Genomic DNA, 66,452 nt, shown 5'->3' with positions numbered 1-66,452 from the left:
CATCACAGAATTTGGGCACTAAATTACACCACCAGGTTCAAGCCTGAACCAACCTTGCAGTGAAGACACCCACACAGTCACACTTACATTGGAGGCCTGATAGTGGTGTTGCTGAAGTCAGCATTGCCCTGCTGTGGCCCTGCTGAGGTCAACAGGCTGCAACTTCCAACGATAGCAGAACTGGGGCTCGGGCTTCAGCGTTCCTTGCTTGATAACCTAATCCCCAAACACTGGCATTTATTGAATTAAAACTATGCAATATTGAGCAGATTGCGCCAAGGGCGGTGCCTTAGCCACCTCTCCTGGATATGCACTTAAACATTTTTAAAAGTATCCTCATCACAGTTGCTTGTGATGGGCTAAAGAACCAACACACAAGCCCCTGAGGAGCAGGGCCAGCTCTGGAGGTTGTGATGTGCCACAGATGGACATAACTGTGTTGTGACCACAGCTTCTAGGTCAGACCTGCTCCGCTCCTCTGAGGCTGCAGTGTTAGAAATACAGGAGTCCTAAAAGTTTAGCTCCCTACCCAAGAGTAGAGTGAGGGCAGCAATCAAAGAAGAGAAAGGAAGAGCAGATCAGGACTCATGTAAGGTGCAGGAGCTTGTAGTACTTACTATAGTGAGGAGTAAGTGCAGCCACAATTGCAACCCCAGCCCACGTAGTCCCCCTGGGAATTGAGGCTTTAAATACTGCTGTTTGTTCGTTGAGGGGTTGGGAAGAGAATTCATGAGGCTTGACTTGTCCCATGGAGGAAGAGGTGTGGTACAGCACGGGCAGCATCACCTTTGAAAACAAAGCTGAAGAAGCCAGAAAATAAAGGAAGGGGGAGCCTCTGTAACACAAGAATGGTGCTGGAAATGCATCTCACTAAACAACTGCACACTGAGGTGAGGGACACCAGTACCTCCTTCATATGCAGGTGTATAATGAACAATCCTGGCAAGTCTTCAATCAGGTGCATGCCTCTACTTGCCATCAATCCCATTTTTTAATCAGGAGAAACAGAAGTAAAAAAAAATTTAAAAGCCCACTAATAAGTTAGACTATTGTTAAATCCTCTCCTTATCATTTTAAGTAACCGTGGCCAGTGCTGTTGGTCACAGCAGTAGAGCTCAGCTCTACAGGAAACACTCAGCTAGAGGCTGGCCCAACAAAACCTTAGCAGAAGGGAACACAAGTTCCTTTACCTGATGCTTGCCTAGGCTAGGGAAACAGTTGAACAAGGGCTTTGAAACACTCTGCTCTGCCTTTGCCTACACTGAACTTGCACTGTTTCCTTTCTGTCCCCTCTTCCCAAACCTGTGTATGTTTCTGTCCAAAACACTTGTGTTCTTCCAATTCCAGGGTTAGATCAGAAGCAGTATGGACCAAGTTGACAAATCCCTATGTTAGCCTGCTCCAGGTGGAGACCTGTAAAAACAGCATCTTCACCCTCAGGTCGATGCCCTCTTCACAGTCCACCACCACTGAGCAGGGTTACTAGGCTTGACAGGGCAGTTGAAAGACACATGCATTTCAAAACCATAATTGGTAGATCATTCCTTAAATCAGGTCAAGACAGCAGGTTAATTTGGGGATCTGTTGGCTTTGGGAGTATCCAAAGTGAAATTTTCAGGAAATAATCATTAAGGTCCAAACAGTGATGTTATGTGAGAATTTGAGAGACAGGTACGCCATACATCTTCCCCTCACTGGGAAGGGCGATCCGTTGTGCTTGAACTCTGCTTTTGAGCTCCGTCCTGCTGCTCACTGCAACATCACTCCCTGCAACTGGTACAGTAGGTCAGGAGAGACAGGCCAATTCCAGAGATGTACGAGGTGACCAGACATGGACATTAAGGCACAAAGGCCAAGTGACTTAACTTGCCATATGCATTTGGAGTTGATTACCCTGAAAAATGCACCACCTGGAACATCTCGAGTCTACTGTGAGATGGAATTCCGACACAAAAAGATACATTTGTGTGGTTCCTGAGTCTGGCCATGACATACTGACAGCACCAGTCATGGCCAGAGCTCACCTCTTCTTTCATGGACTTGCTGAGCTGCAGGAGAGTGATGACTGGTTCAAAAGAAGTGGAAGAGAAGGCAATTGTGCTAAAGCCATTCACACGTGCATTTGAGATACAGCAAGACTTCAGTGAACCAAGAGATCTACAGAGACATGTAAAGATGAAGCAACACACTAAGGACTTCACCCAAAAATGGCCTGACATGCAAAGGTCACAGTGCATTTCATCGCAGTTTACCATCCCTGCAGCATTGGTGAACACCATTCTAGAAGCAGCCTCCGAATCCTGGAGATGCACAAGCCTGTCCCAAGCAGCTGTTTGGAACCACTCACAATCAAACAGCTGCCACAAGCAGGCAGAACATCGCTATGGACAGTGACATTTTATGGACTGTGTTGTCTACTCACATTCCACCACAATGTACAGCATATCATGCTTATTATATTAAAACTGAGATGAGGAGTAATTAAAAACTTACATGGAAGTGATATAAAAAAGGAGGGGAGAATGCAGGAATTCCTCCCTTCCAACTAAAAACGCACACCCATTTACATTGTTTTGTAAATGAATCTATCTTTAGAAGAAAAATAAAAATACTTAAGACATTTCTCTTCAGGACAACCATCGCACATTTGGTTTTACTTTGGAGGGGAGATGCACACACAGCAGGAATACTTTCTAATTGAAAGCATAAATAGAAGTAAGAACAGTTCAGCCCCTACACAGAGTGTTTTCCGTATGTCCTTGATAAACATTGTCTCAGTCTCCCAGAAGCATCCAACTCACTGGTCAATCCTCCAAAGAAATCTACTATCTAGGAAGAACACCTCCCCAAAAACTTTTGAAAAAATCCTATTAAGTAGTGGCATTATTTCATCCTATTTTCTGTATCTTCCATCTGTAAGCCATTTGCATGAAGAAAATCTTTGTTTCCAAAGCTTGGCTCATAAAGCTCATTTGTTCCCAAATACAACAGCGCCTTGATGCTGCTCACACCAGGGACAGCCAAGGGCTCTGACCAACAAGCTGGGCTGGGTTTAGCAACAGCAGCAGAAGACACCACCAGCTGCCCCATCCCTCTGCCAGCACCTGTCACCCCCAGAGAGGGCAATGCCCGTCACCCTCCACTCGAGCTCAAGGTAAAAACACAGCATTTACCAAGACAGACCAAGAGCTCAGCTGTGGGACAGACCCTTTCACAAAGGGGCAGGACAGACCACTGGAGATCATACCCTCTTGATACACCCATCAAGAGAGCCCATTTATCGACGCTCTTTTGTAGATACTAAATCTAAATTTGAACTACTTGGGCAACATTTTTTGTGTGTTTGTTAAAAACAAAAAAGATAATTCAGGATACAGATATTTTCTCAATCTTGTTCTCAATTGGGAGAGGACTGACAACAAGGCCAGAGCCTTTTCTTTTCATTCTTCAATCTCAGACCTCAGAAGGAAGCAGCGGCATTAAAACTGCCCCAGTTTAATCAGCTCTTTTAGGCACAGGAAAAAAAGGCAGCTGCTGATAAGAGGACAAAACTCATCTCCCCTTTAATTTCAAATAAGCTTCTTTGAAACAAGCATTGAAATAGTTCGCATTCACCTGTTTTCAGTTTTCTTCCTTGCAAGGTAGGTGCTAAAATATCAGCATCTCACAGGAGATAATCAGAAAAGTATTCACAGAGTGAGAATTAATCACTAGAGTTAACATAGGAAGGAAGAGTGAAGTGCTCCGAGTACCTCTACTGGTTCATTAACACCACAAGTCTGAAAGAAAGTAATGGAAAAAAGTCAATGCTTATTAATTTCCATGCTACTCTCCCCTCAGGAACAGAGGGGAGACTGCAGAAATACAGAATAAAAAGTGTGGTACCCCTGCTTAAAACTTAGGATGTAAAATTCTTCAAAGAGAATAAGCTAGCTTAATCATGAAGTGCTTACACATCTTCTCCCCACCCACCTTCAAAGGGACCTGTCTTTTCTGTATGAATTTATTATATATACATATCTATAAATATATACATACATAAAATTGGTATGGCCTTACACTCCATTTAAGGATATTTTGCTACATTGGTCAGAGTGCAAAGCAACTGCTTCCTTAAAAGCAGCATTTTTACATCATGATGAAATAAACCTGTAACAAACAATTTGCATGACCACACAGAAACAGTGGCAGATTATTTTTCTGGCTTGTAAAATAAATTTAAAACAGAAGTTCTATTTCAGCAGTTTGAAGATGGAATGTAAATTTTCTGCTGTTATATGTATATAAAAATATATTTATTGAATCATACATTCATGCCAATTCCAATAAAGAAAATAAAAGATTTTTCTGAAATCTTCTCCATGGATTTTTAGTGCCAGAGGTTCCATGCTGCAGCCCACACTACTGGTGCGTTTGTGTTAACGTATAATTTCAGGAAAATAAAGCAAAAGACCAGTTTTACTGTTAAGCCTTTTATTCTGAAGAATAAACTCTCCCATCTGTGATCTCCTGAGCTCCACTCCACAAAGGAATTCCTGCAGCAGCAGCATCATCAGGCCTGGAGCATGGAGAGGGCCACAGCATTCAGGCTCCTGAACTGTTCCTTGTTGTTTCAGACTCATGCAGGGCCAACAGCTCCCACAGCCAGCCTTCCTTTCAGAGGATTCAAAATCAAGGCCAGGCAGCAGAAGCAAGTTATCCACAAGTGCCATCAAGATCTGGTCTGTATAAGACACCTCTGAATTGCTCACGTCTCTCAGACAGCAGTGACAGGTACCCAAACAGAAAGTCCTGTTTATGTGGTCTTTACAATCTCCTGGATTTTAAAATCAGGCACAAACAAAGAGCAATACTTTCAGAGCCATACTATGCCTTATATTCTCATACGAAATGAAAATGATTCTGGCAAGGAGCTTAGCTGTTTGGGCCTAGGGTCCATATTAAAAAAAAAAAGGTATTTCATGCACCATTTTGCAAGCTAGGACACAGCATTACTTACACATGGCCTTAACATTCTTTGGTAGATGAACTGACCTTGGTGCAGACACTCAAAATGACATTTCAGAACATTAAAGAACTGCCACTCAGGCTGGATCTCAAAGATAGACACGATAAAGTATTTTTCCTTCCACAGCCAGGTGCTTTGTCAAGTTTGAAATAACTCAGTGTAACAGCAGATCCCGCTTGGCAAGCGGCATTTTGTGACAGAAAATAGAAGGGCAACTACCTATCCTTCAAATCTATTCTGAGAACATCACTCTAAATCTGCTGTCTTTAAGGAATGATGGAGTTTGAAAGCATTTTACTCAGTTGTTTCAGGTCTCATAGCCAGATAAGCTATTAACAAACCCCCTTGCCCCATCTTCCACACAAACACGCAAACAAGACTAGCAAGACCTTGGGAGAGCAGGTTCTCAAGTTACCAGCCAGGGTAAGAACTTTACTGCTGGGAAACGAAATAATCCCCGAGACAACTACTTCCTACCAAAGCACACAGCAACTAAGGGACTAACTGCTAGTGTGCCATGTGCTCTTAGCCCCAGACAGTGTGTAAAGAGAAACAATTAAAAACCACATTTTGTTCAAGATGATGTCCCTCCGAGGGATGCAGAATCAGCAGCTGCAGATACCAACTCCAAATCTTCATACCTGCACCCAGAGCCACCCTTCTCACCAAGGAAAGTAGCACCAGGTCTAAGGGACAATCCTCCCATGGGACAGCACTGAAGAATGTGTCTCATTCAGATTCAAATCAGAGCTTAGTAAACACAGTTGTTTAGCACGGAGGCTCAGTTTCCTATTCCAGGAATAAAGGCTCTCTGCAAAGTCCTACTCCCAACAGTGTGCTAACAACCTCCACACTTGCCTCTATGTGGCTAGTGTACATCCAGGACACTGGAGCTTCAGCTCTGAGCAAATTAATTTTTCAAGAGGAAAAAACCCACAAACCTGTAAAGAGGGCCCTACAGAACATGCAAGTGATCCCTGCCTGAACCTTCACAGAATGATAGAATGGTTTGGGTTGGAAGGGACCTCAAAGATCATCTAGTTCCAACCCCCCTGCCATGGGCAGGGAAACTCTCCACTACTCCAGGTTGCCCAAAGCCTCATCCAACCTGGCCTTGAACACTTCCAGGGATGGGGCATCCACAACTTCTCTGGGCAACCTGTTCCAGTGCCTCACCACCCTCACCTGCAGTCCTCAGACAAAAATTTCAGTTCAGCTTTACACAACAGCCCCATGGAAATCAGCTGGTACTTAAAAGCACTCCAGGAGTTTCTCCCTGCACAAGAAAAGGGGATAACTAAGCTTGGTTAATTGTGCAATGCACTTAACCAAAGAAAACGCAGCAAAGGCTTCCAGTTCTGGCTTGGGTGGTATGAAATATTACTGTAAATGAAACAGTCTTATTGCTACTTGTCTTAGACTACTAAGATCAGCCAGAAGAGGCCAGATCACACTTACCGTACATGAACTTCCCCCATGCTCTCAGAAGGGCAGATCATTAAGGTTTAAGGATCATTAAGGCTGTTCCTGACACTGTCCCTGTGGCTTGTGTGGCTGAGTGCAAAAGAAGCATATGACAGGTCTGACCAACTTTTCTCCACTTCCTACTCCCTGCAGAGTACTGACACATCAAGAGCACTTCAGCAAACACCACCTTGTTGTCTCAATGAAAGTAGAGGTGCTAGCATGGAGACACAGTCTTATTCATTTGAGACCTCTCTGTAGCATTCCTTCCAGGAAGAGTTAGACTCCCTTGGTTATTAGGTGTTAGCCTTGTAGCTCACTGCAGCCAGCTGAGGCAAACCAAATCACAACTTCTTCATATTCTTCATCACGAATGCATGCAAGCACTGAAGACATCAGACAAGAGATACTGAAGTTTTAACAGCAGTCAATGCAGAAATCGAAAGGACTTGAGGCTACCAGAAAGTCTGAATGCCAGTGTGACAACATTTTAGAGCAGGTGTTTCCAGTACACTTTGTCATTAGCTAGTCACACAACAAGCAAAATGCAAATACTAAGAGTCACTCTGCACTGTTCAAGATGCTGTCAACATAACTTGCTTTTGAAAAGTGTTTTTTTAGAAGACATTCCAAGAAAATGTTACGTAAATATTTTATTTTGCCTGTCATCCTGGACAAGAACATCACTTTCTGGGTCTTTTATTATTTAACATATTGAGAATCTGATTCACATAGAAAAAGTACACACCTCTTCATCTTATAGGCCTTGAAATTCTTCACTGACATCTCAGCTCCTTCTCAAACCAGATGACAATGAGCCAGAACCGTCCAACTCCCACTACAGAAATGGTGGTTCAGGCTTACGAGTGCTGTCAGAGATTTGGTTAAGAGGTATAAAAGCTTCTATTAATAGCACTTTGATAAGTCTGAAGTGCAACCTGTTACCGCAGTTTTGGATTTAACATCAATAACAGTAGAAATCCAACAAATGAGATGGAGAAAAGTCACAAACGAGAACAGAGTTCAGTGAACGACTTCCACTGCACACCTTTACCTCACGGTCATTCCCAATACAAGAAATGCAGAAAGCTTTTTCTTTTTAAGAAAAATACCAGTTACTGCCACAAGAGGAAGCAGTACTTATTTCTAGTAAGCTGCGTTTCCAGCATACTACAGCTACTGCTGTCAGACTTTGCTCTCCTCCAATTCACTAAGATATTTAAGTCTTCAGGAATAGACTGTAAACAAGTCAATCTGAGAAACGTTCGTAAGGAGGGAAGGGACAAATAGCGTAACAGTTCTGAGCATGAAGCTAAAGTAAAACAAAAACCAACACACTATTGACATTTAGTACAAGCAGACTCAACCACTAGGTTTGGCAAGTAAAAGGCAAAAATTGCTGTTCTGGAACAGGCAATACAAGGGCAGCTTTGCTCTAGCTTTCAAGCAAGCAAAGGTTAAGAGATACACATTGCATATGCACAGCAGTTAACGCTAGTAGAACAAGAGAAAACACAGGAACAATGAACCCTGACACATACAAGCAAACTTACTAAGCAGCTCTTTCCTAACACCAAGAGCTCTAGAGGTCTAGTGTAGATTCAGAACCGTCATTTTCATCCAGATGTTTAACACCACACATGACACAAGTAATACTGCTTTGTGCAGTACAATCTTACAAGACCTCTTTGATTGAAGTTATCCAGTTTTGTATTTTATTTTCAGTTTCATCTTCTTTCAGAGGCAGTAGAGAGCATTCAGCATCTTTCTTAATACCAGGATCGACAGGCACCTTCCATACTTCCAACAAAAATGCCATCCATCCACTTCAGGTCTGGCAGAAATGGGATGAAATTAATGCTAAACTGCAAAAATTAACTACCACATACAGTAGTTTAAACTTTAAAGGATGCAACAAATACTTGTGCTTCAGATCTACTTTTGCAACACTTGTAATGGGGCCTGCTCAGCGTCAAATCAAAGTTACTAAATTCTGCATTCAAAAAGTACTTGTTTCCAATTATTTAAATGCAGTCAAACTGATGAACAGAAGGTATTCAGCTATAACCACCTCTCTACCTAGCAAACCTAATGACTGAAGGAAAAAACCTCTTCCCCTTGGAAAAACTCCAACATACTCTTGACTTGATAAAGCAAATCTAGACCTTTTTTATTTTTTTTTTTAAACAATTTGCCAAGACTGGAATGAGAGATAAATAGAAGGCACAACAATTTTGCTTTTTTTTATACAAATACAAACTAAACATGAAAAAAACTCCCTATTTCAATAAAAAATTTCACAAGTTCAGGAAAAGTGTTTTAAGAGTCAAGTTCTAGACATTTAAAACCTATCCCACAATCCAAAATTTTAAAGTGGTAAAACAGTAGTTCAAATTCCTTTCCGTGATCATGTATCAAAAGAAAAAGGTTTCTATGGATACCCATTATTCCACTTTTACAGCGCCACAAAGAGAAAGGTGAATGTCAATTTTTCAAGTGGCAATATCTCCAGACCAGAGGATGTTCATATGACCCTCAAAGAATAAATCAATAGTTTCGTTTTTTTGCCCTTGAAATACTTGCCAAGTACTATGTTTTCCTACAGGCTCTTGAACGCATGCACGTGAAATATTATTCCACTGACTGAAATGCACCCAAATTCTGAAGAAAGCAGGGGAGAAAAAAAAGAAAAAAATAAAGAGACATTCCTTTAGGAAAGACCACTGGTACCAAAAAAATCAGTCCGTAAGTTTGAGGTGAACAAGAAAATGCAGTTCTGTTCTTTTTAAAATTCACTTTTCCTAAAACGTTGTTCCACAAAGCTGGAATCTGGGACAAGGACTAGAAAAAAAATCACAAAACCAACACAAACAAAAAGGGGCCAAAATAGTATCGAACGTAGCAGTCTATAACAGGCTAGGGCCACATTCCAAGATACCCAAGGCTGAAATTCACAAATCTGCAGGAAAAAGGGTTTGCGCCACCATGTCAACATCCGTGATGCATTCATTCACTGGCGTTGCCCGATCCCCCTTCCAGCTCCAAATCCTGGCTTCTGGGACATTCCTCCACGCGGAGGCCCTCGAATCCCACCTCCCAGCCCCCCACGAGTGCCTCCAGGTCCACGTGGTCTGTTATCTCTGCGGTCACCCTCCCTGGCAGCTCGTGTTTTCTTCTCCTCCACATTCAGGCGCACCTCTCCCCTGAACATGATGGGCTGCAAGAAAAGCAGAAAAGGTACTTTAATGACTCACCAGTAACTCCTCAATGTCAAGCAGATTTCTGCAACCTTGTCTCCTATCCTCCTCTCCATCAAAGCAAATTAAAATATTTTATGATAGGTTACTAGTAAACAGCAATAGTCAAACTATGCATCTAGTCTTGTGCTTTACTGGAGAAGATATAAAAAGGTGTGAAAGTGTGACACTTGAAAAACAATCTCAGGCTTAGCACTGAGCATTCCAACAGCTTTTAGAAAAGGAACTGAACTATTAAGAGTAAGCTACTTCCATTATTACTGTGTGGCAACTCAGAGTCTGCATCATGCAGAGTCCTGACTGATTTTTCTTATGGCATGAAGGATGTCAGATCCTCTTGCCACCTTGCTGTACAGGCTAGTGAAGGCTTTCACTTAGGTCAAGCTCCATTTTTCAGAATTGCAGCAATACGTGGACACTTGATTGGAAAAACCTGACTGAAGCAAGAACAGAGAGGAGCAGGACTGCAACATCCTGCAAATGTCATTGTGGACGAAAAGTTGAAGTCTGTAAGAACCTAAGAACTACAAGAGTAAGGACTTGCTTGTTTCAAATTATTCCTGCAGTTGCATAACAAAAAAGAACATGAAAAACATGATCCATCATTGGCACAGACACAATGCTTTCTCATCAGATGGACAGACTGGCCTTCCACTTCTGCTGAACTGATTACAGAAGTAAAACGATCTCAGGATGAAGCACACTGCTCTCCTCTAGCCAGCAGCTGTGCTGGACAGACCAAAGCATCACCTTACAGTCTCGTTACCAACTCCAGTGCAAACTCCCACATTTCATGAGGCAGCAGACATCAGGTTTAGCTTCTTTGGCTAACAGTCTACTAAAACCTTTCAAACTCATTTATAGCAAAGCTTATCCTGAAGAAAGTCCTACTGTTTCAAGAGAGATGTTTGCTCCAAGTATTGGGCCCATATGCAAAACAATACCACAAACGGAATCTAGCACTGTTCAAAGAAGGGTAGGAGGTGTGCTAAACTGCTGTACAGAACTTGATCCTACATATTAAAAAATAATAATCTTAGTTCAGGAAATGATGCCCATCCATTACAATTTAACCATTTACATGGGCTTGCAAAAAAGGTACTCTGCATGCACTAACTTTGCAAGCTTATCACGTGTTCAAAGTCTAACTTGGAAGCCAGCATCCACTCTTCTCTGGCTGCAGTTACATGGAGAGGCACAGCTGAACAAGTAAACAAAGCCACAAACCCATCAGCTGAGTGTACCTTTGGCATTCCATGGACATGAAATCTGACACTCAGCCCTTGGCTACCTCTGCTCCACTGCAAGAGAACTCATGAGTGAACATTTCTAGTTTGCTTCAGCAAGAACTCAAACATGCAAGTTTAAGTCTCTGCTGAAGGTGTTCCTGTCCTTCCACTTCTGCTGAACTGATTACAGAAGTAAAACGATCTCAGGATGAAGCACACTGCTCTCCTCTAGCCAGCAGCTGTGCTGGACAGACCAAAGCATCACCCAGCTGAAGGACCCACTGTCACTGTACTACTTGTTCCCATGCCAGTTCAGGCCAAAGTCAACCAGATTTACTCACCCTACTTTTAGCACTGGTTTCAAGTCACCTGTTTTAGTCTTTATCCTAGACCACACTGGAACTGCTCAGCCCACAACAGCAGGAAAGCACTTAAGGAAGCAAGTCTTTATCAGCATTCAGATCTTGAATCACCAGCTCCCTGTGCAAGCTTCTAAGGCAGCTGGGCTTCGCATGCACTAACTCATCAAGCATTGCCACAAGTGCTGCTGGCACCCCACAGCCAAAGGTGTCTGTCTAACCACATGAAATCCCAAACTCAGACCAAATCTCAATGCTTAGAAGTCTGCACCCAAGCTACCTTTTGATTTAAGAACAGAAATATGCTGGAAATACTGATGTCCAGTACAGAAGTAACGATGTCATTGTCAGGCAGAAAGCTAGGCTGTAAGTAACCATGCTGCACAGCTGTTGTGGTGCATCCAGGGTCACTGCCTACTACCACACTGTGTAGTCATAGGCTGTACATTTTGCTTTAGCAGTCACTGCTAACAAGCTGAGCAGGTATCTCCTGCCTTTGTTAGCAGAAATTCTTTTCAATCTGCACACTAGTATAGCTTCTCCCTTTCAACTTCTTCAACAAACAAGATTATACTTGTCCATAGCTTTCACGAAGGCAAGGTAGAGGGAGTCTGACCCTATTTACCTGCTTCCTGTGTAGAGTTCAGCAACTTCCCATTGGAAAAAGACTTTATAATGAATAAATTCATGTTCACCAAAGTTGTTACAAGCTACTTCAATGGCAAAAGACTCAATCTGTACAAATGCTGCACAAGTCTTGTTAATAGGAGGGAAAGACATCCCATCTACTTTAAGATGCTCAAGAAAGGGCAAAGGGACCAAGAAGGGGAATCAAGAATAATCTTTTCTTCTTAACAGTAATTTGAAAAACACTGCCTGTTATTAACAGACCAAAAACCACTGACTACAAGTTTATTTACCCTGTTGCTAAGGATCTTCTGAACTGGTTCAGGATCATCAAACACCACAAACCCAAAATTGGGGAGCTTTCCACCACTGTTGATGCGGAGTTCAACAACATTCCCATAGCCTGCAAGAGAAAAGCCAAGTTCTTGGGTCATACATTAGAATGCTCTGTTTACCACGCTGATGGCTGCAACCCCCAAACCCTGAGAGCATAGTAAAGCAACTAACTTACTTTGGAAAAAGTCTTTCAGTTCACTTTTATCCACATCATGAGGAAGGTTCCCAACAAACAGCTGATGACTGTCTGGGTATCTCACAATCCGTCTAGTTTCCACATCGCCTTGCTCACCCTCACGAACTTGAACAGAAAAGTAAAGCTTGTTTAAGAAGAGACAGTCCCCGCAACAAATGAAAACAAACAAGTCATGGTAAGAGTTAGCACCTTATAAAAGAATCAGAATTCAAACTCTTTATCCATTCACATATAAAAGAGACAAGTATTCTACACCAGCAAGTTTGTAACTGTGTGCTTTTTATCACCTGATTGAAGCCAAACACTTCAGCAGAAGCCTAGATACTCCAACAGAATGCTAGTGAAATTCAGCTCTAAAGGTTGCCAGACATTCAGACAAAGATCATCTAAAATAACAAAAGCCACAGAAGTAGAAATCATTCACTTACTGACAAAATTAATGAGATTTTAAAAGCCTTAATCATCATATTGCTTCCCCAAAACCATCAAGTAGCAGAACACAACAGTTTACTCTTTGTAGCTTCTCTTACTTGGTCTAGGACCCCTCTGTGGTGGGATGCTTGTTCGTTGCTCCCTCACTCGCTGATCCCTCTGAGGTCTCTGAGGTGGGGTCTGAGATTCAGGCTTTGCCTCAGGGCGGGGCTGTGTAAGTTCAAAAAGGAGTTAAGAAGGAATCAGACTAGCAGCAGTAGGGTTCAGCTTTTAAGAGCTCACTATCAAGTCGTTGATAAAATAACTTGAAAATACAGGAAAAAAATCATAGTTCTTTCCACCTGTGACTAAAACACATTAGCTAATGTTGGGTTATATGCTAAAAGCAAACATGTCCCTTGATTAAGTTAGAATTTCAAAGTCACCTCATTCACAGCTATATACAGTAAAGTGTGTCTGCCCAAAGAGCTGTGGCAGTTACATAGACAGATTGTATTACCTAAACTCATTCATGACAAAACCTCATTCATGAGAGAGTGGTGGAAAACAAACACTTAGAACTAAGTTGCCTCTTTTGTTAAGAGGCTGCAATTATTTTAATGGCAGATACATCCAGTGCTTGCATGAACATTCCTCGTTTTTCCTCCATGAGAAAATTTCTTCTCAACCCAAAAGCCAAGGAGTAACATTTACATGAAGTCTATCATGAAATATTGAATTTGAAGTCTCTGAGAATTGATCATAAGCAAGTAGATTTCACTGTGTTTTTCCCCACATCAGTTTACTGTCAGCCAGTTTGGCACTCGAACTTCTCTGGGTGCTGGATTCCTACCTGTGAGACCGGTACTTTCACAACGTGAGGTGGTATTCCTGATACAGGAACAGCTCCACTGGGAGGGAGGTTCTTACTGGTTACTGATGCCCAGGAAAATGTCTAAAACAAAAGAAAAACCACACAGATGGTAACTCAACTCCAGATGCTTTTATCCTTCTGGAATATACTCCTGATAGTATAGCTAACAGACACAGGATGAAAGTAACAAATTTTAACCTGTCCTTGAAATTCTGGGTCCACCCACTGGTAAGTTTCCCCACAACTTTCTTCAAATCATTTCAATTCAAAAGACTTAGTGTGATGATATCGGAGTCACACTTCCACCCTATTTCTAGTTCTACATAGCGGTGAAACAGGACACAGCAGTGGCCTGAGAACAAGTACTACATCAAGGTTCACCAAAGTATTCTTTCCTGAGTACCCATTTGTTCACTTTTGCCTCCCTCAACACTGAAGAGTGACAAAAATTCCCAGGTAGAAACAAAGTCGCATTGCACCTGGTTTTCGTGATTCAGCATGTTAGTTGCAGTCTGTTCAGAATTTCAGAACCTCTGTTTACAAACAACGAACCTGAGCCTCTCACTGCTGCCACAGTTCCCATACCTACCAATCTACAAAGCCTCACCTTAGCTCCTGGCACTTTAACCAACTAGTTACTAGCTAGAATTTCAACTACCTGTTACTGTATAGGAACTAATGGGAAGGAGACAATTGGTCATGAGAGGAGTAATTTGAGCTGCAGTGGTGGGGGTAGAAATACAAAGCATTTAAACACTCCTAATTTCAGGTATTTTTCCTCTTGCCAGAGAGGATAACGCTCTGCAAAATGACAGCAGAGTCAAACACACTGACAAAACTACCACAGCACAGAAAAGAGCCAGCCACTGTCATTACCCTGGAGTCCTCTTGCACTGCAGGAGCTGGATCAGCAGGAGCTGGAGAAGGACTCTTTTCCACAGTCTCTTCTGGAGCTGACTCCTCTAATGCTGGCTCAGATTTTTCTTCCTGCACCTCTGGTTCAGGTTCCTGTTCAGGTTCTGGCTCTGGCTCAGGCTCTGCCTCTGCAGCTGTCTCTTCCAGGTGTTCCTCAATGTCATTGCTATTACAGAGCATCACAAAAAAAAACACCAAGAAAAAGAAGTGGTATGATGTTATTATTGAGTGGTAAGAAACATTACCAATACAGAAGTCAGGTACATTGCATTTGAGAGGAAGAACAAGGCTAATGCATCTAAACAAGGTCACATTGCACAGGGATGCAAGTTTCACAGTGTTACACTATACAGCAGCAAAAGCTTTACATCTACTGAAAATCCAGAGACTCTGCGTTCAGCCTAACAGCACTTTGGTTTCAGCTGTCCAATGAACAGAAAACTTCTGACTGTCCAAGAAGAAAATCATGAGTAGCACTAAATTCATTTGACCTGTTCTACAAGCAGTCTGTATTGCACATCTGACTTCATCTAACAAGTTATTGTTACCTGACAGTCTGCTCATAATAAGCACCGGTATCATCAGGAACAGCCTCAGGTGTCTGCTGTCTTTCTTCAGGTTCCTCCCCTTCCTCTTCTGATTCTAAATGAATTTAGAAAAGGAAAACATACACCACACGTCTTTAGCACTCAGTTCAAGCACGAACATCTTCCACAACACACAGGTAAAGTCTCTGCCGAAGAGCACACAGGAACCACTATCAATATGTGACACGGAACAGACATTTCCTTATACTTCTGCTACCACTTCAGCTACTCAGTGTTGACCAAGGTCAAACATGTTCCCAATACTTCAGAGAAGCAGATTTACAGGCTACAAATCTGACTCTGATTGCTAAAATAAGCCTTACAGTTGTTCTTATAGAAACAGAATATGCCAGAAAAATAACAATCATCTGCATGTCAACTCCTTGCTGGAGTGCAAGTAAACTACACACAAGGGAAAAACCTAGAAGAGCAGGAAGTTTCATGCTGATCTGTCTTCTCCAACAAGACCATTTCCTCTGGTCTGGGAATGAAGTGTTGATATAGACCCAAGAAAAAAACACCAGTAGAACTACCCAAAAATTCCTGCTACTTACCCTCTGGAGGCTCGGTGTCAGAGTCACCAAAAACCTCATCTTGGTAGCGAAAGATATCATTGTGGACATAAAACTTGTTTGCAACAGAACCCTAGAAGCAAATCGAAGGGAGAATCGATTCAGTTACATCAATTGCAGAAATGTAAAAACTGAAATAATGAGAAAATAGGAACAGCTTGAGTAAGTCATCCTTCCCACATTAAGATCAATCCAAACTTGCCTCCTTCAACAAAATGTGTTATTCAGGGGGGGAAAAAACGCATCATACTAGCATGTCAAGCATGCATGGAACAGTGGGAAGAATTCGGATTAGTGCTTTTAATTCCAATAGCTCACAACACTGAAAAAGCAGGAGCAAGAACTTTCTGGAGTCTAAAGTATCTATTCCTAGCTCCAAGTCAAACAAAAATACAGTGTTCTTGCAATCATCCTTTTTTTAAAACTAGTTTTCAATTATGGGAACTGTTTTGTTCAAAAAAGGTGTCTATCTAAAAAGCCACCTCCAATGCTAAGTCAGCACTTCATACAGCAAAAAAGTCTGGAACCCATGTCTTCATACAACACAAAGCATTCTCCTCCTTCTACTAGTTCTTATCAGTAAGAGGAGCAGTTGCTAGGAGGGAAAATGACAGACAAAATAACTTTAAAATGCATAAGAAAAAAATATGCATTGCACACATCTAGTAGCCAGACGTTCGGATATTTACAACTGTAATTATGATATTCAAGGTTAATGTACGACCACACAGAAGCAGTGAAATTTCCTAAGGAATTTGCAAAATATTACTGCTGAATTTTGTAGCAAACTACATTCCCAGTCTAACCCGTCACATTCCAACACTGCACCTGACAGGCCTCATTAATCCTGACACATGAGAAGCACTGTAACACCACTGGCACTCAGTACAGCTTACCTCAGGTGCAAGAACAAACGTTTGCATGAATCTGCGCACGGGCTGCATGTTGTTGGAGAGCTCTCCCATCACCTGGACTACAACACCGTCATTGAGAGTAGCATGGGCATCCACGTGACGAATCTTCGTGTGGCAATCCTTGAAGTTTAATGACAGCACCTTCTTGTGGATATCCTATGGAAGAACAGTATACAGGTTACACTGCACAAGCCATTTCTGCTAAGTTAGCAGCTTTCAAAGAAAGCAAAAACATAACATGCTGTTTCAGAATATATTCCCTAATTCTAGAGAGAAAGCTTGGTAGCATGCTCTTTAAGTGTGGTTAAATTTAGGTTATGAACTTTAATAAACAAAGCATTATCTTGCCTAACTATTCTGTTTACAGTTAGACAGTTTTCTCTCCCCCCCCCCCCCTTTTTTTTTTTACAGAAAGCACTTGGACAAAGGTGGATGAATCACAGCTAGATGTGTGTCTCTTCTCAGCCACAAAGGTGACAAAAAACAAGGAAAGAACAGTAAGGGATATTTTTTTAAGTGCTTACAGATTGCCCATAGACTGCGTCAGCTGGTTTTCCGTTAGAATCCAAGCCACCATGGACATAGGAAGAGTTCTTTCCATAAAACCTGTTGGAAAGAAATATCTTAACACTAAGGTTTGTTAACGAACACTGAGCCTCGACATTAGAGTGCACTACAAATAATATACTCTCAAGTGAGTTTTCTGTCTGAATTATTGGAATACAGCCATAGAATTCCATAATCCTGTTAGCAATCTGGGGGCAGGGGCTTTTGAACAAAGGAGAAAATGCAAAGTTTTCCTGTGTAAGATGTAGTGTTCAGAGAGCCACTAACAACCAAAACCCAAGTCTCACAGGAGATAGATGATCCAACCCCCTTCTCCCCTTTCTGTATAAGGTCCCAAAAGCTACACAGTATCCTCAACACCCAGGATGCCAAATGCTTCCTCTCAAGTTCTAATTTAAAGCTTGAGCAAGAAGCAATTGTACTTTTTTGTTGACCTACAGTAAACTAAGTACTGCAGGTGAATCTTCCATTTTGTAACTGTGGGATTACAAGCTAAAACATCATAAACACCATGGGATTGCACTCTGCCAGCAGATAAAAGACTAGAATTGAATTACATGGCAAACTTTCCTCTGGCCCAAACGGAAGAGGCCAGCTGCCCACCTAAGTGCAGAAATACTCTGAATAAGTGTTCCTAAGATTGGAAGAAGGAAGGTTTCAGAAATTCTTTGTCTAGCTACTCAAAGCACAGCAAAAAGCCTATCTTCAAAAAATGAAATTAGTTCTAGCAACATAGGGTATCTGTCAAATCAAACAGGGCCAAATTGTTTAGATAATAGATTGTAGTTCGCTGCACATTCATAACTTCCCTAATTTCCTTCAAGAAAGAGCTGCTGGCATGACTGAGATGTATCAATACACAAGCACACACCATTTTCAGTGTTTTTCCCCTATTCAGGGGGCACTGTATCAAGACTAACTACAAAAACGTTTAACTAAATAACATTGATCCAACTTTAATTTATATTGATTACAACTAGAAGCAGCAAGCAACACACTTTAGATTCACTTTTTTCTTTTTTTGCTCAGAATACATGTAACACCCACGACACACATATTTAAAGAATTCTTGTAATGTTTATCATTTGTGTTTTAGAATCACAGAATGGTTAGGGTTGGAAGGGACCTCAAAGATCATCTCGTTCCAACCCCCCTGCCATGGGCAGGGAAATCAGGAAAATTTTAACCCAGCTGATCAAAACTGAAAGCAAACTACACCCAGAGTCTGTCTTGAGTAAATCAGATTTTTAATGTCCAAATTCAGCAAGCCAAGATGTGGTAATAAGCTTATTCACCAATTTTAACACACAAATTCAGGAATTCACACAGAAACAGATCATGAAGTGAAGCAGAGCTTTACCTGTGCAAATAGTCAGGTGCTTGGTTCAGCAGAGTATAGTACTGCCTCACGAATTCCCGCCCGACCAGCAGGGGACTTGGCTTCTCCATCACCATTTCTTTGGTCAACTGAAAACTAGAGAAAAACCAAAAGCTCCATAAACCACAAGTATTTCGCATTGCTGTTCACATACCGATAGCATAAGACACGTAATCACTGCGGAAAGCAGGCACCAAAACCCAGGAGCTGTTTTACCACAGTAAGCAGTTTAACCCATACGCTTCCAGAGTCATCAGTCTTTGGTGCTGGGCAGGGAGGACCACTGGGTACCAAACCAGCAGTGGGAGAGGCTGCACGGGCAAGGGAGATTATCTCATAACATGTCAGCTTTTAATCATCCTACACATCCTCAGGAAAAAGCAGGTGGCAAGCAACTATGATTCTTCAAGAGGATTTGCTAAGTGGCTAAGACATTTACAGTCGATCCAAGTTCTGCTTACCCCACTTGACTTCACAATCAGAATTAAAAGTCAGATGTTCTAAGGCAAAGCCTGTGCCACTGTATTAAGGGCATTTTTAAAAGGTCAGAACAAGTCCAATCTATTTTTATCAGCAGCACAGCACTCCTTGCTTATGACTGACAAGTGCTGTAGAGAAATATCGGATTATATCAAAATTACTACGCCACAGACACATGATGTGCTTCCCTTGCTTCCACCAAACTCAGCAAGTCACCTCTCACTTAAATCCAGAAGACCAGCCAAACAAACAGTACTGCCCACACCTGGGCCCAGTGACAAATCGATTGAGGTACCTTCTACCTAATTTCCATGGATCTGTAAGTTACAAAAATAAAGTCTTTGCAGGTAGATTACACAATATGTTTATCTTCAGTCCAGGCCAGTCAAAACCAAAGCAGTCTTGTGTTTCCTTGCTTTCAAATATCCACACATACTGTCCAAACTCATACAAAATTGGTTCAGACTGGGAGGGAAAAACACTGATACCAGAACATGTTCTTGCTACCTAATAGCGATAACAAAAGTAGATTTTCTGCTTCATACTCAATTACACCAGCAGGTAGCAGAAGCTTAGTGGACAGTTTTGCTGTTGATGTACCACAGACTGCTTATGACAGCTAATTTTCCTGCAACAAGTCAGGCTCTGTAGTGCTGACAGTAAAGAGGTAGCGAAAGCACTACCTGCAGTGAGTCAAGCAGATGTTATCCAAAAGGGCACTAAAAGACCACGTGCAGCAGCTGAAAGAACTTTCTCCCCATCATTGACCCACAATCCCTTCCCCTACGCAATGCTTGCCCAAACACAAGGTACACAAATTCAACATCCACATACCTCAGATGTGTCATGTCAATCCAAACCAATACACTACTAACTCGAGCCCTCTAAAAACCAATGATTCAGGAGTCATCGTTTACTCACCCACTTGTCTTTAAGACTGCACAACTATAAATAGCTCCAAGAAGTGACGGCATCAACTGAAAAAAAGTCAAACTAAGTAGTCCTCTAGCACAGACTAAACAAGATGGGAGTCTGCAAATTTCCTGCCTAGGCAGTTATGTCAGGACAAGCTTTCTCTTCTCACTACCAATAACAGCATCCCGTATCCTGGGTAAAGAGTTGCCCACAACCATCATCTGAACAAATCAGGGGAGGAAGACAGACAGACTGCCTCTCCCATAGACTTGTACTAAGCCTTGTTCCAGTTCAACCAAGGATCTGTTTGACACTTTCATTACATTTGCTGAATTTTAGAGTAGTCCTTTAAATGCTAAGAACTTACAACAGACTGTAGCTTCAAAAGACAGAGGTAACCTACCAGGTTGGTGTTATTACAGTGACAGTTTCAAACGCACACCATATATAGGACATTGCAACCACATTGCTGGCTGTACCAGGAACAAAACACAGAAGCTTCAAACCCCAAGATAAGAGCATACAGAAAAGGTGACATGGAAGCTCATATTTTGGACAAAGCTAAGTCCAAATCAACCCGACAAATTCCTTATCTTAAAACTGTGGTTGTCCTGGTTTTGACTGGGACAGCTAGAAGAGCTCTGTGTTTCAGTTTTAGTACAGGATTTGTTAGAAGAATGCTGATAGTGCACTGTTTCTAGCTGGTACTGAGACATCAAGGACCTTTCAGCGTGCTGTGTTTTTACCAGTGTGCAGGAGCATGACAGGCTGGGGGAAGCACAGCCAGGACAAACAGGCCACAACAGGCTTTGGTCACCAGGTGGTGAGCAACTACACAGCACATCACTTGTTCGTATATATTATAATAATATATTAAGGTATGATGATAATTATTTCATCATTTTTTAATTTCATATTATCATTATAAAATTTATCTTATCTCAACTCACAAGTTTCTTTCCCTTTTCCCCTTTAATTCTCTTCCCCAATCCTTGGGGGTAGGGGAGGGTGAGCGAGCAGCTGTGTGGCATTTAGTTGCCAGCCAGGCTAAGTCACAACAGTGGTCTAACACCCAACATACTGTAATCAAAAGACAAGGCAATGTTTAACTATACTGGCAGAACATACAGATCATATATCTGAGGATGTGATCACATCCAAACTCCCAGTAACAGCATGCACTGTGTCCAGCTTAGTTGGAGATACAGCACACAAGTTCCTGCTCCAGGAGGTATGCAGTTTAAGGTTCAAAACAGAAGGTAACTAGAATGCTATTAATATGACAATAAAAACTGCTGTAGTTTTGTATACACTGATGTGTTTTGCTCTGCTTTTAACACAATCCCCACACACAGTTCTTTCACTTTGTAAGTTTAAAAATAAATGCAACATCTACCCACTCAATTTTTGTAAATGCACTTTTTGTAAGTTTAAATACAGGAGAGAAAGATCTGACAGGCAGCAGAGGATGCATACACGAGTACCTGCTCTTTCAGTAGGAAGCATGTGTATCACCATCATACAAGGAAATCTTCCTTACATGATAACGTGCAGAAAAGATAAGACCGAACAACCTAGAACTTAAAAAGGCTTGTCAATACACTCAGCAGCTTTCAGTTGTTTGAAGGTATTTTCAAGAGCCAACTGGGCAGGAAGTGATACTCCATGGTTGGGTCTGGCCTGCAGGAATTGCTCAGATTCTGCAGATCACTTTCATTTTAGGAAGTTGCCAGTTATCTGTGGTTTTGAAGAAGCCTTCAAATTGCAAGCATAATGCCTTAGACAGACATCCAAGACCAAGCACAGTCTGAAGTGACAAAAACCTCAAAGACACCAACTTGTTTGCCTTCTAGCTCATACTAAATTAGATCCCCACAAAATCTTATCAGATGGTAAGAAAAAACATCACAGGTATAGTAAGGCTAAGTTGTGGGTACCACTGCTGATTTCCTCATTTAGCTTTGTTCTCTGTCAAGCACTTGTGAAGCTCTACCTTTACACGGGGCAGGACGATCCTAAAGCAGCAGGAGTAGAAACGGCGGACAGACAAGACCTTCACTTTTAGATCCACTTGGCCTAACTGAAAACACAAGACTTAACTGCTCCACAACTGTTAAAAAAACCTTGTCTCTGTGCTGTGAGCTTACAATTAGAAAACCAATCCTACCACATCCCCCACAATCACTGAGTATGACAAGAGTTCTATATAAAAGCATACAGTTGTCACTTGTTCACTCTTCCTGTTTGTATTTTTTTGGGGGGCAGGGGCTGCATTTAATTTCTTTACAAAGATTAGTTTTGTCTGGAATTCAGACATTCCCACAGATGTCAATAGGTAGGTTTTCTACTCAATTCTGCCAAGTAGAACAATCAGAGTCTTTTGAGAATTATTTTCAATTGCTTCTAGAATATGAATGTACAAAGTTTGACCTCCTCACATCATGGTAAGCATTACCTGCAGCACCCAAATCTCAACAGCTCATGCACCAAAAGTTCTTTCAGATTTCTCTTCTTCACTGAGAGAGTCCTCACCTGTATTAATCCACTAGCACATCATCCTCAATGCTATTCAGAGCTGTTTCAATGCTGTACCGAAGACATATTGAAAATAAAGTGGCTTGTGCTGATTATGTCTGCCACATTTACAGGCTAAAGAAATAAATCAAAGGACTTCCGTACTGCTAAGGGTGAAAAATTCATCAGAACTAACTCTTAACATGGAAAGAGGAATAGCAGAGCACCCAGTTCTCATTAAGCCGATCTGAAAAGAAATGGGAAAAACCTTTACGTGACCTAATCAGAGGACAACAATCTGTTTTTACTCCTGCTGCACCTGCTGTTACACTGCCAGTTGCCATCTGCTCTTGTTCTCCAGCCAGCACAACCTGGATGACAGAAGCCAAGTACCTCCAGAAAATATTTGCTGCCTACCACTCACGAGCAATTCATTACTCCACTATTTCTTGACCTAAGAATAACTGCAAATTTTTATACTGCATTTCTACCACACAGAGCATAACAGTACCAAACACTTGAACTGTCACGGTGTTACTCCCGATAGAAGCTTATCCACACATTTTCGTGTCAACTGAGATGATGAAAGGGTGAAAATTGACAGGAAAAGCTGAAAATCAGATGACTTAAGATTAATTCATAAACATGCATTCATATTACTCCATATGTAAAACAAATTGGATAATCCAAATCATAACAGATATAGTAGAACAATTCTGCAACATAACAGAGTCTCCTTTCCTTCAGCCAAGAGATTTACAAGAAGACAAACAGCTCCTTTACAGTGGTTATCACCTGGCCGGTGGAAAATTCCACCATCTGTTACAATGCTTCTACTTGGCAGAAAATCAATGCTAGGCACCAAATTTCTAAAGTACAGTTATGTAAATTAGAGCCATTTATGTCAATTCTGTATGAGTAAATTTAGATTTAGGTCCACAAAACCTATTAGTATATTAGTGTTCAGAAAAATAATAGACACAAACACTTAATGGCTAGCATTGGTTAGTATTTTCTCACCAAACTGCTACACAGTGAAAGTGAACTAACCATTGCTCAACTCCTTTTTTTAAAATCAGACAAGGAGTTTAGTCTGAATCTTCCTTCTACTAGACTTCCTACACAACTAAGATCTCTAATGTACATTATACATTGCTCAGGCTCTCAGGACAACCAGTGGCTGCAGAACCCACTTAGCCTGATGTAACTGATGCCACCTTCTCATCCTTATTTTTGTCTTGCATTTCGATACAAGAAACAGTCTCAAAAAAATTCAAAGTTACTACAACACATTATAGTTCTGTTTGATTCAAACAAACAGATACAGGGAACAGCCTAGAGCAGTTCAAACTCTTTTGGCTATTTGTGTGCTATCACGTGACTCATTTGATACTACATTCATGCCCATCTCTACAAATCCATAGTTCACAGAGTACCCAAACAGTCATGTTGCCCCTCCATCCTTTTAATTATAGATGTAACTAAGATTTTCTGATAGAGCTGTTACACTGCTTCCCACAACCTAATCACCTTCTATAAAATATAATTCAGATCTTTCATTTCTACAACTTTACCTCTAACTATACAAAAGCAACTCAAAGTAAGACTGACATGTTACCCCAATGAAGATATTTTTCCCCTCTAAATGACAATGTCAAACTTTCCATGCAACTCTACTCCTTCATTTTTATATCAATTAATTCCTTAAATAAAAAGGCTTTTTGGAAGCTTAAGAAACACCCAGAGAAGCTCACATGGAAAAGATGTCTGTATCTAAGCACATCACACTACAAAGCTGGCAAACAGCAATTTTGCTGGGCATTAAAGGTCTGGTCAATAGTTAATAGGATTGCGTAATTACATGTCATTTGGGATTTCTCCAAGTTGCTTAGCAACAGGTAAGCATGTACAAAGCCACAAACTATTTATCTATATATATATATGGAACAACCAGCACTTGAAGCAGTTAGTACTGCTGCTTTGGACAAGAAAAAATAGTCAGTACAAACAAAATCTTGAAGAAGGTTCCTAATATGCCTCCAACAGCCATGACAAATTAAAAGTTAAATAACAAAAGCAAAACAATTCCAGTTAATTCCAACTCTCCACACATTTTACACTACTAGCATCTGCTAGTACTGCTGACTAAGCAAAAAAAAAGAGAAGCTGGTACCTGTGTGAACTATGATACCATGAATAACGAAACACAAACAAGCTAAACTTGCACCATTAGGCAAATTCCAGTGCCCATCTCAACAGGGGATTTATATTGTTACACCAGCTTGCTCTCCAGCAGGAAAATTAGTGTAAACCTTTTCAAGTAAACGCATGTGTAAAACACTACAGGATACCAGACACACCGAGATGAGAGATACTCCTTGTTTAATACAGCCTTAACTATCTGAGGGGAACAAAAAACCCACAACAATCCAGTTGACCCCAAGCCTAAATTATGAAGTGCTGAAAAGCACCTCAAATAAGTGGGCAACCCAAGTCTCAAAACACTAATGTTCTTTAAAAAAAAAAAAGGCATCTCCTTACTTGCCTCTCAATGGCTGCAGAAGTAGAAAATGTCACAGGGAACAGTGTCACAGCAACACAGCCTGTATTTTACACACAAGCCATTACAGACAGTTGCCTGCCTGTCACCAGGTCAGTTTGTTGTGGGTGTTTTTTTTTTATTTTGACAGATTCAGAGTGAAAGTATTCTGCCTGAAAGACGTTAACTTAAAAGGTAGCAATATTTCACAGGAGGCAAGATACTTCGAAGCCAGAGCCTGAAAGCTAAGTGATGGGATAACTTACCCAATGAATAATGAAATATTCGCAGATCAAATTGGAACAAGTTGTGAGGTTACCAGCATTCAACTCTTACTGGTATCTCCCGGAAACATTAAGATAGTCCATCAGATACACATACTCACTAAGAACTTCCAGAAGCAGGCACTCCCAAACCGAGCTCGGAGCAGCGTGAAGTGCTGGACATATCATGCAGACAGAGTCTTTACTAATAATCTTCAAAACCAACACCTAATAAAATATGGATTTGGATCTTCAAACTTAACACAGCTGTTTCTCCATTCACTACAGCAACTAGCACCTACTGCATGACAACCACACAACCTACAAAGACAGGCAGCGCCCAAGTTCACAGAGCACTGGAGGTGTTACAAGGAACTGGATTCTTAAAAAAAAAAACATGCAGCAACTGGAATGCCGTATGCTTGAGCAAACAGCTTTCTCTGCACTTAATTATCCTGATGCTGCAGAAAAGCAGAGCAATACCTGAACACCTTTCTGAAGCTCTTTGAGATGTACTGATGAGGAACACTATAGAAAAGCTAGACATTACACCAACATACGGATAACAAATTAAATTAGAGGGTTAACTATTTTCTAATCAAAGTTTCCAAGCAATCAATCCAAATTTAAGCACAAGGAAAACGTTTTCATTACAAAATTAAAAAATAATTCAGAATTACATTCAGCACTGCCCATGCTAGTACTGAAAAGCCCCTCTGCTTGCCAGTGGCAGATGGCAAGCCTTACTCAGCAGCAAGGCACAGCCCTTTAAACACTACAGGAATACAAATAAACAAACCACAAATTGCTGCAGGAGAGCTGTCATTCTAGAAGTCAGCCTGTGTTTTCGCTAACAAACCTAAGTGCGACCCACAAGTTGATGGATATAACCAAGTCTGCCAGGTTGCAGATAAAATTCAGTGCTTCTTGCATTGTTCAGCTCTGCCAAGCAAGAGAGACAAACTGAAGATTTCGACCGCTGTGATTCAGAATCTAAAAGAACAGTGACCATTTCAGAAAAACATCATTTCTAGAGTATTAAGCTCAAAAGCAGAGAAACAAAATACAAAGACAACTACCTAAAGTGTAAATCAAGCTAGTTGAGACCAGCATCTATACCTGTACAGTAAGGAATGTTCATCTGGGGAAGGAAAATGATACTGGATACGATTCCTGTAGTTAGAAGCATAAAGGACCACCTACTGTCCAAGGACAAACGGTAAATTAGATCCTGTTTAAAACAGGAGGGGGGAAAAAAAAAAGAGAATCTAGCCTAGAAAAATCTTAAAAATTTTGTATTAAAGGTAAGTGATATCTCAAGGGTTTCTCATCTTTTTCTTGGATTCTCCTCTCAAAACACTTTGCCTTCCCTGAGTGCTGGGTCTATTTTGGTGTGGGTTTGGGGTTTTTTTGGTTTTTACTTTCTTCCTTTTTTAACCCATCTCAATTGGCTTCCAATTTTCTACTTTGTATCACACAATCAGCACTTCTACTCAGCAACACAAAGACTAGAGATACAAAGAAAGGGAAGATAGTATTTCTGCAGAAGCAGCACAAGCATTTGAGTCCTCGCTTAGAATTAGCAGCAAGAAACAGACTTTATTGTAAGTTAATGTTTTTAACAGCTGCCCTATGCCCATGACCCAGCAAGGGCCACCTTTCAGTAGCCAAGTGTCTGGAGTTCCCCTTTAGACTGCAGCTGAGGTATTTAGCATTTTTTTTTTATATTTCTGCTATGCTGTGTCACTGGAGAAAAATACTCCAACATAGAAGATGGATGTGTAAGTTCTTTTTTATGTTACAACGAGATGAGTGCACCAAATTTCACATGCAGTTTATTACTCACTTTTGTTTCAGTAATGTACACTATAGATTTATGATAGGGTAAGTGAAATTTTTGTCCTCTATTATCAAATGTCTCAAATACGGCTTCGCATCCCTCAAGAAGTCACCAGAAGTTTCCTACACAAAAGAGAGAGGAGCATGCAAGGTGGAAGCTCTAGAACTACAGATACAAATTTAAGTTCCTATTACTTAAGCTTTATTGCCTAAAACAAAAAAATAAATACTGAAGCACCAAATTAGCCATCTCAATCGCTGGTACTTCTAGATGCCCAAAAGGCAAGAAGAGAGCTCCAGACTGCAGCTATTTTGCTAAACTCCTTCCATGGCAGGACTCTGCCATTAAAACCCAACTTGCACACAGTCTCAGAAGCACAACTTGAAGCTAAATCACTCTCTGGGGATTTTTCATGAGACAACTTCACCTGCCATAGGTCTCGCCATACAGGTCAGTCTATTTTTATTTTGAAAGCACATATAGACAATTTGACCATCCTCCAATAAGAGCTGCCCCCAAGACAGTCACAATAGCCTGTATATGCACTAATTGCTTTGAACTCCTTTCCGCATTTCCTCAAGTACAGTTCTCAATCCCTGAGAAGCTGTAACCAGGTATGTCAGCTAAACAGCTCCAAAATGAGCAGAACATGCCTCATTCCCTCTCCTTTTTATACTGCAACAGTTCTGGGAGCTGCTCATATCCTGCTTCAGTTTGATAGAGAAAAAATGGGAAATAATCTTCCCACTGAAAAAGTAGTAAGCAAGGCTGCTGTAGAGGGACCTGCTGTAAAACTAAGCTAAGATGATTTGCCCTGAGCCTAACTAGTAATGCTTCATACCATCAGAAAGAGATAGCTATGCTGCATTTAGCATTACAGAAAGAAACTGGCCCTTGTGATTTGACAGAAGTCCAAAACTAACTCCTCTTGAAAATCTTGAGTTCTCTCAAAACTCCAAGTCTTAAGAATTAACAGAAATATTCATATTTTTTTTTAACAATCCTAAATCAGAATCTCCTAAAAAGGAAAGGCTCTCCCCTACACTTGGGTGAAGGACTTTCATTTCTAACTAGATCTATTCCAACCTCATTACCCTAAAATTAGAAGTAATGTTTTTCTGTAAAATTACATTTTAACCATGCAAATTTCATCCTAAAGGGTAGTAGAATAGTGCTAGTCTGAATGGTTTGTTTACTCAAATTTTTTAATGAAAAATAAGTCAGCTTCATGCCTACACAGCTCTCCAAACTGCTTCATGATAAAGTAGCTACTTAGACCCTACAACTTTGCCATTAAAACAGGTTTTGTTTGACATCCAAGAGCTGCTCCAACAACTCGATGGAGTTGGCAGCAGGTCCAGTCTTCTTCTCTTGGGTCTGCAATTTTTCCATTTGGCTCCACTGCAACTTCTTAAAGTAAAAAGCAAAAGTTACTCATAAGCAGTCAGAAGAGGCAGATTAGAACATCCAGCTACACAGACATTACAATGAAATTCAAGCTCACTCCCACTTGGATTACAATCACCAGGATTAAGATTTAAGAAAATATTTTCTGCACGCCAAACAACAGATACTTGTAAAGAAAAATCACCTCTTCCCCCTCTACCCATTTTAGCCACAGAAGACTCTTAACCTTCATGTATAGACTGGATCCTAGCACTGAAGACTGATCCATCCTGGCACTGTTACATTGTTAGTCACTTGAAAACAAAACAGAAAGTCAGCCTAACAGCAGTCACAAGTGAAATGAGAAAACAGTACGGGGCAACGCAGAAGAAAATGGAAGATGGACACCAGCATTTCAAACACAGTATTTCACATTTGCCTCAGCAATGAGTCAGGTTTGTAACAGATTATTGGTATGTAACTGACAGCTCAGAGTTTTCAAGCTCTAAAAGCAGTACTCCACCAGCTAAGTCTTTCTGGAAGAGGCCCAGACTTAATACAGCAAAACTAAGACCTCAGATCAGCATAATAGTCACTGCCTGCAACGTTTTAGAGTAGTTGAAAATCATACTTAAATTTATTTTTTGTTTTCAATTACTCAAGGAGGTAGCTGTGGATTACCAAGTTTATTAGCAGCTTCAGCAAAAAGTTAATAATTACTTCAACTCTGGAGATTTTTATATAGGCACATGTAAAAAGCTATCCAGTCTTGTAGACAAAACTATCACTTTCATGTTCAGTTTGTTTCAAGCACAGCAGACTACTGCCAGCAAAACAACTAGCAGCACCTTGCTAAAGCCCTACTCTACTTTCATCTCCTCCTTTGATTCTCCATTCATCACATTACTTAGTTGGGCAAAAAGGCCCAGGTTTAATATTAATAACTAGAATAATCAATTAAAATGTTTTCCAAATCAAACAGGCCATTTATGCTAACCTTATGAGTGCTCTCTCAACAGGTACTACTGTTATGAACAGAAATATCAGTATGTACTTAGAGTAACATCATCTTTGCTTTATCATACTTTTATTAAAAGTGTTCCTGTGTCAGCTCACCTTACAATTTGCAAGGCGAAAAAGAAAACACTAGCTTTCTGAACCAACAGAGCTTGCTGTTTTGTCAGGTGCATAAAGATTTCATATTTAAAATTCAGATGTTTGAACTTAAAAAGTACCATAAGTTGTGCTGAACTCTATTGATGCCATTGCACCAGCTGCAAAACAAGCAGTAGAGCACTAGTCAATCACAGCACAAACAAGCCTTGCACATTTTTATTGTTTCTTAGACTGCAAATGCAAACAATCCCTACAGCAGATCCTGATGCTTACACTTGACCCACATACACAAAGGAAATCTTGTCCACCAGGTGTTGTACCTTAACTTTACTTAAAATTTCTAGCCTTCAACTTAAGGAGTTCACACTTAAAATACAACCTAGCAAAAAAAAAAGGTAGTTGCCTAATTCACACAAGTCAAGAACCGGAAACCACTATTTAGCATCTGATGCAAACAATATTCTTTTAAAAAGACTTTTAAAAGAAGATTTACACTTAAAAACATGATACACATTTGCAAAGGTTCAATGTTGATTTGCTTCTAACACATTTTGTGCAATTACACTTTCTAGCATGTTTTAACACTGCCTTTCAGGTAAACTAGTCCCTGGAACATGTGATGCTACCAAAAAAGTTGGGAGATCATCATAAAGATGCTCTGTGACTATTAGGCTATAAGACCTTAAACACATAAATAGGTACAGCTAGCCTTCAGTTTAGCTTTGTGTTCCATCCACTAAGCTTTTTTTGTTTGTTTTTTTAAAGCTAGACTCACCACGTTAAGTAAACTGGCTGAAACACCCCGGGAAAAGGTGAGTTCAGCTCACAGGATGTGAGCATGCTACCACCAGCATCACGGGAAGTATCACAGAACTATCTTTTCCGCAAAATCATTAGGCTTACTTTACAGAGAGGAAATTAAAAAAGTGAAAACTTGGTCAAAGGGAAGATTTCGGAAAAGGTCTGAAATCCAGTTTTTGCCTGTCAACTTCTGCACTCTGTTTGCTTTACAACACCAATCTAAAAAGTCGTGAGCTAAAAACAATCTGACACACACCCCCCACGTTTCATCTACAGCACCTGGAAGCATTAGCTTTCAGGGCTTGATAACAGTGTCCGCATTTCCTAAAGCTGTCACTCCTGGCTGTGAGAGCACAGGCTAGACAAAAATAGCACACACTGGAAACATGGCGGCTTGCTGCAAACGCTGCTTTCAACCAACTGTGAAAACAAAAAGAATCATTTTCTTTGTAAAGAACACTTACTGCGTGCATGCAAACCTTAACATCAAGAGGTCACCAGGTAAGCCCTGATGGAGACTAAAGTCTGAAAGATGCACGGAAGCCTTTTCTCTGGTTTTCCTCCAGTAAGTACATCTAGGGCCTTACAAGAGGCTGGAAAGTCTTCCCACAAGCACTACTTCGCATTAAATCTTGGCTTAATCTCGGACTCAACCAAGGTCATGCGGTAAATCAGGGTGAGATACACACTCTCCTTCTGCTCGAATTACGACTTCCTTCACCTATAAAGTTAGAGGAAGGGCGATACCTCCGATCTGATACACCGGTACGCACGACCTCACTACGTAAGCACCCGGTATTACGCCCTCAATCCACGGCTACAACTATCTATAGACAGGGGCTACCTCAGCTACACGCCAGGCTCTGGGCCGTCTCGTACTTAACCTCCCCCCTCCTCAAAAAAAACCAAACAAACAAAAGAAAAAAAACAGCAACAACAAAAAAACAGAGAATGGAAAACCACTGCGGTCTGTAAGGCGGAGAACAAAGCTCGCAGCTCCGCACCTCGGCTCGCACAATGAAGGTCCGCGAACGGCCGATCCCCCGCCCCACCTCCCTCTCCCCCCGCAAGTAACGCTCCTTTCTAAGCAACCGCTGGCCGAGCGGCGCGCCGCTGCGCTCTGCTCCCGCCTCGGAAGTCTCCGAGGGCGCCGCTGGACCAGGAGGTTCCTCCCGCCCGCGGGCCCCGCTCCAGAGCCCGCGGGGGGCTGCGACAGCCCGGCCACGGGGCCGGGGAGGAGGGCGCTCGCCACAAAGCGCCGCCGGGACCGGGCGGGCCTCGCGCGCCGGAGCGGGACACCGGGACCCGCAACGGCGCCGAGAACGCGGGGGCGCACCGGCAGCCGCCCTCCCCCGGCGGACCGCGGCCTACGCGAGGCGGGAGGGGACCGGGCGCCTTGGGCCAGGCCCGGTGCGTGCAGCCCGCGCCCGTTCCCAGCGGGACGTGACCCCGCCGGCGGCTCCCGCCCGCTCCCCTGCGGCCACGGGCCCTGCTCCCTCACCTGCGGGCGGAGCGGGACGGGAGCGGGAGGCGTCGCTTCAGCACAGGCCTGCCCGACGGACGAGAAGCACCTCACGCAACGGCGTGCTCTGCCGCCGGCTACATATATCCGGCGCGCAGCCTACCCCAGCGGGAGGCAGCTCTGCCAATCAGAGAACGGCGGCCCCTTCAACTCGGATGTTAATTGGCCCGCAGCGGGAAAAAAAGGTGGGCAGATCGTTGAGAGGCAGTTCAACTACCAACCATGCGGCCTAGCTCCGCGGGGGCAGTGAGGGTGACCGACACCTAGTAGAACCAATGGGCGTGGGCATTCTCGCTGTCGGGGTGGGACGAGACCGGGTAGATTCCCCCTTTAGCCAATAGGACGACGCTACCCGCGCTACCAAGAGCGAAGGGCGGGGCAGGCCTGACGCCATAGTATGGTTGAGCCGCACACCCGCGCCCTTCAGAAGGTGCTGGTAAACCCCGTTATAGATCGGGGCGGCCGCCTCGGTGCGGCGCAAGCGCGGCGGCCAATGGGAGAGCGCGGCGGGCCCTGACGGACAGGCGACCTCCAGCGCTCTTAAAGGGACAGGCAGCCCGCCACGAGGGGGGGGGCGTTCCGTGCCCAGCACCACCCCCTGCTGGCGGGAAGGGGACCGCGCCCAACATGGCGGCGGCGAGGGCTGGCGGGTCGCGATGCTGTGGGCCGAGGCCCTGCTGCTCCCGTGACAGCGAAGAGGCCGCGGGCTGCCCCTTTGATGGCGGCACCTCCTCCAGCCTGGCACAGCCTCCTGTGCACCAAATGTGCTCACCCGGCCTCTTTCCACACCGAAGGGCTCCCGTGCGGCACTGCAGCCGAGGCCGCCTCCACCAGAAACAGGCCCAGCGGCTCATGGAAGGCACTGGTCATCGCAGGCTGGAGAAGCATGGGCTGGCTTCCCATGCCGGGCCCCGGGAGGCCCCAGGCAGAGTCGGGAGACTCAGGCAGCTGCTTTTCCTTCACAACTTCCAAGCAAGGCAGACAGATGGATCATCTGCCCCAGACGAAAGACAAGCCAAGCCAAGCAAGGACGTTTTCTAACCCACCTTGCAAGACTCCAGTAGTCCTGGAAAGGAGGAGAAAGGCCTTGAAGTTCACAGATCCTTCCTCACCAGCAGACGCTGGTCCAGGGAGCACGAGGAGAGCCGGAAGGAAAGGAAGCAGACATTTGGCCTGAGCCAGCCAGCTCCCAGAAGGCCACAGCTTTCCATTTGTTTATGTCACATCCTATCCCAAATGTATCTGTGACATGAAGCAGTCAGAGATATATTTCACCCTATAAAAGTGACTTCCTCCCCACCACCGTATCCCTAAACAGTGCCCAAAACCCTCGGTGCTGTGCCTTGCAGCTAGAGATACAGTCAGTGGGCTGGCAGGAGGCCACACTCGGCATTAATATCCTTCCCCCCACACCCCCCAGCTATTTATAGACTAAGCCTCACTGCAATCTGCCAGCTCATAAATCAGTAGCGCAGACTTTTGCAAAGTTCAACATGAGACCAGTGACCCAGCACAACAGTCATCCAAAATAAACTCTGCCAGGGGGACCCCAGGCATCCTTCCTCTGAGCAAGAGGGGGACAGGTAGTTCCTCTTTTACAAAAAGGTCAGCACAACAACAGGGTCCTATGCACATTAAAACAAATGGCCTCACGCCCCTGTGCAACAGAAGCTCGCTAGGAAAGGTATTTGCATCATCTATGGCTCAGTCTTCCTGGCAGGGTCTCAGCCTGTTCAGTAAACTCATCAACTTGGTGTGATGGGAAGGGTTTGCCAAGGCCAACCAACATCCCAGGACGCAGCTCCAGTTGGCATGGCAGCAAATAACCAGAAACACCCCGGTTATTTTTCCTGCTGCAGGTCAGGCTTCTTAACAGGAAGATATGTGGTCAGGAAATACCACCCCCTGTGCAGCTCTGCTGGCTCTTCCCAGCCCTGACATACCGCACCGTCTCCTTTCCTGGTTACCCAAGCCTGCCGAAGCACCCGAGCTGCTCCCGGCCCCCACCACAGCCTCCTCCACCTCACCTAGAGTTTTTAAGAAAGACGCCCAGTCTCCTTTAAAAGGTCAAACGGGGGGGGGGGGAACCAACAAAACCTCAAAGCACACACACAATCATCTCCATCAACCTCCATCTCCATCTCCATCCTTTCCCTCAACCTACTTTGAAGCAGAGACGCCCTCCAAGCCTCCCTCATTCAATAATCCAGTCCACCAGAGCTCCCCTGAGCCAGTAAATCTCAAAACCTCTAAAGACAGAGAAGAACAAGCTTGCTGAAGCAACCCAGCCATCCCCCCCACCTCCTGCCCCATCTTTATGACTTTTCCCACCTCTCTCCCACTGGCACTTTGTCCCTGTGCTGATCCTTAGCCTGTAACGCAGGTGGGCAGAGCACCGGGCACTTGTTAGGGATCCACAACTGGTACAAACTTCCACCATCGCTTTGTCCTTAAGCCTTTCTGGTGATCTTCTGATGGCCTCAGCCTTACTCCCACCTTGGGCTTCACCCTGACCCAGACAGCATCAGTCCCGGTGCATCTCCTCCCGAAGAGGGGCAGCGCTTTATTTTCAGAAAAACGGGAAGAGAAACATAACCGTGTGCAGCAGGGCTGCGCTCCAGCAACAAACACTCCTAACAATTAAATCGCTGGCCCCAAAAGGCTACTAAGAGCCCGTCCACCCGCCGCCACCCGTGTGTACGGGAGGGGCGAACCCGGCTCCCGCGGGGCACCGGGGCCGGTGCGGGGCTGCCCGGCCGTGGGCTGCGCCCCGCCGCCCCGGGGGCGCTGTGCGGGGCCGGCGCTCACGGCCCGGCCTCGGCCCTGCGGAGCCGGCCGCGGCCCGCCCCTTCCTCCGCGCCGCGCCGAGAGCGAGGAGCCGCCGCCGCCGCGCTCCGCCATGCCGGTGGGTGCCGGGCCCGGGGGGCGCGGGCGGGAGCGGCCTATCGCGGCCCTCGGCCGGCCCCGGCTCGATCGGGCATCGTGGCTGGCCGGGGGCCGGAGGGGCCGGGAGGGGCCCGTGCGGGGCCGGGGAACGTGTTCGGGGCTGGGCCCAGCGGCGGCGGAGGCGGCGGGGCAGGGAAGGCGCTGCCCGGTACCGGGAGGGGCTCCCCGAGCCGCCGGGGCTGGGGCGCACGGGCCGGCCCCGGGGGGATCCCGGCGCTGGGACCACTCCTGCCCCGGCCCGATCCCTCTTTCCCGCACCCCGGCCCCGGGGGGATCCCGGCGCTGGGACCGCTCCTGCCCCGGCCCGATCCCTCCTTCCCTCACCCCGGCCCCCAGAGCGCACAGGGCATTTGTAAAATAAAAATTAAAAAAATACTAATTATACTGGAAAATCCTAATGGGAACTGCCATTCCCGAACTCCTTGCCAGAGTGAGTTGTGCCAGGGCGGTTTTGAACAAAAAGAAATATGGCTCGCAGGTAAAAAAATCGAAACAACAGCTTTACTTTTCTTTTTTAAGGAAAGTAAAAAGCGTGTGCAAGAAAAAGAAATTAGGATCCATCTGGTGCCAAAGGTTGAACGTGATGATTAGTTACAGGGAAGCACATTTCTGTTGACCCAGCATCTGTCACGAGTGATGAAGATAACACCGAGGCCCCTGGGGAGCGATGGGATGAAAAAACAGCGCTGACGTTTCCTAAGTTTTGGTTTTGCTGATATTATTATAAGTTTATTATGTTGGGGACCAGAGGCCTTGTAGACACAAGAACAGGATGGGCAAGCACGGAAAACCTTGCAGACTAGGTCAGGACAGTGGGGAGCTGGAGGCAGGAGACCTGGTTTTCCCGGGTTCTCCTGGGCTAGTGGAGTAAATCCGGCAGAGGCCCACAGCCGGCGCTGACCCTGACGGTGGCCCTGCTCTGAGTAGGGGCCAGACAGTCCCCAAAGCCCCCTGGGGTTATGCCATGAGGGACAGCACAAGGACACCGTGGGGAGGAGCACTGAGAGCTCTCACTTTTGCTAAAGATCCCTTAGTGGTGCGTGTGGACCTTTTGGTTGGGGAGGATTTGAACCCACCTCCTCAAAGAAAAAGACAAATGTAGAAGAGGAGTGCTCATGGTGTGTTGCCAGCTGCGCCCTCCCTGACCCCTTGTCTGTCTCTTTTCAGAAACACGAGTTCTTTGTGGACATGACCTGTGAAGGCTGCTCCAACGCAGTCACCCGCGTCCTGCACCGGCTGGGAGGTGAGTCAGTGCTGGGTGTGTGACAGCCAGCTTGCCCGAGCCACGCCAGCTCTGGGGGGGATGTCACTGCCCTGGGGTCCTCTGTCTTGTGAGTAAAAGCCGAAAGTGGCTGGTTGGCAACCTCTGCTCCCCGCTCTGCTCTGAGCCTGCTGCTTAGTCAGTACCGAGTCACTGGTTGTTAGCAGGACTCTGGTGACCCATGGAGATATGTCAAGGGAGGGAGGAGCTGCCATGGCTGCAGGTGTCTCTGAATCACCAGGGCCTCATCCTGAACCCTCTGGGAATGACACTGGTAGACCCCAGCTCAGGCTGCCAGAAGGAAGGGAGGTGGAGGTCCTGCCAGGTGTTGTTCCCAAGGAGGCCTGGGGTATCTGTGGTACTTCACTAGATGTGTCATCAGCAGTCACAGTGAAGAGCTGCTGAGCAGAGCATTGGTGGTTGCCTGCATAGCCTGTTTTCAGTACCACCCAGAAAATTATAGCCCATGCCTCCTTTATGCTGGCATTACCAAGAAAGAAGGATCTAGCCTGCACTCACCATTTGTGAGGCCTGTCATCCTTCTCCCCTGTCCTCACCGAATGAGAACAGCTTTCAGTCACCAAGGTGAAGGCCTTGCATCTTCTTCCAGACTTGATTACCAGGCTGTGACGATCCCTCCTCCTCTGTGTGTGGTCGTCAGCACCTGTGTCACTCTTCAGCAGCTGGCCAACATCAGCCTCATGTGATGATATGGCAGAGCTCTCAAAGCTGATACATACCTACAAGTTTTATGAAAATATGTGGCTGGATAGAGACTTCCTGTCCAGTTCCTTTCACTGGGATGCGAGTGGCTCACCCTTATTAACTACTGGGAAATACACACAGGAATGTCTTTTCGCTCCTTCTACTTACAGCTGTTACCTGATACCCCCACTGAGGAAACCTCTTCTGACCCTGTCCTAACCCCTGTGCTAACTCCCTTGTTGGTGCCTGTCCGTGCTAAACCACAACACAGGCTGAGCTGGTTGGAGATTTTAGTGGTTGGTTTAAACTCAGCTCATTATTGCATGAGTGACTGTGTTGATCCAAGGTGAGGTAAGCAGATGAGAGCAGTCGAGAAACTGTGGTGCCCGATGCAGATCTATAGGAGATCTGACTTCCTTGCTCACAGGACACCAGTTTGGTTTTGCTGGCTGGTAGTGATATCAGGGTTTGCTGGCAGGAGACACACATACATTTGACTGATGGCCTTGGGAGCACAAATGTGTGAAGGTGAGCTTTCCCCGTGCTCACACCATTTAACTGCTTCTAGCTGTGCAAAATTTTTTTCATTTCCTCATAGGTGTCCAGTTTGATATCGACCTGCCCAACAAGAAGGTGTGCATTGACTCGGAGCACAACGTTGACACCCTGTTGGAAACCCTAAAGAAGACTGGAAAGAACGCTTCCTACCTTGGGGAGAAGTCTGCGTAGTAGCCTGGCCTGGTGTGAGGAGGCTAGGTATATTATCAGTGTATGAAATGCTGAAGAGAGAGAGCTGAGCTTTTTCCAGCTCTCCCAGTAAAACAGGCTGCTTCTTGGGAATCACAAAGTAGAAAAAACCTGCAGGTCCAGCTGCAGCAAACCCCACATATCAGAGAAGCAGCTGGACCGCATACAGCCAGCACCATTTCTGTGTGGGACCCCTTAGCTTCTCTGCAAAGCCCATGTTATCCCAACCATGGCTGTGGTGGAGAGGTAGAACACAGCCTCTGTGCCATTCCCGGGTGAACCTGGAGTTTGCCAGAACATATCATGCATGAAAACAAATCCCAAAGACATCCACCAGCTGACCAGAGAGAGTGGTGGCCCCCCCAACAATACAAGGGAGGGCGATGGGACACAAAGACCCCTGTGGGTACGTGATGCAGGGGCTTGGTTGTTAGATTCTGTTGATATCACTGTTAATCCTCCACTAAACTTGAGGATGGAAAAGAGCAGCACCCTGCTACCCTCATGGACAGAAAACGATGGGTTTCAGAATAGCTCCCAGTGCACAGAGCCCCCGGCCAACTGGACATCTGTCCCAAAGACAACCTGATTGTTGCAGCCTGTTGGTTTTCCTAGAGACCCAGCACTGTGAGGACATGTACAAAACTCTTTCTCAAAAGAGTCTCTCTACAAAATGAAGTGGGAGGAGAGGGCTGCCCACTCGCTGCATGTACTGTACTTTAGTGTCTGAGATTATTATATTGCTTCTCTTAAGAGCTTGTTTCTGTCAGTGGAGCTTTCTAATCCAATGACATTGTTTTAAAATGGTCTAGTTTTATCATCACAAATACCCAGCACAGATGCATGGAAACCAGTTCATGCTGATTTAATTCCCAGTCAGTAAATTAAATCAGGGATTTACACCAGCCAGAATTAAACTGATACAAGCAAGAGTTGAGCTGATACTGGGGTGTGTGTGCGATAGATCCGTATTGTTTTAATAGACTGACTTAACATTTAATATCTGCAATTTGTATCATTTGAGCAAGCTCTCAATCCTTCTTAAAAGTTGTTTAAAATTATAGCTTTCATCAAATAACATTGCTGTCTAAAACAGAGAGAGAAATATACTCTGAATTGATTAGTGCCTCAAATAGTTTTCAGCTCGTAGGATTGACTGCAGGAGCTGTTTTCAACTTGCAGGGACTTGTGGACTCTGCCTCAAATGCCTGCAAAAGTTAACCATTACAGCAGAGCCAGTGTCAAACACTGTGGATATGTCCCTTTTTTTGTGGCCCTGGGTTCTCACCACTTTTCTTATATCACATCAAGGTGGCCAAGGAGTCAGTTCAGCTGGCCGACCTGGCAGGACAGTTCTCTCGATGCTTTTGTTTTCCTGTTGGATTTTAACTGAAGGTATTTGATTTACCCAAGGATCGCAAGATCCGAAACAAAGGAGAGGAGTGGCTGGACTGCCCTCGCTAGTGGTTTACTGCTAGATCACTTTAGCTGTCACTAAATTTAGGTTTCACAGCGCATTTTCCTCCATAGGGAACGTTTTCAGCTGTTCATCTATAAAAGGAGGGAGGGAAGTTGGAAATATCTGTCATGGAGCTAAAGCGAATGGCTTGCCTTTGGCCTGTGACCAGCAGAGGGCATCTTGGTATAACGGTCTCTCCTCTGTGCCTTGGTGTTTTTTTTCCTTTTATTGATTTATGTATTTATTTATTTTGCAGGAACTCAAACATGACTTCAGCACAAAGATGGCTTAACTGTTTGCATATCTTCCAACTTGCTCTGTTATTTGACCTTTACTACCCTGCCAGATGGCGGAAAGCAGAGGGCTGGCAGGAGGAGACAGCTGCATCTTGGGCTTTAGAAGGGGAGAAATCTAGAGGAGGAGGTTATATGCTGTTTCTAGTCCCACAGTAAATTGAGGCGCTGCTTCTATCTTTCAGTGCATGTCTATGTGTCTCGTGTGTCTTTGTACTGCTTTAAGTGGTTTTCTCTAAAAGAGATGGCTCTGAGAGATGGGAAACTGCCCATTACATGTAAGACAGGTTTCCCAGGAAATTGTACCTATTTTAGAAGTTGACTGCAACCTGTGCCTGAGGGGCATGTCTCAGGAGAACTGAGCTTGAATGTCCCTTAGATTCAGGGAATCTCTGTACTGGCAGATGTCTCCATCACAGAACAGACAAACGTTCCATTTAGGATGCAAGCTCTGGGAAGAAGAGACTCTTGCAGCCCCTGTAAGTCAAGGATAACCAAGCGTCCTTTTGAGCTAGATGGGGCCACAAGGCCAAAGCCACTGGACCTCAGCAACATGATTGAGCTCACAGGCCAACTAAATTGCAAGTAGGAGCTGGGAATGCAGACCCAACCTAGGTTTAGTACAGTGCTTTTAGGGCACTACTTGACCATATGAATGTGAGGAATCATTCTGCACCCTGGGCCCAGCTCAGGACACCTAGATCAATCCCTTCCCCTAGCAAGTGTTCCTCTTGCCCCCTTCCCTGCCCACTTACAAAATTTCAACCAAATAGGTAATAGCATCAAGGGGCCCTGATGCTGGGCAGGATCCCTGGGTGCTGCCTGCACCCGCAGACACAATAGGAGGATGTGTGGGCTGATGAGAAATGCAGAGGGCATGGAGGAAGGAGAGAATCTCTCCAAGGTCTCTAATTTCTCAGCCCAGTGACCAGTGTTATGGGCTATACTGTTGATTTGCCCAGCTTCCATCCATTTAATTCAGGTTTTCAGCCCAGTGAAAAGATTGCATGTGTCCGTCCCTGTCTGCTGTCTTGTTTTGCCTGGGGAATGTCTCCCATGCCTACCAGTTACATGTGACTTGTTCTACAGAAAGGAAAACCAACTACAGTTTGAAGGAAAAGGTTACTCTCTATTTAAGAGATTTTTCATACTTGTACATTGAGATTACTTTTGACATAGTTGCAATTTATTCTTTTCTAGAGAGGTTTGGTACTTCCAAGTCCTTCTCTACCGTTGCTCTAAAGCACAAGTAGTTTCTGTAAATGCATTTGCTGGGGCTGGAGATGCTTCAAGGAACATGTTGCAGACACTTTTTATCACTTTCTAATTTAAGGAAAGCTAAAAAATAGATGTACAACATCACTGCATTATTTTCTTACATTAAAGTCTCCCAGTGGCAGGAAGTTTCCAGACCCAAGGCCCAGAATCTCAGCCTATGTCTGTGTTGTGCCAATGCATGTGGATGCACAGCGTGGCACCTCTGGGGTCCCGCGTGAGCAACTGAATCCCTGTCTCTAGCCCCTCTCCTTGTTGGTCTGAGCTGGTGTTTGCCAATGTTAGTTATTATTTCTTGCTTTCAGCTTCCTCCCGGGCATGGCCAGTGCATCCATCAGCAGCTGGCTGCCCGGTGGCTCTGCTCTGGTGGCAGTGGGCTGGGGGAGGACGCGTGCCATCAGTTTGGTGTGGAGCTGGATGGCACGTGGTGGCACAGCTGGCCTCGGAGCCAGCAGTCTTTGTGGCGCCTGCTCTCTGCCAAACTGGCAGGCAGGACCAGCGATGTTGTGCCCACAGAGGATAACTCCAGTCTGCCTTGCTATAAACCAGGCTGCTCGTCCTTGATGTCTGGACTGCAGCTTACGCTATCCACACTCTCTGACTGCTCTGCTCCCCTCTCCCTGCTCTGCTGAACTGTTTTGATTAAAGCCTGCTTATCTCTGAGCCAGACAAGGAAAAGTTTCTCCCCACAACCAGCCAGGAGGTTCATGCAGATACCTGAGGTTTCAGCACCCATCTGTAGGGCTGCAGTTTCCTCTGCCATTCGGCACGAGTGGAGGGGCTGGCAGCTGCTTTATGGTCTTGCCTGCTGCAAAAATGACATTACAACTTTGGGTGGAAATCAGCTGCAGTGATGAGCAGCAGTCACCCTGAGCTGGCTGCAGTGTGGTGGACATACATGCTGCCCAGAGGGGGAGAGGAGCGACCCTTCGCAAAGCCTGCCCAGAGCTGGCTCCATCTGCCGGGGCAGTGATGTCCAGGCTGGAGACTCTTCCCCTCCTGGTCCCTGCGCTGGGCGTAAAGAAATCCCTCTAACTGTGCCTCACAGCAAGCAATCATTGTATTAGGCTGCTGTTAGCGCCATGTACAGCCCCTATAGTTTCCCTGTGCACAGCATGACAGGGGCTGCCCACAGCCGCTGCCCGGAGGTGCCCCCGCCACTTGGTCTCTGACGGAGACTCTGCATGTGCAGGGTTTGTGGGCTTTCATACGTGATGGCTCGTGGTATCTGCTCCTCACTCAGTGTCCGGAGCAGAGAGGACAGGAGTGGTATGTCTGCAAAGGTCACCTCTCTCTGGTGCCATACCCTGAAGATGCTGATGGGATCCAATTGGGAAAGCACCAAGGGCTCCTGTAAGCCCTGCTTCAGCCTTCCTTCCATGGCCCCACTGCTCAGACCCTCCCATCGCATCCCTCTTCCTTTCCCTCAGCCCTGCAGAGAAGGGAAGGGAGCTGCTGGGACTTCTTCTGCAGTCAAGAGGAGGGAAAGTGCTGTGATGGTCACTGACCCCAACACTCTAGGCACATTTCATGAAAATACCAGAGAACTAGGATGTCTCCCATTAGAACGGGGCTGGAGGATGGTGCCCCAGCTACCGCTTGTTTTCTCCACCAAAAGCCCAGCAGGACAGCATCACATTCCTCCCCCATCAGCCTTGCAGACTTATCAGGGGAACAGGGCGTTCAACCAGAGCAGGCAGTCTACAGAGCGCTCTCTTTCTCCTGCTTTCTTTTACCCTGGATAAGATACGGTGTTTGGGGAAAATGACCTGCTGGTCCTGCCTCCCAGACAGCGAGTGCAGGAGGCTCTGCACCAGCGCTCCTGAAGTAGTGCCTTTGCAGAGCACATGGGGCCCCTGAAAACGCCACCTCTCCCATGAACATACAGCCAGAGTCGAGAAATGACACCCTGTGACGGTCCACGTTGGTGCGTGGGCTGCGTTTGGGCTGATTACAGCTGAGCTAGGGAAGTTAAGGAAGGGTGGTCGAGTCTGAACAGAGCAGCAGACCTCCAGGGTGGCTCTTGGAGGGGTTTATGTAACAACCTTGGGAGAAAAAACAAATCCTTTACAGAGTCTAAAAGGATAAGACAGTGAGTACTGAAGCAGAATATCTTTGCTACACCACTGCCCAACTTCAAGATCTTAAAAATCTTCATTCATCAGGTTGGCCTGAAATTGGCCCCCAGGTTGCATGTCATGGAGAGGGATCCCAAGAAGCCTGCACAGATAACGTGGTCACAATAATTTCCATAGGAAACAACATGCCAGATACTGAGTCTGTCAGACCGTTTTCAGACAAGGAAATGCTCTATTTGCCATGCAAACAGGAAAGGGTGGCACTTGGAAAAGGAGCTTTCCTGTACCGCAGACACCCTGGCTCTGCGGGATATCCCAGTGACCTGCTGGAAGAGGGACATGTCAGCTCTGCCAGCTGCAGGACAAACAGCTGGTGAGGTGCAATTCAGTGCATTGCCATCTGTGAAGATGTCCTCCCAGCAGCAGGAGTTCACTTCAGCTTTCTTCACAAGGTTCTCAGCCCAGCTCCAGCTGAACTGTGAGAATTCGTGAGCTGTGGCACAAGTAAGAACTGGGAAAACCCAGAGGGATGGGCTTTAAAAGTTCTTTTGTTTCCCCTGCCTCAAAATTATCTTTGCTTTTCCCCCCATGGTGTTTCCAACAGATGGCATTTGCTTTTCTCACCCACCTCGTTGCATTTGCAGCGTTGCCCATCTTGTAGTGCTGTTGTGCTTCTGGGTGTCATTTTTCACCCGGTGTTAACTTCTCTCGCTTTTTAAACCAAAATCTGATTTCAGTGGAAAAGTCTACAGCTTCCAAAGCCCCGTCCTTTATCCACAAAAGAAAAAGCTGCTGTGGTTATCCCAGAGCTGCCTTATAAGCACCGCTGGCTTTTCGGCGCTTTCTAATTACCAGATGACAGGCAGAGGATGATTTTAGCCAAAGGAGCAGTTGTACTCAGCTGAACCACGCAGTAAATGAGAGAATTTCCAAAATAGCACCGCAGGCTGCAGAAAACAGACAAGGGATGCGAAATCCCCCTCGGTGCCTAGAAACGGTGATCCCTGACAGCTTGGAGAGGTAAATCGCTGTGAAATTTCAGGGTGGGAAAGAAGGGTTCAGTTTGCAACAATCTCAGGAATTCCACAGGCATGTTGCGTCTGGGTGTTAAGACTGTTACACAGGGGATTCGTTACCAAAAGACAGGGATTTTCTAGTCTTGTTCTGCTTTTAAATATTTGCTGTAAGAAACAACCCGCCTCAAGCTTCTACCTTCGCTCACCCGCCTGCTCCCAGCCCAGGCATGGCAGCAGCAGAGCTGGGAGCATGGATGAGTACCGTGACTGATGTTTGACTTGCAGGCAGGATCATACCCCCATGCTTTTGGGGTCAACATCTGCACCATTGCCTTGACCGTCTGCTCTTTGAGCTAGAGTCATGCAGCCAGTCCTGGAGGTCCCCGTTGCACTGGGCTGGATGCCCATAATCATGAGCATCACCGTAAGTGGTTGTACATCTCTACCGATGGAGGCCAAGCGTGGTGAAACAGGCAGATAACATGGTCCTTTGGAGGGACTCAAGCTCCCAAACTGGCTGGAAAAAGCTTGATGGTCTTTCTGAACTAAATGTGCTGGTCTTGCATCTTTTCAATGAGGTCTACAAAGACCCAATCTTCCTTGTGGTGAGGCCACAGCCGGGCTGAGGCCACCCTGCAATAGGTGATGCTCTGAGCTGTCCTGATGCTTGCTGTACTGACGTACAGAGCAATGCCAAAGGTCTCGCTGGCTCCCACTCCCCAGTCCATACACGCAGATTCCCCATGTGACCATCACAGGCAGTTTCCCACATTGCAGCTTCCAAACTAGCAAAACACATGGGGACCTGACAGACTCCATCTCCAAGACTGTGGCAGCGTAAATAGGAAAAAAAAAAAAAAAACAACAACAAACAAAACCAGGCTTAATTAAGGGGTTCAAGAGCAGGAAACGTGCACGTGTGTGCTAGCCAGAGCACAAATATTTTCTTTTGGAGCTGCTTTCTCCAAGGGTTCAGCAAGGTGATCAAGGCGGGGTTACAGAGCAAGGGTAGCAAACAGTTCCCAACCCCTCCGGAAGGCAGCAGCCACAGGGCACCGCTGTTCTGCATCCTTCCCCGGTGCTCCAGCCTTTGGCTTTAGCCTCCCACAGGATATACTGAAGCTATTCAACCATTTGGCTACAAGCAGATGGGGAGGGAGAGAAAACAAAGTCAGAGGAGAGGGAAAAAAGCAGCTTTTGTGCTGCCTCTGTTTGCAAAAGGCAGCCCCGGCCCCTTTTGGACTAAGGTTTGATTTATTGGGCTCCGGAGAACCGAGGTTCGCAGCCCCACAGCTGCTGCGGGCGGTGGCATTTTGGGGCAGTGATAGGGAGCAGGTAGGGAGCTGGCTCTCAGGAGTGAGGAGCTCCCTCAGAGGGACTGCGGGACCCACGGGACACGATGCAAGGTCCCTGGCTGCTCTGGGGACAGCAGATCTGCTCGGTGACTGTTCTGCTGCATCAGCCTGTCCCAGCTCACCTGGAAGGGACAGAGCAACTGGTCTGTGAAGGCAGGAGCCTTCAGCCTGGCCCATCCTGCTGTTGTTCCTCTGCTCATCACGCCTCTTCTTGAGCACCTCCCGAAGCACAGCTGGGTTCGGGTTTCCTATTCACCAGCCCAGGCCAGCGGGTTGCTGTGCTCTCACTGGGGCACAGCACAGCCAGAAGAGAGATCACATAATGGTTTGGGTTGGAAGGGACATTAAAGACCATCTAGTTCCAACACCCCTGCTATGGGCAGAGACACCCTTCACTACACCAGGTTGCTCAAAGCCTCATCCAACCTGGCCCTGAACACTTCCAGGGATGGGGCATCCACAACTTCTCTGGGCAACCTGTCCCAGTGCCTCACCACCCTCTGAGTGAAGAATTTCTTCCTTATATCTAATTGAAATCTCCCCTCTTTCAGTTTAAAGCCATTGCCCCTTGTCCTATCACTACATGCCCTTGTAAAAAGTCCCTCTCCAGCATTTCAGTGTTCTCCACAGTTCCTGGTTCCCAGGGCAATTTCCAGGGCAGGGACCATCACACTCAGCCTATCTGATGAGAAAAACACTAAACCAAACGCAGCTTATTGCCTTGTGAATGAAAGGAGACGCTTGAATGGAGCAGGAATCCACTGTGCCCAAATACCTCAGATGAACCAAATTCCTCCCCTCCGAAGCTCCTGCTCTGCTGTGGGCAGAGCTTGGCCCACAAAAGCCAGCATCAGCACGGTGCACAGTGCCCAGCAATCACAACAGGGCTGCTGGCTTAATCTCTTGTGCACAGCTTTAAAATAACCAACCCACACAGCTATTGTCAGGGTGATCTCACCGATTGCATCAGAAGTCTGCATGGGACACGGGGCTGTCTCGAGGGCGGGCGGGGGGGGTGCCTGGGGTGACGCCTGCTCAGGATGGCCTTGTGAGGGGCAGCCCTGGTGTCCCTGGGTCTGGTTCTCCCAGGCTTGGCAGGTTTGTGCTGCTCTGCTGATCTACAAAGAGAGACTATGGTCCTTTGGCTTTTGCCTCGCCTTTGTACCTCAGCTGAGCTGGCAGGGGTTCCTTCTTCATATCATCCCCGCAAAGGCATGGGGCAAAAAGCTTGGGGTCTTCCTTTGATGCAGAAAACCCCAATGCCATAATTTGCATCTATATTTCCCTTTATTTTTTCCTCCCCTGCCTCTGACTGGCGCTAAATGCTTGTGCCCTCCCAGGAGCAGCCAGCAAAGCAGGCGGCTCGGTGGGAACGATCCAATTTCCAGGGCAACAGGGACAGGACTGAGGCCAGGGCGTCCTCGACTCACAGTGCTGCTCTTATTTCTTCACAGTTTCCTCTGCATTTGCTTTCTTAATCCAGCCTGTCCTTTGCCAGGGGAGAAGCCAAAAAAGCAGAGATCTGGCACACACGGAGTCCTCCCTGCTGGCTTTACAACTGCTGGGGGATTTTTAGCTTTCCAGTTTCAGGAGCAGCCCTCCAAGCTTGCCCTGCCCTGAGGTCAAAATATGTCAAAGTACACTCAAAGCAAGAGCATAGGAAGCCAAGAGGCCAGTTCTGACTCTTTAAAGGCTCTGCGCTGAGCTGTTGGCTCCTCACCAAGGGTCCATGTGCTGAGGACAGAGATGCGTATGCCCAGATAAGGATCACCATCCTTTGCCACTAACACTGGGCACCCAGGGCCACCTCCACCATGAGCCTGCTGGGAACAGCTGGAACTACAATTCCTGGTGTGTCCAGAGAAAAACTGGAAAGGTGGGGTCCCCACCCCACCAACCATCTCAGCTAAGTGTCTCCAAGCCTCTCCTGCTGTCGGCTTGCTTCCCTCCTCCCTGGCAGAGCCAGTCTGTCCACAACTCCTCTAAAGAGGGTTTCATCATGCCAGTGGAGCGGTGGGTGCTGAGCTGCGTGCCAGGCAGCTCAGCAGAGAGGCTGCATCAGCAAGAAGCCAGCAAACCTTCCCTGTGAGCCGCCCTGAGCTCCAACAAACAGCAGGAGCTGTGCTTGGGGTAGATGCTGGAAGAACCACTTCGAAGCAAAAAGAGCTGGGCACAAAGCAAAAACAATAGACCTGACCTGATGCAACCCAATGCTGGAGGGTTTTAAAATGCATCCCTAGAGCAGGATAATGCAGAAAACCTCCAGCTGTTATTGCCAGATTTACAAACCCAACAGAGGAGCTGCCAATTCCTGCCAGAGATGCAAACTTGTTAGTATGTGTATAAAAATGAAAGCCAGGTGTTGCCCCCCACCCTGGCATTGTCTCTCTGGCCCCTGGCTGGGCAGCGGCTCAGCCCCACAGCACATGGGGGAGTGGGGAGGGGAAGTGTCCCTATCTCATGGTGAAATGGGCCCTCCCTGGTTTGCAGAGAGCTTGGTCCCGGGCTGGAGGCGAGCAGCTGGAGCCCACTCCCTGACACCTCGACCTGGCATTGCTCACCAGCCTAGGCTGCAGCTCCAAGGATGTGGTTGCATCTCCCACAGCCAGGAGAAAATGGCCTGCCTTTTGTAGGCAGGGTCTACAATCAATTCAATCCAGCTGGGCAATAGCTACAGCTGCAATAGCCATAATTCCCCCTTTTTGTTTTACCAGTTTTGTTTTTAAAGGAAGGTGAAGGCTTTACAGTGAGCACAGACCCAGTCCATTCATTCCAACCCCAGCACACTTCCCTCCTTTGGGCTTGCAGCTTTACCTTCTTTACTGAAGGACTCTCACTCCAGCCCTGGCTCCAGCTCGGGCTACTCTGGCTTCGATGAGGGAGTCACAGTCCTCAGGGTCCCTCAGACATATCACATCAGGGTCACCAGTTGTTGCTCACCAGCCTAGGCTGCAGCTCCAAGGATGTGGTTGCATCTTCCACAGCCAGGAGGAAATGGCCCACCTTTCGTAGGCAGGGTCTAAACCTTAATTAGGAAATCAATTCAACCCAGCTGGGCAATCTGGGCAATAGCCACAGTTGCAATAGCCATAATTCCCCCTTTTTGTTTTACCAGTTTCTGTTTTTGAAGGAAGGTGAAGGCTTTACAGTGAGCAGAGACCCAGTTCATTCATTCCAACTCCAGCACGCTTCCCTCCCACAAATACCATGTCAGGGCTTGCAGCTTTACCTTCTTTACTAAAGGACTCTCACTCCAGCCCTGGCTCAGGCTACTCTGGCTCCAGCAAGGGAGTCACAGTCCTCAGGGTCTCTCAGACATATCACATCAGGGGCACCAGTTGTTGCTCACTAGGCTACAGCCCCAAGAATGTGGTTACATCTCCCCCAGCCAAGAGGAAATGGCCTGCCTTTTGTAGGCAGGGTCTAAACCTTAATTAGGAAATCAATCAATTCAACCCAGCTGGGCAATCTGGGCAATAGCCACAGTTGCAATAGCCATAGACCTGGGACCAAGCTCCAGATGCAGCCATCGGTAGGTGCAAAAAATAGGGGCCAGGAGAGGAAATCTGGCTCCCTGTTAGTCCCTCCCTTCCTTTCTTCCACACAGAGCTCTAGCATAGTCAGGGGAGGGATATACTTTCTGATTGCACTGGGAAAGGTTGAATACGGAGCGATTGGGGGAGAGGACAGAGAAAGAGATGACCCTTCCTGTCCAGCCTTTTCATCCCCTCTTTCCATCCAGAAGCAGCACAGACTCCCTCAGTACCACTCACTATTTCTAATTTCTTGAAGGAAGAACAGCATGGGGGGGCCAAACCTTGAGCAAGATGACATCAGTGTCAGTCCAGGCACACCTCGGGCCACGAGGACCTTCCATCTTTAGAGTTAAGGGGGCAGAGGAGCAAGAATCCTTGCCAGCTGCAGGGATGCCCTTGCTGTCCACAGCTGCATTAGAGAAGGAAATAGCTGAATGTCCCCGAGCAGGTGTGGTGTGGGCTGCCTGGACACAGCCAGGTAACATCCATAATCTCACAGCATATTGCGGTCTCCCTCCTGTTTTGCAGCTGGGTATCTGCAGAGAGGACCAGACAATTCCCTGCACCATCCCACTCATCGAAAAAGCTGGTGCTTCCCTAATTTCCCAGTTCCCATCTTTTCCCCCCAAGTGAAGAACAGACGTTTTTTGGAGATCCATGCCATTAACGATCCACTCCATTAACCCTGGTAAGAAATCCTGGGCAAGCTCACTGCCCGGGGTGGTGTGGGCAGGGGGATGTGCACAGGAGAGACAATGCTGTGGGCACCTTTGGGCAAGCCTGAATTAAGGGGCTGGAGGCCATGATATCACCTGTGCTTGTGTCTCACCTCGGTAATTTTCTGGTTAGTCTTTGCAGACACCTGGTACGATTCATGTTCATTAGCAGTCTCAGCATCACACAGGAAAGATTCCAGGGGCCTCTCCAGAGCTCCCATCTCAGGGAAGTATTTTGTCCATGAGTTTTTCCCATGAAAGAGAAGCTTGAAAGAGAGTTCTCCAAATGTGATGTTTTTCTAAACTGTCGTTCTGGTCCCTCCATCTCTTTAAACAGCTGCTGATAACAGACGCAGGGCATACGGCGCGGGGGAACGCTGCTAATTTTAGTGGAAGGTCCCGAGGGAGGGACCCAGCTCTGGGCCAGGCGCAGGATGGAAAGTCACAGAGCTCACTCAGGGCCCCGCACGACCTCGCTATTTTGGGGCTGACCACATCCCAGCTTGCCCCAAGCCCACAGACGTGGTGCAGCATCAGCTCGGAGCCTTCCCGCAGCCCGGCTGTTCCTGCCCACAGTGCCGCTCCTGCCCACAGCGCCGGCTCCTGCCAAACCCGGGCCAAACTGGATGGTGGTTTTTGGAGGGAAGTAAACAAGTTTCAGGGCTAAATTGAGATTCCCCAGAACTCATCGCACTGAAGCAATGACGGATGAGATATTTCCTGCATGTGCCCTCATATGGCAGCTGTATTTTCATCCAGCTAAGCAGGTTGTGTCCTCTTGGGTTTCTTTTACCCTCTCATCAGTGAAATCCCATCAAACTCAGATGAAGCAAATGATTCCTCCCTTGCAAGGAGCAGAACATTTATGTGCATCCATAAAGACCTGAATTGCTCAAGGTAGGAAGACTTTAAGGGACGTGAACTCCTCGGGGTAGAATCCAGTCTGGGCAGGGGAGTTTCTAGAGGCTTGGGAGTACACTTGGAGACCATCTGGAGGAAGCCAGCAAGCAGACAGGGCAGGGAGGTCAGTGCTTTCACTGTTGGTGTTGGCCTGGAGCAGCTGTATTTGTAAATCACAGTGTCATGAGATGCTAAAATCCTCGAGCAGTGGTCAGCACTGCCCCAACCAGCCTGACCTACTGTGTCCCAACAGCCCTTCACACAGCTGCTTCATGGCAGGGATGGCTCAATCTCCCAAGACATCCCTCTCCAAAGCCTTGCTGTCAAAAAGCATTTCCTACTGTCTCCCCTAGATCTTCTTTGCTTGCCTCTGAGCCTACCTATGACTGGCTTTTTCCTCTGTACGGGATCCTCCCAAACGCCTGTTGCCAAAACCAATCTCATTTTGTCTTCTTCAAGGGACACCCTGTTTATGGAGCCTCCTGCATCCAGCAGCCTGGCTCGTTCGTCTGGTACATCTCAAGCCGGGGCTTGTTCTGAAGCGAGTTCAGCTCAAGCAGAAAGCGTCAGAGCAATAAATTGAAAAATGCATGTTCTCAGGGTTGATACATGCAGGCTGAGCCAGGGGTGGCCTGAGCAGGCTGGGATGCAGCTGCAGCACTAGCACAGTCCAATTCGCATCCAGAGATGCTGTAATAGCTCATCCGTGAGCGGTGCTAGAGGGGACGTGGCCTCTTGGGATCCCTCTGCACGGCACGAAGCTGTTTTCTGGCTTATGGAAGAGCAGGACGGCTGGGGCTGTGCAGCTGGCAGGGGATGGGAATGGGGATGGGAGCACTGAGCCCTACCCAGACTGAATTACCACGGGGCAGGGCTGGCCAGGAGGGGGATATTTTGATAGGGTTTTGTCAGCAATGATGGTTAATAGAAGGACAATAAAGTCCTGTTCAGCCTCTACAGGGAACTGCTAAACTTTCCAGACTTTAATTGAACAAGCAGCCCAGTCTTCTCGTCACCAGCATGCCTTGCCCTCCCCAAGACCGTCTTTCCCTGCGCCTCTTCGCCTCCAGCAGCGCACAAGCTGGGAGTGAAGGCAGCCTTCATTTAAAGCCCCTGTTCTCAGCTACCATGCTCCTGCAGCCAGCAAATTACACGACCAAGCCCTGCAGACTGCTTTGCCTCAGCCGTGATCCTGATCCATGGCAGCTCTGCCCCTTCCCTGCTCAGCCCCGCTGGAGACCCACCAGTCTGCTCACAGCATCGCATCCCTGGCAGGGGGGTCATCTAAATGGGCTTCCAGGAGATCACCAAGGGGCTTCCAGCAAAGACATGGCCCAGGGAAACCGCTGCTTTCACTCCCAAGATGTAAGGCTGTGGAGCTGATTGAACTAAATTAAAAGAGTTATCAGTGATTGTGGAGTACGTAGCCAACTCATCTGAGAATCAATCTTTTCTAAGATGACCCAAAAAAGCAGAGGCAGCTGGTCCCAGAGAGCCCTGTGAACCCTGGCATTTGCTTTTCGGGTCTTTTCCCTCACCTGTGGTTATTGCCACTGCTTACGAGATGGCATTTGGATGTCCTGGAGCTGGCACAGCTTCACCTGGGCACTCCCATCAAGGCTCTCTTTTAGGAGACACTTTTAGGCTGTGTTTATCCATATAAAAGAGCTGCCACTGCAGCCCGGGAGCTTCCCTCTCCCGCATGTCCCAGAGGGTCGAAGGTGGATTCCTGTTTATTTCCTTAAGCAGCTCTATTCATAGCTTTCAAAAGCTGCCAAGCCGCATCTGTCAGGCCCAAGAGGACTCCAAAGTGCATTTTAGGTAAACACCAGGAGCAAGGTGGGACTGCCCAGAGTTAGCGGCGTTTGCTGCGCTTCTCCCTTGGAAGTCTTATTGCATCTTCTGCAAGTCATAGGCACGTCTCCAACGCAAGGTCTCGAGTACAAGTGAAGTTGGGCTGAGACACCAGACTGCAATTATCATATGGGAGCAGGCACAGCTGGGATGTTCAGACCTGGTGCCCACGAGAGGCATCCAGGGCAGTGTAGGGGTGGCTGCAGCACACGGAGCTCCCTGTTTGCACCACAGTTGAGGAAGGTGATGGATTTTTTTTTTCCCCTGCTTCTTTGGGCTTAGTTTGATTTCAGGGAGGACAGAAAAGCTTCTCCCAAGTCTGCAGCCCCACATGTTTCCAAGCGAGATGATCATCGCAGGGGTAGTTTGAAAGAGATGGGGAAGAGAGATCCCTCCCATGGGGCATGGCGAGTGCCTTCCATCAGAGATCCCAGGGGACAGCTGTGAGAGCCCACACACACCATGGAAAAGCAAGCCATCCCACAGCAAACATGTCCTTCCTCCTGGCTCCACAGCCTGCTCCCAGGTCGTGACTCACCACAGAGCCATGCACAGCTGGATTTCCACCCCCTGCCCCGAAGGCCTCTGGTTTACAGCTGAAAATCTGTGATGCCTCCTTCTTCATCTCCTTCTGACAGAACCAGCGTGCCCGTGGTCTGCATTGCCCCATTGAGTCCACTCACCCCTAGTCCATCTGCAGAACACGGAGGCTCAAGCTCTCCCGGTCCAGGCATTGGAAGAGACCTTGGCTGGGTGTCAATCTGCTCCATCTGGACCAGGCATCAGTCCTGCTGCTGAGCCTATGGGGGAGAGTCCCATCCCACTGTGGAGAAGTCCCTGCCCCATGCAGAACAGAGACAGCCACCCTTGGCCATGTTGCCAGGACAGTTGGGGTTCATCCTGCCCTGTGCAGTTGGTGCTTCCTGCGGCCATGAGGCCTGCTCAGTGCAAGTCTAGAGAGCACAGTCTTTCTGCCTCTGATCTGCTTCTAAAATGGAAAAAAAAACAACCAGAAACCCTCCTGCAGAACTTGCCGACACACTCGCCGATAGCAGGAGAGCTGGGACATTCCTGGGATAAGCAGATTCCCGGCTGCTCTGCACTTTCTCGTCCCACTCACCTCTTCCTGAGCTGGCTGCTGGTTTCCCACTGGAGCAGCTGAGCTGAGCTTTTCCCCACGCTCAGAAAAGCTGAGCCTTTCCCCACGCTCAGCCCCCAGCCACACACCCAGCCATGAAGACTTTAGTAAATGACATCCCCGCAGTGGCTGCGGGGCATCCTGTTTATTTATGTGCACTTCGGGTTCATTGTTTTGCAGCAGCATCCACCAGCGATTAATGGAGAAACATCCTCCAGAAAAACTCATTAGCAAATCCCTCCCAGAGCAGAGAGATGGAAAGGCTTCTTAGACTGACACATTTGTGGGTAGGAAACAGCAGGATTATTAATCCACACTTGCATCGCTGCCACCAAGCTGCTCACTCGTGTTTCTCTCCTCTCACAGCGGAATTGTTCCCCTCTTGGAGAGCACCAAGGTTTTCTTGACTTTGCCAGCCCACATCTGCGCAACCGAGCTTAAAATGGGATGAAGACATTTGAATTTTGAGCTGGATTTAAAGCTCAGCCCAGCAAACCTCTTGGCTTTGCTGTAAACTGAGCTCGAGCCTCGACGGGTCTTGTCCTGTTTACGGTTTCCATCGGAGTTCACGCAGTCACTGGAGCTGGGAGCAAGTGCCAGGAGCCCTGGGGTGCATCGGCTGTGCCTGAACCAACCCCTGGCATGTGGTCGGGGGGCCCAAGCTGGACCTGCGAGGCTGGCAGCTCTGCCAGGGCTCCCGGGGCTGATGAGCTCCCTTGGGCGATCTCCTGCCCATCCAGCACCCCAGAAGACCTTCTCTGCATGTGTGAGGTCCGGTTTGCCTCCTGGCAGCCTGACACCAACATCTCCTCTTTGACAGCCCCACTAAGCCTTGTAAGTGTGGAGAGGACTTTTCAGGACTCCCTTTGCAAGCTCTCAGTCGTTTCTGGAGCTTCCTAAAACTGCTGAGATTAAAGAGTCAGCCAGTTGCTCCAGGCTCTCGTTTCCCTCTCCACGCAAGCCCCTTCCCTCCCACGGCTCACGCCAGGGGCTGGCAGCGTCCCCTGACAAGATGCACGACCTGGCTGTCCCCATCATGTGCACAGAGGACCATGAGGACCCCTCACTCCCACCCACCCGGGGTTCACGGCGGTGAGGGGGGTGAGCTGTGGGGGCCATTTCCAGATGTGCCTGCATCACTGCAGCAGGCTGCTTTTTGCTTTTGCTCAAAACCAGAGTTTAAGCCGCCACGTATATAAAGAAATCCCTGTTATAATTATCTTCCTGGCACTGTCATTTGTCTAAGCCCTTAGAAGAGGGCTTAGCTTCAGGCTACAGTGAAGAGCACTAAGCAGTTGCCACGTTGTCAGTTAGAAAAGACGTGGTTTCCTTTCTCTTCTATTTTTTTTTTTTCTCCCTAAAATTTTTTCCAGATGTCTTTTTTTTTTTTTTTTCCTTAGGAGAAGTACCAGCAGCTGTACGATTTCAATGCGAGCCGTGACTAATCCAGCTCAGAGAACATTCAACGAGAGCATTCAACTCCTCGGGGTGCGAATCAAGCAAATGAAACTTGGGCTTAGGGGACGTGTGACCTCTGAGCCAAAGTGGACCTACAAGTGGCACTGACCTGCACACGGGAGCTACAGACATTTGTGGTGGGAGGAGAAGATGCTCCAGATGCCACAGGTGGTTGGCTGCGTTAGAAGGATCCATGGGGCCTTAGACACCATCCCAAAGCTGGCCGGCACATGGACACAGGAGGGTCACGTGAGGTCTTTATGGATGTCCCTATGAGTGATATCAACATCCACATATCCACCCAGGGATGGCTTTTGAGTGGTGTGTAGCCAAGTAAAGAAACGAGTGAAGACGACTTTCTTCTCTTGTTCTTTGCTGCCAGCCTCTCAGGCTGCCTGATCATCTTACTGGGAAGTGATGATGGTTTCTCATGGCCCCTATCTTTCCCCTTCCCTTTCCCTTTCTGTTTTATTTTTTTTTCTATCTGTTCATTTTTTGTTTCTTGTTGGCCATATGGATGCTTAGTCTCACATCTGTTTCTTTCATGTGCAGCAGAAGTGCTGCAAGGCCGGATGAGGAGTGAGCTGATAAAGAATCGCAAATCACAAAGTAACAGGCGTCCTACAGAGCAAGGAGCCGGCACAGCCCAGCCGGTCGGGACAGCCCAGTTCCTATGTTGACATCTAAATCCTCAGCAACATCAGTGGGAAGAGTTAAGTACCCAGATCGGTGTCTCAGCCCCTCAAAGACAGTATGTAATCAGAAGGAACCAACCCAAACCCCAGGCAGCCAAGACAAAACACGATGTCGCCTTTTGTTATGGTCTTGGGTGTCCTTCACCCAGCATCTGCAATCAGACTGCTGGTGCCCAGATGACTTGTCCTCAGTCCTGCTGGCTACACGAGCCACACCATCATCTTTCCAGCAGCCTCTGGAGACCAACCTTGCGTCGCCCTGGATGGGGTGAGTGTTGGTGCCACAGGTGGATCACAAGCTGCAAAGAGCTGGACTATGTGCAGCGCTCAGGACAGCCCCGTACATCCTGGAGACGCTCTTCAAGGATGCCCAAATTCCAGCAATTTGGCAGTCTCTCCTTGTGGCTGCTGGTTGTGCTTTGTAATGCAGCACCGTGGCCATGCTGGCGCATAAAGGCACGCTGTCTGGTCCGGCCAGGGGAGCAGATGAACCTTAAATCCTCTCAGTCATGGGGAGATGCAAGGAGAGAGGGGCTGGGTTTTCACCCTGAGCATCGAGAGAAACAGATGGGAAACGTTTTGCTGTCTGGCTGCCTCTGCTCCAGCTGACTTATGATCCGTAAGGTCAAAATACTTAGTGATGTCTGAAGAGACCATCGGATTCAATTGATGGGCAATTTTGGCTGTGGGTTTTGCTCAATCAGTCCAGATCTGCTGGACAATAATCACGGCAGAGAGACCAGTCTGCTGAGGGTCACATCTCCCAGCCCAGCAATTCTCTGTCTACTTGGAGCATATTTCAGACGTGTCATAACTCTCCACATTCTCTGGATCATTCTTTCCTCTGCCTCCCCTACAGGGCAGTCCCAGATGGCAGCAGTGTTAGGAGAGGGGATGGAGGAGTGAGGACTCTCCTGCCTTCCTCTACATCCCTTTGAGGATGGGAAACACCTGCTCAGGGACTTGTGAAACAACAGCATTTAACATTTTAGTTGCTGTAGGCCAAGGTGCCAGGAGGTGCACAAACCAAGCAGAGAGATGATGTTCCTCCCGGGTCCCCCCATGCTGTTAGTCTGAGACAGCCAGAGAACTGACAAACTCATTGCAGCAGTGCAGGCAGCAGCTGTGACAATGGCTCTGCTGGGAGGGTTGTGCTGGGGGCTGATCTGTCCCTGCAGAGAACCCCCCCTCCCCGATCTCCAGCCCCGCTTGATTTCTCTGGTCTATCCTTTGGAGCCAGGCTGCGCCTCAGCCTGTCTTTGGGGCGGTTGGGACTGCCCACTGGGGAGAGAGGGAGAGGAAGAGACGGATTTGGAAAGATAGTGAAGAGGAGGAGGAGGAGAGGCAGCGGGAAACCCAGCCCACCCTTTGGCTTCCTCCTGCCTCCTTCTAAAACCTGCAGATTCCTCCAGCCCGTCTAAGAGCCTGAAGTTTCCTCAGCCCTGCTGCCGGGACTGCGAGGTATGGCCCGAGACCTTCGCGATTGCCTTTGCTGCACTATTTCTCCTGGCATCGGGATCCCAGTAGCCCCACTCGTGGGGGTCCCTGGCCCGGGAGCCACTCTCCCAGCCCATGGGGTGCAGCTGGTGCTCAGTAATGCATCAGTCGGGGTCCCAGGGCACCCACCTCCCCACCCTGCGCAAAGCACTGAGAGACTTCTCCTGACTTCTTCTCTTTTTCCTCTTGCCAGCATCTCTGCTCCTTAACTGAGTCTGTTACTGTCTTTCACTGCCACTTACCAGCTTTCACACTGCAGCGGCATCTGACCATAAAGCTTTAACCTGCCCTAATTTTCCTCTCTCTTCCCTTTTCCCCCTCTGGGTTGTCAGTCGTGGGGTATTTCCTTGGCGACGTCTGAGCACATCAAACCGACCTGCAGAGCAAATCAGATCTAGTTACGAACCAGTCCCGGTAACGCCCAGCCTGAGGTGCATTGGCAGGTGCTGTTTTACTCACCGGAGTATCTAGAGGAAGAACAAAAGAGCTGTCGACTTCATCTCAGCATTTATTTTTTTTTTCAGTACAGCCGCTCTTATTTCTCCCCTCTCCAAAGAAAGACACTCGGCTTTTTGTTCCATGCAGACTTTGAAACCGTTTCAAGTCCTGCTGCCCTCATTTGTGTAAATCCAGCTGATCAACTGTTAGAGAGACGGAGTCGCAGGAAAGGAGGAACAAAGCTCTTTTGGGGTTGTTTTTTTTAAAGTTTTAAAAACTTGGGCTCAGTCAGGCACAGTTCGAGGTCCAGGTAGAAGAGCTGAGGGCTTGTTTCCTTTAAAGGCAGCCGCTGTCCTTCCCGTCCCAGTGACGTTCGTGGCTGTCTAACTCTGCTCTTTGTGTCCCTCCTCTAAGAAAGCTCCACTCTTGTTGCATCCAGCCAAGAAAAGGAAACAACAGGATGGGGGCTGAATTCCCACCCAAACCAAAAGGCAACACTTTCAAGTTGGAGTGAAACGGGGGGGCACCGGGAAGGAGGCCAGTGCTTCCAGCACTCAGTTACTACCAACTTGAAAGAGCCCAAAAACTCTCCAAAAGGACAAAAGCGAATCGCAGCTGTTTGTTGGGGTCGATCAGGCGAGTTTTAAGTGGAAAGAAAAGGCCGTCACGTTCTGCGCAGCAGTTAAAGCCAAGCTATTGTCTGCCACATCGGCAGGAGCAGGGATGCGGGCGGTGTTGGGAGGGGGAAGAGGAGAAATAAACTTTTCAAACTTTTTTTTTCAAGCCCCTCCTTCCACAACCCTCTGCTCTTCCATGACTCAGCCCCATAGGAATGTCGGCTCCCATGGAAACCCTTTCTGGGTCCTCTGGTCGGAGGGATGTCGGGGCTGTTATCGCTGGAGCGGCTGCGGCAGGGCGAGTGCAGGGAATGCTTTGAAGATGGTTTGCATTTTTGCAGCATATTTAGCAGACAGTTTCTTTTCTCCCTCCTTTGTGAAGCTGTGCGAGATCAGTTTACTGCAGCCCCAGGAGCCAGAGGGACCGCTTGCACCTGGCACAGAAGGATCCAGCCTGGTTTTGGCACTGCCCCGTGTCCAGTCCAAGCAAAAGAAAAAGCTCAGGCAGGAGAGCAAAATGCTGTATTGCCTGTCTGTCCCATTGAGGTCTGCAAAAGGCTCATCTCTGAACCACTGCTTGCAGCCCAAGTCTCATCCCTGCGCTTTTCTTGGTACTAATTTAATCGTTTCCCATTATGGATGCAATTTGCAACTTAGAGAAACTATGACAGCTCCAAGCCAGCACACGGCTGCAGTGGCGTATGGGCTCTTGCCCTTGTGTCAATAAGCCCTGTAAGACCTGGAGTATTTATAAGAGCACTCAGAGCTGCTCAACTCCTGCAAGGGGAACGGGTTAATGCAGCATTGTGGTGTAGATGTGTCTTTAGTGACTCTTCGTGGACAGATGTGGTAGATGATAGGGTTTTTTTCCGGTGTTTTACTTGGAGTGTGTAAGTGTGTGCATGAGCTAAAGGGAATTTCACTGCCATCTAAACCTAGTTTGGCTTCCTGAGCCTGCACACTGTGTGCAAGTGGACTGTGGAGGTGGTAGGGGCCGAGCTGGCTTCCCCCCAGCCTTCTGCTCCTGCCCTGCTCCCCTGGGACCCAGCTCAGTCGCAGCACATCTGGGCGAGCCAGCCCCCCAAGCAGCACAGCCCAGACATGCAGGGACCTGCTCGGCAGGGAGCTTTAGGGGGACTCACGCAAACAGCTCCGACTTCAAATCAAATTTTAGCCCGGGAGTGGCTGGCTGGGTAGAGCTCAGAGGGTCTTGCTTGCTTCTGGGCCACACAGCGAGGTCACAGCCCTCGCATTGGGTCTCTGTGGTGGCCACACTTGGTCACTCATCTGCACCTTGAAAACTATGGCCCACAGTGGGGTTTGTAGGCAGAAGGTTTTTCTGGGCCAGTCCTGCCTTGGTATGCAGTCCGAGGTGCCAGGGCATGTCAGACTGCAGAGCCTTGGGAGAGCAACGGGCGAAGGGAGGGTGGGCGCAGCAGCCCCCGCTGCTCACCATGGCTGTCCCCAGCGTGGCTGGGCTGTGGTGCCATTAGGCAGCTGAGATGCGGGAGGGTTTTTGCCCAACGATCACCCACTCCTGCTCTGCCATGGAGGTGGCAGCAGGGCCTTTCACCCGGGTTAGCCATGGGGCAGCCAGGGTTATCCCGGTGACCTCAGGGAGGAGCTGCCAAAGTGGCCAGACAGAGACTCCTCCCCGTGCTAACGTGGCATCCCCAAGGGCTTATGCAATCCTGGCCAGGGCCAGTGCCACATGGGCCACGCTCCACCATCCACGGAGCCTCCTTCGGAGGCTGCACCCACCTGGTCCTGGTCCTCCCCCAGCCCACAAAGGCCCCCAGGCTGGGCAGGAAGAGACAAGAGGGACCAAAGAGACCCCAGTGGCACAGACCCTCCTCGGTGCGTGGCTGCGGGGTGTTTTCCCCAGCAGGAGGAACTTATGATGGTGCTATAGGACTGGGGGGCTGGGAGTAAAGAGCTTGCCAGAGTAGCCTGCCTTGACTTTACGGAGGTGCTGAGGGTCAGTCTCAGACCTCTCCACACCCCATGGCTCTCTTGTTAGGGACGCAGCTGCAAACTGAGGGACAGCCTGGGCCGTGCTAGAATGGTGAACCATCCCGAGGGGTTTGTGGGAGCCACGAGATGTATTTAGACAGCGCTGGGAGATGAAGTCCTCACTTAGGATGCAAGTCGGGGTCAAGCATCAGAAAGGCAGCACAGACCATGGGGTCCTGCAGCCCATGGGTGCCAGGCACTCTCCTCGGTGATCTGCAGCCAGGGGGGGCAGGCCTGAAGACAGGGTGGTGACCGTGGAGACTTATATTCAGCAGCCCTCTCTGCACCCACAATGTGCTGGTTTCCAGTGTGCCTTGCAAAGTGCTGGCTTCTGTCGATTCCTTTAGCATACAGAAGGGTGTAAGTCCCTGCTTGCTGAAACCTCTTTCCCAGCCCTGTTTTTCTCTGTCCAAAATGACCCCCTGCTCTGCCCCAGCGCTCTGCCCCTGGCACTGCCCTCTGCTCTCCGTGGGGCTCCCACAGAGCTGTGCCAGGCATTCCCAGTGCAGGATCCCCCCGAGCCCCTCTGGCTGGGTGATGGATGCCGAGTTCATGGTACGGCCCAGCTGCCAGCTCCAAAGAGCATCCTCTTGGACAGCATGACCATGGTAGGTCCACAGAGAGGGAGACTTGCACCAGTGACTTGCACAGTGGGCCAGGCTCTTCTGCCAGAGCAGCTCCATGCTTAGGGCTCCTGGGCATTCAGAAAAGACCATACCTTTGCAAAACAGCCAGGTGCTCACAGATGCTGCAATGCCCTCTGTGCCCAGGCTCTGCCTTCAGGAGGATGTTATTTTTCAAATAAACTTGTTTTCTCATCTCTGGCGTGAGACAGCTCTGCAGAGCTTGTTTGCTCAGGATCTTTCATGCTCCTTCTTCCTCCAAACACAACACTGGCAGCTCTGACTGTCTGCTGGATCCTAGAAAGCACGTAATTCTCTGACCCCAGCTTGCTGCATGCCCAGACTTTGAAATTCAGGGCTTTGGGCTTAGGGAAATGATCTGAGAGGGCCTTAGTCTGAGGTTGGGCTCTTCTGAATGCCATCTTCCACGTGCACACACACTGACCTCTCCTCCGGGCTGGGCACTGCCATATTTCTGCCCAACGAGCATCACTGAACCTCAGAGCATCTTCCAAAGCAAACAAGCCCCTTGGGAGAAGCGCAGGAGGAACTTCTACAAGCCAGGGGACGGCAGCAAGGGAGGAGATGGCCAGATTCACCAGTACTTTTCCATCTCCTCTTCTCCAAACTAGCCCTCGAGGAGCGAAGAACCAGTGATCTCTTCACAGCCTCCAGAGCAAATAAAGGAGACGGGAAGGGACGGGGTGTACCAAGCAGGAGAGGAGGGACCTGCTTCACTGCAGCCTTAACAGAGCAAAGGGGCTCATCCATGCCTCCCGGCAGCCCCTCTCCCCACAGGTCCCTCCACGGCAGCCATCCCACTGTCCTGTGCTCCCAGCCCTCCGACATCCCTGGGAAGCTGCCTCCCATGCCCTGACACCTATTTTGCACGGACACCCCGCTGGGGCTGGGTGAGGTGCTGAGGTGGGAAGGAGGATTTCAGCCTCTGTGTGACCAAACCTTGCTAAATTGGGAAGCCAAGCCCAGCCCAACCTTGCTGGTGCCCTGGCAGCACAGCCTTAGCACAGCTTCACATCCCAAGAGCTGCAGTGCAAGGGGAGGAAGGGAAAGGATACACAGGTAAATTAGCTGGAAGAGAAGACGACACCTTGTCCAACGCTTTCTGCCCCAGCAAAGCCACCCACCCACCCAGCCCCAGGGAGCTGGTGGGCTGCGATGCCCCGGGCACGCAGGTGGAGGGGAGGAGGGCGAGCGGAAGGGAGGCAGCGGAAGCCTTGGCAGGGGGACAAGTCCCCTCGCTGGCAGGAGACAAATGTGGGGTGTTTTGCTCTCCAGGCGGGCGGAAGGGAGCAGGCAGCCCTCGCTGGCAGGAGTGGGATGCCACCGGCATATTAAGCGGCCAGCTGAGCTCCTCTCTGCTCTCACACAGAGGGGCTCAATCCTGCCAGGCAGGAAGCAGGGGGGACAAGGACAGGGCGATTCCACCAGCTGCGCTCTCCTGGCTCGCATCACGGCCGGCGTTAGCTGGGTGCCTGACTCGCTTATCCAACAGAGTCCCTGCGACAGCCCAAATCAGGAGGGTGCAAAGTGCTCGTCCTCCTGGAGCTCATCTCCTGGAAGAACACAACCCCAAAGTTTCCTGAATCCCTCAAACCCAGTTTGGGGACCCTCAGGTCCCTTTTGGCAGGAAAGGGAAAAACCTATAGTAGAGACCCCAACATTTGGGGGTGCGGGGGAAGGGAGACTGGTCCCTGATACCCCTAGAGATGTCTGGGTCCATGTGGGAAGAGGTTTTCTAAAGGATTTAATTATCAAGTGCCCTGTCTCACTCTCTTTGTTATCTCTTTCTTTCTTCCACTTTCCTTCTCCCTCTGCTTGACAAATAAAATGGTAGGGAGTTTCATTGCTTCTACCTGGGGCTCATATCAGGGACTTTTAACATGAAAAATGGTTTTTTTGGTCCAAAAAAAAGCCTCCTGTGAAGGAAAGGGGAGCTGCTATTTTGACTGCAATTTTCCTAAAGGCATCCAGGAAAGCACCAGAAATCTAAACCCCCGCCGTCTCATTTTTCAAAATCAAAAGAATTTGTCTTGGGAACATGATTTGGCTTAAGGTTTTGGCTAGAAAAGCCAGCATGTGGGGCTGTAATATTGCCAGACGAGGCAGGAAACAAAGAGAACGCCGTTTTCTGAGTGTCAAACCGCCAGCCATGAGCTCAGCCTGGAGCCGAGCGGCACGCGGCGGCCTCCTTCCTCATCCCTCCTTTTCCTCTCCTTTATTCAGGGATTGCGGAAAGATGAGGGCCTGGATTTTCTTCCTTCTCTGCCTGGCAGGCAAAGCCCTGGCAGCTCCGGTAAGTACGGGAGACAACGGAGCCTCTCTGCTCTCAGGGGTTGTCCACCCAGCGCATCTGATGGGGATTTTCTTTTATAACGAATAAATCCCAGAGGGATGGGGGGCAGCAAGGGGAGAGAAAACCCAAGGGTGGCCCTGCCATCTGCCTGGTGGGTCATCCGCCTTGGGACAATCCTCCTCTCGGGCCCCGGCTCATGGTCCTTTTCCCCCACAGCAAGAGGCTCTGCCCGATGAGACAGAGGTCATCGAAGACCCCACCACAGAGGTAGGTGACCCTGCTCCTCCTCCTCACCCATCCCTTGTAGCACCCACTGCTCTGGGAAGAGCACCTCTGAAGCATGGGGGAGCAGGGGCAACAGGGCTGCTCTGTTCCCCCAGGAATGGGGCCCAGCTCTTTGCGCACCCCCACCTGAAACACTGACCCCTTTTGCAGGAGCCCGTGGGGGCTAACCCTGTCCAGGTGGAGGTGGGAGAGTTCGAGGAACCCACAGAAGATGTAGAGGAGATTGTTGCGGAGAGTAAGTCGCTCTTCCCCGCTCTCCAGCAGGCAGAGACATCGTCCCTTCCCTGAGCAGACGGGCTTCAGCCACCCCAAACAGAGAGGGACTTCTTTGGGAAGGGCTGTAGCACAAGGACAATGCCAACCTAGATGCACACTTAAAAGCAAAAGAGGTGCACGGCCTCTTTCCAGCACTGGATTCTCTGTGAGCCCTTTTTTTTTTTTTTGCAACAGAAAAGCCGTTGCATTGTGTGGCTACAGAAAGAAGCCCAGAATTAGCCCAAAGGCTAATGTGGAAACCCTCACACCTTCCCAGTGCAGGAAGAGATGCTTGGGGCTGTCCCTGGTGAAGTCTCTGTCTTGCCTGTGGGCTGCGATGCCCCGGGCAGCTGGTGGGAGGTGGGGATGGGGCAGGCTCTGACTTTGCTCCCTGCCCTCTTCCAGACCCCTGCCAGAACCACCACTGCAAGCACGGCAAGGTGTGCGAGGTGGATGACAACAACTCACCCATGTGTGTGTGCCAGGACCCCTCCAGCTGCCCAGCCACTGCCGGCGTCTTCGAGAAGGTGAGGGCAGAAGCTGCTTGATGGACCGGAGCTGGGAGGGACCTCACCTGGCACATTGCCAGAGATGGTGGGGGAGACAGTCAGAGTCAGGGTGGCAGGTCCCCATCTGGCCTCAGCCAGTAGTGATCAAGAAGCCATTACCCACCCCAGGAGACAAGTTAAACAGCTCATTTGAAGGCTCTCCCTGCTGACCCCACAGCAGGGCCGAGCTTCACTGTCCCTCACGCAGCATCTCCCCATCCCACACAGGTCTGCGGCACCGACAACAAGACCTACGACTCCTCCTGCCATTTCTTTGCCACCAAGTGCACCTTGGAGGGAACCAAGAAGGGACACAAGCTGCACCTGGACTACATTGGGCCTTGCAAATGTAAGTAGAGCCATTCACTTAGACCACAGCCCCCTTGCCCATGGGCTGAGGGAGACCAAAGGTCCAGGCAGATGCAGGGCTGAAGTGGGAGGACACTGGGGCTGTGTTTCGGGAGTCTGGGGCTGCATGTCCTGGCACTGCACTGACCACCCTGTGTGGCTTCCAGTCATCCCTGCCTGCCTGGACACAGAGCTGACCGAGTTCCCCCTGCGCATGCGGGACTGGCTCAAGAACGTGCTGATCACCCTGTACGAGCGCGATGAGGACAACAACCTGCTGACCGAGAAGCAGAAGCTCAAGGTGAGGGATTGGTGAGGGAGCCTGGGAGCTGACCCCACCAGCAGAGCCCAGCAGATATGAGGACTCCATCCAGAATGACCTGTGGGCAGCCAATGTAAAGACCCTACTGAGGTCCCCCCTTGCACCTCATTCTCCTGCTGACAAGGTCTCCCTGGCTTCTCCTACAACAGGTGAAGAAGATCCATGAGAATGAGAAGCGCCTGGAGGCCGGTGACCACACTGTGGAGCTGCTGGCCCGTGACTTTGAGAAGAACTACAACATGTACATCTTCCCTGTGCACTGGCAGTTCGGGCAGCTGGACCAGCACCCCATTGATGGGTGAGTGTCAGCAGAGCAGGACAGGGACCCCTGCCAGGAGCCATTCCTGCCCAAGGATGAGGGTGATTTTGGTGGCAAAAAGTTTCAAGGCTGGAAATGTGACACCAGTGGGTGGCTGCCGGCAGAAGCACAGCCCTGTGTAGGGACAACCCCTGCACACATCTGGGGCAAACCAGGCTGGGGTAGAGGCAGTTCTGTCTTCTGTAAACAGCTCTTCTGCAGGAAGAGGGGCCTCTCCCAGCCCCAGCTGCTCCCACCTCCCTCGGGTGCGGAGTTTCTGTCTTCTCAGATTTACTGTCGCATGATAGTGCCCTAAAATATCTTAGCCCAAAGGAGCCGGGATAACTTCAACAGCTGAAACAGCAGCTGCTGGCTTAGCTGTGAGCTGGAGACGGGTGCAAGAGCGATCACGCACACAGATCCATGGGGTGGGGACGGCTGGTGAGGACCCCCAGCTGCTGGCTACTTTGTGACCAGCACAGCTTGTTGCACAAGCGGACACCAGTCCTTGACCTTCATGACACTGGAAGGGCACCGGGACACCACTCAAACCAGACAGAGAGCCGGGGCCAGCGTCTTGCCCCACGCTGGCCCCCGTCCCCAGCAAAGCATCTCCGCCCTGGGGGAAGGGCGGCTGGCACTGGCGGGCAGCACGTTGACGGTGCGGTCCCCTCGGCAGGTACCTGTCCCACACTGAGCTGGCCCCGCTCCGTGCCCCCCTCATCCCCATGGAGCACTGCACCACCCGCTTCTTTGAGGCTTGCGACCTGGACAACGACAAGTACATCGCTCTGGAGGAGTGGGCCAGCTGCTTCGGCATTAAGGAGCGTAAGTACTGAGTAGGGAAGGAGCAGGGGTGGAGGGGACGCCGAAAAGCACCCCCAAAGCATCCTCACTCAGGATGAAGCAAAGCATCACAGCCAGTGAGGGAGGGGGGATGGCAGGAGCAGCAGGACACCGGCAGCATCCGCCTCCTAACCTCGTCTCTCTCTTTTCCTTCCACAGAGGACATAGACAAGGATCTTGTGATCTAAAGCCCCAGCTTCCTCCTCTGCTGCCAACTTTGTCTTGTTTTAACCTTCCCACTTCCTTTGGTTTTTAAACCGCTTTTGTTTTGTTTTGTTTTTCCCTGGGAACAAGGTGCTAATATAGATCTAAACATACGTAGTAACGGTGCTAAGAGAAATAACAGTCCTCGTTCATAGCCCAATCTATTACCACTAGATTACTCACTTGGCTGTTTCCACACGCTCTTACCAGCCTTTTCTCTCTCCGACGTGTCTTTACCACGGACCGACCCTGTACCTGTCCTAAATATCCGCTCCATCTCCATATCCGCTCTCGGATCGACTTCTCTTAACTTCTTACTAACAGCATGTTCTTGGACACGTC

General features: G+C 47.9%; 3 protein-coding genes across 6 annotated transcripts; 2 read left to right on the top strand and 1 right to left on the bottom strand.

Moving 5' to 3' along the window:
* Positions 1-8,617: 8,617 nt before the first annotated feature.
* Positions 8,618-32,137, bottom strand: G3BP1 (G3BP stress granule assembly factor 1). 3 transcript variants are annotated; one of them, XM_086621599.1, is made up of 12 exons: positions 32,050-32,137; positions 18,677-18,790; positions 17,274-17,355; positions 16,732-16,905; positions 15,818-15,908; positions 15,225-15,318; positions 14,638-14,842; positions 13,741-13,842; positions 13,007-13,118; positions 12,456-12,581; positions 12,238-12,368; positions 8,618-9,689 (listed from the first exon to the last, which is right to left on the bottom strand). In XM_086621599.1, exons 2-12 carry the CDS (start codon positions 18,769-18,771, stop codon positions 9,483-9,485), a joined length of 1,419 nt encoding a protein of 472 aa, XP_086477725.1. In that variant the 5' UTR covers positions 18,772-18,790; positions 32,050-32,137; the 3' UTR covers positions 8,618-9,482. The 3 variants fall into 3 exon arrangements, with proteins under 3 accessions (XP_086477725.1, XP_086477724.1, XP_009981988.2); XM_086621598.1 differs by lacking the exon at positions 32,050-32,137 and adding an exon at positions 31,028-31,238; XM_009983686.2 differs by lacking the exon at positions 32,050-32,137 and adding an exon at positions 31,028-31,238 and having other exon boundaries at positions 12,238-12,347.
* Positions 32,138-34,940: 2,803 nt separating this feature from the next.
* On the top strand, positions 34,941-39,670 carry ATOX1 (antioxidant 1 copper chaperone). Its single transcript, XM_086621706.1, has 4 exons — positions 34,941-34,975; positions 36,184-36,259; positions 37,581-37,738; positions 39,445-39,670. Exons 1-3 carry the CDS (start codon positions 34,970-34,972, stop codon positions 37,709-37,711), a joined length of 213 nt encoding a protein of 70 aa, XP_086477832.1. The 5' UTR covers positions 34,941-34,969; the 3' UTR covers positions 37,712-37,738; positions 39,445-39,670.
* Positions 39,671-62,947: 23,277 nt separating this feature from the next.
* On the top strand, positions 62,948-66,094 carry SPARC (secreted protein acidic and cysteine rich). 2 transcript variants are annotated; one of them, XM_009986177.2, is made up of 9 exons: positions 62,948-63,004; positions 63,221-63,271; positions 63,440-63,524; positions 63,950-64,071; positions 64,321-64,441; positions 64,608-64,741; positions 64,912-65,060; positions 65,740-65,888; positions 66,066-66,094. In XM_009986177.2, exons 1-9 carry the CDS (start codon positions 62,948-62,950, stop codon positions 66,092-66,094), a joined length of 897 nt encoding a protein of 298 aa, XP_009984479.1. The 2 variants fall into 2 exon arrangements, with proteins under 2 accessions (XP_009984479.1, XP_009984478.1); XM_009986176.2 differs by having other exon boundaries at positions 63,221-63,283; positions 63,443-63,524.
* Positions 66,095-66,452: the final 358 nt, after the last annotated feature.

Source organism: Tauraco erythrolophus, chromosome 16 (assembly GCF_009769465.1).
Source record: "Tauraco erythrolophus isolate bTauEry1 chromosome 16, bTauEry1.pri, whole genome shotgun sequence".
In the NCBI taxonomy this organism is placed as follows: Eukaryota; Metazoa; Chordata; class Aves; order Musophagiformes; family Musophagidae; genus Tauraco; species Tauraco erythrolophus.
Note: the sequence above shows the minus strand (reverse complement) of the source record. Positions and strands in the feature narration are given on the sequence as shown.

Coding starts and splice junctions, on each gene's coding strand:
- G3BP1 (XM_086621598.1), bottom strand. Junction 16,906..17,273: donor ACGCAGTCTATGGGCAATCT/GTAAGCACTTAA, acceptor GTTCTTCCATAG/GATATCCACAAGAAGGTGCT. Junction 14,843..15,224: donor TATTATGAGCAGACTGTCAG/GTAACAATAACT, acceptor GCTCTGTAATAG/CAATGACATTGAGGAACACC.
- ATOX1 (XM_086621706.1), top strand. Junction 36,260..37,580: donor CGTCCTGCACCGGCTGGGAG/GTGAGTCAGTGC, acceptor ATTTCCTCATAG/GTGTCCAGTTTGATATCGAC.
- SPARC (XM_009986176.2), top strand. CDS start 62,948: ATGAGGGCCTGGATTTTCTTCCTTCTCTGCCTGGCAGGCAAAGCCCTG. Junction 63,005..63,220: donor GCAAAGCCCTGGCAGCTCCG/GTAAGTACGGGA, acceptor TTTCCCCCACAG/CAAGAGGCTCTGCCCGATGA. Junction 64,442..64,607: donor CTACATTGGGCCTTGCAAAT/GTAAGTAGAGCC, acceptor TGTGGCTTCCAG/TCATCCCTGCCTGCCTGGAC.